The sequence below is a fragment of the Nicotiana sylvestris genome, chromosome 2 (assembly GCF_000393655.2).
Source record: "Nicotiana sylvestris chromosome 2, ASM39365v2, whole genome shotgun sequence".
NCBI lineage: Eukaryota > Viridiplantae > Streptophyta > Magnoliopsida > Solanales > Solanaceae > Nicotiana > Nicotiana sylvestris.
The window spans coordinates 121424825-121496913 of NC_091058.1; the positions used below are offsets into that span (position 1 = coordinate 121424825).

General features: G+C 39.0%; 2 protein-coding genes and 1 pseudogene across 2 annotated transcripts; 1 reads left to right on the forward strand and 2 right to left on the reverse strand.

The window, feature by feature from the left end:
- Window positions 1-12614: 12614 nt before the first annotated feature.
- Window positions 12615-13667, reverse strand: LOC104223143 (uncharacterized; annotated as a pseudogene).
- A 4391-nt stretch (window positions 13668-18058) lies between these two features.
- Window positions 18059-18589, reverse strand: LOC104223144 (uncharacterized). The gene has a single exon (XM_009774515.1). It carries the CDS (start codon window positions 18587-18589, stop codon window positions 18059-18061), a length of 531 nt encoding a protein of 176 aa, XP_009772817.1.
- Window positions 18590-33872: 15283 nt separating this feature from the next.
- Window positions 33873-40157, forward strand: LOC104223142 (uncharacterized). The gene is made up of 13 exons (XM_009774512.2): window positions 33873-34486; window positions 34611-34686; window positions 35383-35588; window positions 35667-35753; window positions 35868-35960; window positions 36061-36215; window positions 37741-37825; window positions 37898-37984; window positions 38064-38183; window positions 38776-38877; window positions 38958-39128; window positions 39225-39321; window positions 39825-40157. The coding sequence occupies exons 1-11, from the start codon at window positions 34127-34129 to the stop codon at window positions 39123-39125; spliced, it is 1539 nt and encodes a 512-aa protein (XP_009772814.1). The 5' UTR covers window positions 33873-34126; the 3' UTR covers window positions 39126-39128; window positions 39225-39321; window positions 39825-40157.
- The last annotated feature ends 31932 nt before the right edge of the window (window positions 40158-72089 follow it).

The window sequence follows — 72089 nt, forward strand, 5'->3', positions numbered from 1 at the left end:
TCTCGAGCCGTCAACATTAGAAATACACATTAAACCCTGAACCACTGCACCCCGCGATATTTAACAGTCGCTTTTCCAATATTAGTTCACAATATCTTACCCCAAATGTGAATTACAGAAGACTATAACACCGGCGAAATTAACACATACAATCAAGGACGATGACACTACATCGCAGATGAAAATTTCCACCACGCTCGAAAATACCAAGTCTCATTTCTCCATCACCCCAAATCTGGACATTCATAGGCTAATTGCTTTTCCTTCACCGGAAATGAAATATCAGATCTCTGAAGCGTGCACTGAGTAGACTTCCTTTCAAATCATTCACCGCCTCAACACATAGGCAAGTATCCTACCATCAAGTCAATACTGTGCGATAACCAATCGTGAGCATCATAGCAACCTGTGCATAGCCTCCAAGCTCTTAGAAGCACAACTACCAAGCTAAAACAATAGAAAAACCCTTCCTCCAGGTGACGACAATAGCCCCACCAACTATACCGAGAGAAACATCCCGCACCACATCTGTAGTACCATTAAAGTTCTTCAATTCTCGATTTATAACAAGCGGTTCGCATCGCGTAAGATTGAGTAGGAAGGAAACAAGGGCATAGGCCTCAAGGAATCAAATCGCACGATGAGGAAACAAGAAGGGGAGTACTCCTAACAGCCCTGTAGCCTCCCGAAGATAAGTACAGATGTCTCTGTACCGATCCGCAAGACTCTACTAGACTTGCTCATGACTCGTGAGACCTAAGGGAACCTAGTGCTCTAATACCATGTTGACACGACCCAAAATACACTAAGGGTCGTGATGGCGCTGGACACTGCTATCAGGCAAGCCAACCAAAATACTTAATTAAGTTCTCGTTTTATCAATTGTGAAAACTATGATTTTCCTTCAATTTTACCAGTAAAAGATAATCGTTTTAAATCAAATATGAATGTCAAGAAGTTAATACAAGATACCTCATAATCATCCCAAAACCCGGTGTCACGAGTGCATGAGCATATACTGGGAATGAAATAAAATACAGTAATTATCCGGAGTACAAGTGGACAGAAATGAAAATACAGTACAATACTCTGAAGGAGACTCTGCTGGCTACGGACGACTCGATGAATGCAACTCACCTAAGTCTCTCTATCAACCATGTCGCTATGCCACTCATAAACCTGTGCAACAAAAATGCACAGCAAGTGTAGTATGAGTACGAAAACAACGTGTACCCAATGAGTATCCCGCCTAATATCAAAGAAGTAGAGATGAGAGGTCGACTTCGACACTTACTAGTGGTCCAATAATGTTATCTCAAATATATAGTAAATCAGTGATTTTTATAACAGGATTGTAATTCAATAGAATGAAGCAAGTAAACAATTCTTTCTTTTATAGGAAATTCTCAAATTTCCTTTACATCATTTATACATTCATTCTCAAGTTAGGAGGGCAAATATCAACATCTATAAATTCCAAGGCAAGCAATACAAGCATGCGCAAATCATGTCGAGGACGTATGGCCTGATCCAACAATATTTAAATGTGCACTGCCAGAGGGTCGAATGGCGCGAACCATAGATACATCTATTTAATCTACCGAGGCGTTCGGCCCGCTCCGAAATTAAACACACACAGACAGTCAAGCAAGGAATCAACATGGAACAATTATCCCAAAGAAAGCCAATTCTCTTTTAACAATTTAAGAAAATGAAGTTTAGTCTTATTAGAAATTCATTTACTAATTCGATGTGATTTAAGCAATTCAAACTGTCAACAAGGTTACAAATATTCCAAGTATAGCATGCTTTTGGGTCTAGACTACCCGGACTTACACATAATAGTAGCTACGCACGGACTCTCGTCACCTCGTGCATACGTAGCCCCCACAAATAGGAGCACATAACCAATTATTTCACCTATGGGGACAATTACCTCTTACAAAGTTAGAAAGGAAACTCACCTCGCTTGGAAGATCCATAACCGACATTTCACGCCCTTCCGAAGACTCGAATCGATGCTAAATGCTCCAAAACGAGTCAATAATTATGCAAATCCATTAATATATGGTCAATTACTCATTACAATCTAATTTATAACAATTCCTAACCTTGATCGAAAAGTTGACAAAGTTTCCCTCGGGCCCACATGCCCGGGTTCCGAAATTTCTCGAAGATAAAGTTTACCCATGAACTCACGAACTCAAATATATGATTTTCTCCTAATTTCATACCCAAAATCGTGGTCAAAATCCAAGAATATCAATTTTATAGGGTTTCCCTCAAACCCCAAGTTTCTACCAATTTTCATGTCCAAATCCGTATATAATCATGTATTTAACTAAAAACTAGCATACATTTCTTACCTCATGCTTGGTGGTAAAAATGGCACCTCAAAGTTGCTCCAAAATCGGCTCCAATGGAAGGAATGAGGTTGAAATAGACCCAACCCCCGATTTAAAAGAACCTTTCTGCCTCCAGCATTTCCGCACTTGCGGTCCCTTAACCGCTTCTGTGGTTCCGCAGGTGCGTCCTTTCTACCGCTCCTGCGGTTTCTCACCAGGCCCCCGTTTCCGCTTCTACGCCTCAACCACCACAGGTCCGGTCCCGCTTCTGCGGCTATATGACTGCATCTGCGGTCTCTTCACTTCTGGTCAAAACCGCATCTACGCCCCTCCTAGCCGCTTCTGCAGCTCCGCACCTGCGGCCCTAGTCTCGCAGGTGTGGTTACACCAGCAACCAGCAACTTCAGCCCTTCCCAAAATTCCTTTTTCAATCCGTTAACCATCCGGAATCCACCCAAGGCCCCCGGGACACCAACCAATCATGCCAACCAGTCCCAAAATATTTTATGGACTTGCTCGAGGCCTCAAATCATATCAAACAATGCTAAAACCACAAATGACACTCCAATTCAAGCTTAATGAACTCTAAAATTTCAAAGTTCTACTTTCGGTGTTTAAACCTATCAAATCACGTCCGATTGACCTCAAATTTTGCACACAAGTCATATTTGTCATTACGGCCCTACTCCAACTTCCGGAATTGGAATCCGACCCCGAAATAAAAAAGTCCACTTCCGGTCAAACTTCTCAAAAACCTTCAAATTTCTATCTTTAGCCAAATGACTCCAAAATGACCTACGGACCTCCGAATTCAATTCCGATCGCGCTCCCAACACCAGAATCAGCATACGGAGTTATTCCCAAACTCGGAATCCCAAACGGATATCGATAACATTGAAATGCACTTCAACCCAAAATTATGAAATTCTTCCAAAATGCTAACTCCCACAATAGGTGCCGAAACGTTCCCGGGTCTTCCAAAACCCGATCCGGGCATACGCCCAAGTCTGAAATCATCATACGAACCTACTAGAACCTTCAGATCCCTCCGAGGTCGTTTACTCTGAAATCCAATCTTAGTCAATTCTTTCAACTTAAAGTTTCCGAAATGAGAATTCTCTTTCCAAATCCACTCCGAACTTCCCGGAATTCAATTCCGACCGTGCGCACAAGTCATAATACCTGAAGTGAAGCTGCTCATGGCATTAAATTGCTGAACTATGCACTAGAGCTCAAAACAACCAGTCGGGTCATTACAAAACTTCAGTAAAATTGATCTCCGAAACTTGGATAATCCCTTAATGCCTTTTGAGGTCACAAATGCTATTTTTTCATTTAAACCCTTCAAGGTACCAGGGCAAGATGGTATTCATCCTTTCTTCTATTAAAAATATTGGAAAATTGTTGGGCCATTAGTTATAAATTTTTGTTTCCAAATATTCCGCAACAATACACTCCCAATGAGTATTAATATTACATATATCTGCCTTATTCCAAAAATTCATAACGCAAACAATTTATAAAAATTTCGGCTAGTAGGCCTCTGCAATATGATGTACAAAGTTATTACTAAGATTATTGCTAACAGAATAAAACCCTTTTTAAATGACTTGATTAGCCCATTTCAAGCAAGCTTTATTAAGGGTAGAAGAACTAGTGACAATGTTATCATAGTCCAGGAAATCATCAATCAATTTAAAAAATTAAAAGAAAAAAAGCCAGTATGATCCTAAAATTAGATTTAGAAAAGGCTTTTGATCGACTAGAATGGTCCTTTATTTATCGTACGCTCAATTTTTTTAATTTTTCATCATCTATCTCTAAATTAATCATGCACTGCATCTGTACAAGCAATATAGCAATTCTGGTCAATGGTTCAACTACTGAATTCTTTAGTCCAAGCAGAGGTATTAGACAAGATTGCCCCTTATCTCCTTATATATCCATACTATGTATGGAAATGTTCTTCCGTCTAATCTCTCATGAAGTAGACATTTGCCAAGGGGACCCCATATACCTAAGTCCCCGAGATCCCGACATATCTCACATATTCTTTGCTGATGATCTTACCCTGATGGCTAGGGTTAATGAGAAATCATGCAACTCCATCAAAAATAGTCTATCGCTGTTCTATAAATTATCAAGGCAAAATATTAATCTCCAAAAATCCAATATCATCCTTTCAAAAAACTGTGCTCCTAATTTAGAAAAAGAAGTAGCAAACACATTCAACATCAACATAAGCAACACCTTTGGGAAATACTTGGGATATCCAGTTCTTCAGAATCAACCAACACTTAGGGACTGCCAATTTATTATTGATAACATGCAAACAAAAATTGATTGCCTGGAGAGCAAACTTTCTTAATATAGCTGGCAGAACAACCCTAGCAATCTCCACCCTTAACTTGATTCCGAGTCATGCCATGCATTACACTTACCTCCCTACCAAAACCCTTAAACAGATAGATCGTATTCAACACAATTTTATCGGGAGATCCACTAATGAATCCAAGAAGCTTCACTATATAAGCTGGACCAATATTACCAAAACAAAAGAAGAAGGGGGCTTATGCCTAAAAATAGCCAAAACCAAGAACTTAATTACATTAAGCAATCTTGCGTGGAGGATTCTGATGAATGCTACAGCTATATGGTCGAGGCTCCTAATTCACAATATGCAAACAACAATACAAAAATCAACACCTCATTCATTTAGAAAAGTATCCTCAAGGGTTGGTTGATTTGCTCAAAAGGCATTACGTGGCAGCCAAGTAAAAACTCAAACCTTAGTCTTTGGACCTCCAATTGGATACCAAACCTACAACCACTAATATAATGCATTGAATGACCTCTTAGCAGAGGAGAATCAACCATCAAGGTCAAATACATCTTTTACAATGGCCAGTGGGATCTAACAAGAATTTCCTTTATCATTCCAAAGGAAATTAAGACAAAAATTAATCAAGTACCAATACCATTAAAGGTTGGAAACAATGATACTCCGATTTGGAATCTTAACACCAATGGATGCTTTACCAGCAAATTGTGCCTAAAAATTATATAAAATACTACTCCCCATCATTATGACTTCATGTGGATTTGGAAACTAAAATACCCCAATAAAATAAAATTCTTCCTTTGGCAATGCCTTCATAACAGAATTTCATGTTGCCAATACTTGCATCATATTGGCATTAATATAGATAGCAACTGTCCTATGTGCCACCAAGAAGAAGAGTCCATCACTCATATTTTCATTTGATACCCCATTGTTCAAATCCTATGGGACAATCTAGGAATCAAAGACCTAACCATAGCTGCCATACAACACTGGCTGCTTCACACAAAAAACCGTAGGCCAAGTTTTAAATCCACCCACATTGACTGGCAACAGTTCTTTCCCTTCATAATATGGGGGATATGGATAAATAGGAATAAGAACAACACCAACAACACAACTCTCCGTCCGTCACTCCAAAAAAATTCTAAATCACTCCCTAAAATTCCACTTCATGACATCAAACAATCAATCTATTCAAAGCATCATAATAATTCTTATTAATTGGCACACTCCACACAAAGGTTGGATAAAGCTTAACATAGACGGAGCCTTTGAAAATTTGAAGTGTGGCTTAGGTGGAGTATTCAAGGACAATACAGGAAAATGGATATTAGGATTCCAGAAATACTGTCACGACCTATTTTCTCTACATATTGAATTGCAGGCACTGCAAAAAAGGCTACAATTGGCACGCAAGTTTGACCTATTTCCATTGAAAATAGAAACGGACTCAATAGAGGTGATAAACGCTATTAAGTACGGACATATGATACTAGATAATCTGATTCACTCTTGCAGGTCATTAATGCGCCAGGAGAAGGGTCATCTACTTCGGCATAACTTCAGACAAGGAAATGCAGTTGCGGATGCTCTAGCAAAGTAAGCAAAAAACAAAGAAAAAAAACAATATTTTCCGGAAGAACAAAATTGTTTGTTGAATCACCTCTTTTTGTGAAATAACAGCTAATCAAGGATATGAGCGGGGAATGCAAATTTTCAAAATAACTGCCTTTGTAATATGCTTAGAACCCTAGGAAATCAAAATATTGCTAGTGACAATAGCTATTTGTACGCAGAGATATCTTACACCAATGTCACCTCTATTGACACTATGATATATAATATGTTAAATACTACTTAGTAAGTAATATAAAATCCTATTAGCACTCAAAAAAGATATGACAGACATTTTCTTTATGAGCAAACGTGAAATGTCTCTTTCGTTGCATTTTTACTTTTTCGTATATATACAAGCTTTAAAATTATTTACCCAATTTTATCTAAATTTTCATATTTACATAAGGTAACTAAAGTTTCTTACAAAATGTATACAAATTCGGTCAAAATCTACAATTTATCTACAACTTAAATATAAATTTTTTGTACAGAATCCGATCAAAAACTACAAGTTACATATAATTTATAAACAACTTATATACAATTATGTAAGTTGTAGATATTTTGTATATTGTTTCTACACTCGACATATAAATATATATACAATTTGTTTATGTCTTTTTTTTCAAGTTTCAATATGAAATTTCAACCAAAATCACCTCGAATATTCACCAAATTCTCTCAAAATTGAGATATAAACTCTAAAGAATATTTTCAATCATTTGCAACAATACCTTATCCAAACAAATAACAACTTTGCAAATTTCGATTTTCGAATTCAAAGCCTCTAAACTTTCTAATGGCTATAAATGGATTTTAAGCTCATATACATCCAACCAGCTTCTGTTTAGTTTCAATTACACAGTCAATTAGTTTTAGTTTAGTTCCAAACGCCACTCTTATTTATTCATCTTAAAAAGTTCCGGTAACCCATTTGTATTGCTGCTTCATGTATATATTCTATGGCTTTTAACCAGTTGAGTCATTTTTCTTCACCATTCTTTAAAGTTTCGAGCATGTTCATCTACAAAAGCCGAATCGAAGAGCAACTAAAGGGAAATATCTATACAGAGAAGAAAAATATAGAAGAATGAAGCCTAAAATGGATAAGATTGGAATTTAATATACTATTTTGTATATGATAAATTGCATATGCTAATGTAATTAAGTAATAACCCCTTTATGAAGGATAAACATTAAGTAATAATCCCTTTATGAAGGATAAATAAGTTTATAATGTAGTATAGATAGGTAAAAATTCCTTTTAGTAAAATATGCGAGTTCGAACAAGTAATTATGTGGTTCTAAAAGGTATTATTTAGTAAAGTTTCCAGAGCAAAAATTAATCATTCAAAGGCCCAAACCAGAAGAATTTTAGAATATTAAAACAGATCGAACCTTACTTTGAGAGTGGAACTAGAATGAAAATGTTAGTGATCTTTCTCTTTCTTTGTACGTAGAATTTTGCATCTTTGTTGATTTTTCCTCTCCGTCGTTTTATTCAGGTAACATTATTACAAATGCCACCTTATACTTGTACTCTACTTGTATCATATATACTATTAATAATACATGGTACGAAATATCAATAGTTTAAAGCTTGTTGCTTGACTCAATTATTGGAATATCTACATAATGGAGACTCATGTGGATGTTTGCGTGATAGTTTTGCAATATAATGGATTGCAATTTTAGTTTTGCAATGGACATCTAATCCAAAGTCCAAATACAGTTAGTTAAGTTTCCAAACTTTCCAAAAACTACAATCGGAAAGACAGAAATTATTTTGAAATTACTTTGGCTGATATCTACTTTGACAATTCTTTTTCTAACACTTTTTAGTACTTTCTTCTTATTTTGATTCTCCGAACAAAATGCAAATGGGATTAGGTACTAAAATTAATAGGTACAATGTCACCCCTTCGTAATTCGTACATTTAAATTTGCAAATGAGGCTGCTATTTAGGAATTAGTCGGTGCGTCCTGAATTTCACTTTTTAAGTTCAATTTTTTGGGACAAAAATATCCTGAAGTTAAGATTCTTAGTTCAAATTTCAAGATAAAATAAGCATTGACTAATCTCTAAATAGTATTCCTAAAAATGGTTGTTTGTGCATATACCCCGATGACAACGGACGGACGGGGCAAATGCAGAGATAGTCGATTTGGCACATCTATTTAAGTGATTGCCTAAGTTTATAAATTTTTGTAAGTCTAGCCACATTACAAATTCGCATATAAAGTAAAAAAAAATTGTTTGAAATTTGACATATTGATTATGCAAGCAAACTTTTAACATCTGAAATTTAACTTATCAAGATCAAATTTCTTACATTTTCTATCTGAAGTTATAGGATTATTGACAAGTGAAAATTGGAGGACGAAGACAAACTGGGAGATCACATACTTGACTAAACTTCGGGTATTTTTGCATGAAGTTAAGACATCTCTTGTTTCTCAAGTATTTTTCTTCATCTAGTGCGAATATCAAAGATATTGATAAAATGTCAAATTAAGAGTAGTTTTTATAATCAGTTTTCATCCGTTTCAATGTTTTCAAGTTTTTCTAATGATAGTCACTTGATTTAAACTCACTTTTTATATTGACAATTCAAGAAACGCAAAATCCTATATATAATAGCAGTTGGGAGAAGAAAACAAGCTTTTCCAGCAATAAATATATAGGTCAAAATCTGACCACAGTAGCCGATCTAGCTGGAATTCCGCCTAAGTGGCTACTGCGAATAGCCTGCATCAACTCTTGATCCTTCTTCTCCAGTTCCTCACCAAGGGATCGATCACCGACATTTGCCCTTATCCGCTCGTGCATCTCACGACACTTGTTGCGGTAGCACCGATACTTCTCCAACATCGTCAGGAAAATCTTGGCCTGAGTGTCGGCCCTACGAGCACTCTCAATCTCCACCATGTACATTTGAAAAATGAAAAGATGGGTTAAGGCCAGGATCGCCAAATATGAAAAGAACATTAAAGAAATGAGAAACTTACCTTCAAGACCATAGCGGCCACTTCATGCATCAAACTAACATCGCGGACGTCCCTGAGAGCCTCGCTCTCGGTAGTAGAACACAAAAGGTCAAACTGCGGTACCAGGTCCTCTGTATCCTCTAGGAGGTTAATATCCGACGAGATTTCAAGTATACGGGATGGGCCTCCCGCATGTACCACCGTACGAGTAAGGCCCTCTTCAAACATCCTGACATCATGAGGATCAAGATCAGACTCAGATTCGTAGTCATCGACCACGACTCCTTTTCCCCTCTCTGCGGCCGAAGAAGAAGCATGACCCGGTCCAGATGATGAAGGCCCGCCCAAAGTAACAACAGCGACCTCGGGACTCTGACTCCCCGTCGTAGTAGTCTGTTGGTCACCTATAACGATCAGAGTCTCTGTCGACAGGTTGGTCACGGTGACCGGCTCTACCTATGCAGATAGGTTAACATCGTTTCCCGTCTCAGACTCCATCAAGGAGATGTCGTCTTCTAAACATACCACGGATGACAGGAGCCATTTCGGACTCCACTCGTCGTCTCTTTGACAACCCCTCACCATCCTCAGCACGTGAAGACTCCCCCATTGGGCAGATAATAGAACTCGGAACCCCAGATTGAGGAATAGTTTCCGTCCATACGGCTACGGTTGTAGATTCAACTTGAGCAGCCCTCGCCATAGGTCGGGTAGCAGGCCTCGGTATGGGCCGAGCAGAGGGTGTCGGCTGACGAAATGTAAGTGGAGGATCCCTCGCCCTTCGCACTCTCCCTGCTAATGATAAATGTCATATAAGCAACAAAATCAAATTGCAAAGTGGAAAACAGACTCTGCAGTAAAACTACTTACCAGTAAGGGGCTTACGTCCTTATTTCTCATAGAAGGACGACCATTCGTGAACTCCTGCCGTATGAGGAAGAATTGCGTTCACCCATTCGCGGATATGATCAACAGGCACATGAGGTAATCTCGCGGCTGCAAAAGTAAAAATAGTTCAATACCGCCCAAAGAAAAGCGGTCAACTATCATTCCAACCAAAGATACAAAAACTTACGTGCGAAGTTCCATCTCTCAGAGAATCCTACAGGATCCGCCACAAGGTGCTCGGTCTGTACATAAAAATTGTTTTCATAAAAGTGACGGTTGGCCATGTCGTCCATCTTCACTACCAGACTCTTCGTCCCTCGATGACGCATATGGATCATCGTGCCTCGGATGAGTTGAGGGGCAAAGATATTGAGCATGTGTCTCAGAATGACCTCCTGACCAGCAAACTCTGCGAACTTGAGCAGCATAAGGAACAATTTATACAAGTACGGTGAAAGTTGAGCTGGACACACCTCATAAAAATAACAGAAATCTACCACCAAGAGGGGGAGAGGAAGCGTATACCTGACGATAAAGGGATAGGCGTAGAACACACAATATCCCGGACGATCGAAATGTACAATATCATCTCCCACCGCCGGTAGCATTTCAACATGGTAAGGGATCCTCCATTTGGCCTTTAGCTCTGCAATCCCCGCCTCAGTCATAACAGAGGGAGCAGGCTCCGACTCTTCTCCGACAGGACTGTGGAAATCGTTCCACGACTTTCCAAGGTGAGGCAATATTTCGGCCGCCGTCGGAACCCCCTCATCCTCTATCACTTCCACTCCTCCGGGAGCAGGAACATCACTTTTCGACGCCGAAATTGCGGCAGGATTGTCAGCACGGGAAGAACTACCAGCCATTTATATCGATTTAATAGAACAAATGGCTTAAGAAAAAAGAAGTGACTGGGACGAAAATTTCCGGCTAACCGAAGAGAATTGAAAATCTGAAAGTATCGGAAAAGAGGAAGATCTAGAAAACTCTTTCAACAAAGGCAAGAAAGTGTGCCAATCGAATGGTGTTTTTTCTCTATTTATAGGGACATAAATTCCCCAAGCGGGAAACCCAAGAGTCACCAATCGAAACTGATAAGGGCATGAAACGGTTCAATCCCCAGGAAACGTGTGCCATAATGGCAGTAGCCACGAACGACGATTCAAATCGAACAATGCTTCGGTTCTGAACGGTCCCAGCGGTCCAAAGACATCATTACAGCGCCGTCCCATTGTCTCGATCTAAAAACTATGCCCAAGGCACGAATAGTCAGATTTCTCCTAAGTGTTCAAAATCATAATCCGTTTGTCGGGCCCACCAACAGATGACCCCGACGGACGGATAGACTAACTGTATAGGTCAAAATCTGACCACAGTAGCCGACCCAGCTGAGATTCCGCCTAAGTGGCGGGATAGCGAGAGACATCACGACCTACTTCGGTCTAAGCACCTACAGTGTACATTAAGTTAAAAATAATATTCAAATAACGAAAAAAAAAATCACAACGCGAAGGCACATCGGCCAAAGAAGATTGCAAGGGTCCCAGAACTATATATAGGGGGACTCTCAAAGAGAGAGGGGTTTTTTTCTCTTTTTGCTCTCTCCTTCAATTTCTTGCCAAAAAGGATGCAAAATTGATCATCCTTTCTGTCTCGTAAAAGAAGAAATGACAAATAGCAATAAAGATTGATCACTCTTATTTTATTTTTACTCATTATTTTCCGATTCATTTTCAGATCTAGGGTTTATTATGCTTGACTAAGATTGACTTCATCATTATCATTAGTTATTTTAATCAAAAATATTTTGACATCTTTTGATCAAACAATATCCACTTGATTTGAACTCACCTTTTCATATCAAAATTCAAGAGCTTTCAATCTTGCAATAATAATGATAGAAGTTCTTAATTCGCTACAGATGCGGAAAAAAATTAAAAATTATTTGTGCTTTAAATGGTGTTGTGCAGCTACCCCTTGAAATTACTTCTAGCGGACGAGTCCACCGATCCACCTGGCACCTACCAAAGAATTCCACATCTAATCTCAGGTCGTTGGTGGATTATTTGTAGCCTATATTTTTGTTTAGGTCATCTCCAACCCTAACACCAAATTTCACACCAAAATAGTGTAACACCAAATTTATTCCAATCATTACACCATTTTTTATACCAAAAAATAATATTTCTTCTCTCTCTTCTATATTATATTATTATCATCTATTTAAATTTCATTTTTTATTTCCTTCAAACAAATACTATCTTTTTCCTTTTTTACATATTCATTATATATAATTCACATTCACCACTTATATAATCATTTGTTACAAATTATTTTAAAGGATAAATCAACCAAAAATGAAATTATTGATAAAAGATAATTAAATAAATATTACATCATAGTCAAATTTAATTTAAGTACCACATAAATATTCAACTTTCGCCTCTATTCTCCCATAAAGGCTCGATTAATGCATTACAAAGTGCGAAATGTGCATCTTTATCCTTAATTTTTTTGTGTCGAGCTAAAAATTATTCAAATCGGTGATTTTCATCTACTGTCATTTCTACCGTAGGAGCTGGACATTCACGTGCATTTTCAATTGGTGCATTAAAATCACGCCCGTCCTCAATTATCATGTTGTGCAGTATAATACATGTGGTTATTATATCACGTAGCACCTCTTTTCTCCAAAAACGTGACGGACCTGCAACAATTGCAAAACAAGATTGCAAAACTCCGAATGCACGTTCAATATCTTTTCGACATGATTCTTGTTTCATTGCAAAATATCTCTTATTTGATGAACGTGGCTCCCGAATAGTTTGCACAATAATAGACCATTTTGGATATATACCGTCAGCTAAATAATAATCGATGTCATATTCTTTTCCTTGAATAACATAACGCGCTGGAGGAGCAATACCATTAGCGAGATTGGAGAATAAATGTGATGATTCTAAAACATTAATGTCATTGTTGGTGCCGGGCATACCAAAATATGCATGCCATATCCAAAGGTCGTAATCAGCTACAGCTTCAAGAATAATTGTTGGGGATCCACTACGACCTGCATATTGTCCAGCTCATGCTGTTGGACAATTTTTTTCATTTCCAATGCATGCAATCTAAACTGCTGGCATTCCTGGAAAACCACGTTGTTCATCGATGTACAGAAGACTTGCAACACCGTTAGTTGTTGGTGATCTCAAATACTGATCGCCAAAAACCTCTACGACAGCTCGACAAAATCTCTTCATGCTCTCAATTGCAATTGACTCTCCAATTTTGACATATTCATCAGTGGCATCTGCTGGCAAACCATATGCCAACATTCTAAACACGACTATAATTTTTTGTACAATGGATAACCCAAATCTTCCCACTGCATCAGCGCGTTGTTCGAAGTACATATCATGACCTTTAATTTCATCAACAATTCGAAGGAATACATTTCGTGACATTCGAAATCGACGACGAAACATACCCTCATTAAAGCGTGGATCCCGAAAAATAATCGAGAAATGAAGCTTCGAGACAAAAAGAATACAAAGAAGAAAATAAAATTTTATTGACGAACTTGAATTCCATTGACGATCCAAATCTTCGTGAATTTTTGCGACAAGAACAAAGACGAATAATCGATAAAAAAAATCAATAATTTCAACAACCACAAGCACAATAATCTTCTACCCCGTTCTCTTAGTATTTTGATAATTTTAGTGCACCTGGAAATGACATAGGGGTTTACTAAACTTGTGTTTTATGTTTTTAAATGTAATTTCAATTTTAATGTATCCTCCTTTGATGTACTTTAATTATAATGTCTATTTATTTTATGTATTGTTAATTTTCTTTTTTAAATTTTAGTTTTCACTTTTCAATTTTAGCAACATTAGCTCTTACATTTGCATTTTTTGTTTTTAAATAATGGTTATATTTCTTTTTATAAAATTATAATAATAATAAAATTAACTTATAATTTTATATAAATATAATATATACAAAAATTAATATATCAAAAAAATAGGATATAAAATTAAAATTATAAAGATCTTAATATAAAAATTAATTATATATACAATATATGATAAATTAAAAGTTCAAAAAAATAAAAAGATGAATAAAATAATAATAAATTAAATTTGGTGTGATGAATAGTGCTGCACCAAATTTGGTGCAACACTATTCATGCACTATAATGGTGCAAGATTTGGTATTCCATTGGAGCAAAAAAATACCAAATTTTACACTAAATTTGGCATTGGAGATGCCCTTAGGCCACTCTTTAATTTTTTTTCTGTTAGAACAATTGACTAATTTTCAGTAGTAAATGAATTCTTTTTTTTTTTTGCAGATACATTAAGCCTATTAAACTGACAGGGCATTTATATTATTCTATAAGGCATTTATATTATTCTAGAATCTTCCCTTAGGTCAAAGAAATTTAATGGCTTATGTATGATCAAAACAATTCGTTTTTGCTGTATTTGCTCAATACAATTTTTTAGCCAAATAATTTCAAGTGAATCTCCCTACTGTATTTAGCTCTGACCCAGTATACCATTTAAAATATTTTTTATTTACCACTTTTAAAAGCAAGTAGCACAAGAATATGATATATAGCGGACAAATAGCAAGTAATCAAACTATGCCTTATCACCTCAACATTTATAAATAAAAAAAAAGTTTTTTGTTCTATTCTATTTCATATTAATAAGGTAAGTGTTTGACTCAAAAGATATCGGAACCTTTTTGAATAAATCAATCAAAGAAGATGAAAGGGTAAATCTTAGTCAAACATAATAAATTTCAGATCAATAAGCTAACAGAATAGATAGTATATAAGACAAAGTAGATATAATCGATCTTATTGAAATTTTTCATTGTGGCTCCCATCAATCGATGGGAGAGGTAGTTTTACATATTTTTCCGTAGATTACTTCTTTCCTATGAAGATTACAAGAAGAGAGCTTAGGAGAGAATGGGAAGGAGAGCCCCCCCCCCCCCTTATCGAGGGTTTTTCCCTACTATATATAGCCAAGACACCCTTGCCATTTACTTGGTCCGATGCTCTCTCGCACCAAGTGTGCCTTGGTCGTCCTTTAGACATTGCTCCTTCTGACTCGATGGGTGTCGAGAATGGGATGCAGAGTGAGCCATGTCGTCTTTTACTACCCTGTCACTTGGGCGGGACGTTGGTCAGCTCGACCATGACGGTCAGATTTTAACCAATACAGTTAGTCCCTCCGTCTGTCGGTGTCGTTCCCTGTCGGGCTTGGCAGACGGATCATGATTACTACGAATTCAAGTGAAATCTGACTCCTCGTTCCTTAGTTATGTTACTTTGGTTTTAAGTGAGATGACGGCGTTCTTTCGATATCTTTGGACCGTTGAGGCTGTTTCGGAACCGAAACGTCGTTTGGTATCAAAGCGTTATTTCGTGGTTACCGCCATTATGACACACGTTCTTGGGGAACTGAAACATTTCGTGCCCTATCAAATTCGATTAGTGACTCTTGGGGTTCGTGCTTGGGGGATTTATGTCTCTTATAAATAGAAGGAACTCATCACTCGATTGACACACTTCTTTGCCTTTTACTCGAAAGAATTCTGCAGATATACTTTCTTCCTGACACTCCAAGTTCCGTTTGCTCTCAGTTAACTGAAATTTTTCATCTTTTCTTTCCGTTGTCTTTTTGCCGCATCATCTAGATAAAATGTCTAGTGATTTCTCTCGCACCGATCTCCCTGTCACAATTCCGGCACCGAAAAGTGTTGCTTAGGCCATTGGAGGGCAGATGCGGTGGAAGATGAGGAGGTCCCATCGGTAGTTGAGATTTTGCCTCACCCTGGGAGAGAACTGCCCGACTTCAGCAGTCGTGTCGGGGTAGAGCCGGAGCCTATCCCTTCTGTTATGAGAGAAGAAGACATTGCAGAGTTGAAAGCCAGGTGGGGGATCCCCGGTTACGTCGACATGCGACCGGAGGTAGGAAATGACATAGTTCATTTTGACCGTCCTGGGTACTGTGTATTTTACGTGTACCCCTTTCTTATTGGATACACACTTCCTCTCCCTCTCCTGGTGGTAGACTTCTGCCGTTTTTATGAGGTATGCCCCCAACTTTTGTTGTACTTGTACAAGTTGTTCCTTATGTTGCTCAAGTTTGCGAAGCTCGCCGGTCGTGAGATTACCTTGGATTACATGCTCAATATCTTCGCCCCTCAGCTTATCCGTGGCACGATGTTTCACATGCGTACTCGGGGGTCGAAGAGTCTGGTGGTGAAAATGGACGACAGGGCTAACCATCGTTTCTATGAGAATTATTTCTATATACGGACTGAGCACATTGTGGCGGATCCGACGGGGTTCCCTGAGAAATGGAACTTTGCATGTAAGTTTCTTATGCTTTTAGTCGGAGATATATTCGACCATTTTTCGTTACAGTACTAAACCCTGTTATGTCTCTGCAGCCGAAAATTTGCCTCTTCCATCTGTCGAAGGTATCTGCAAGTGGATGAGTACCATCCTTCCTCATACGGCGGGGGTTCGCACCTGGTCGGCCTTTTATGAAAAATTTGGACGCAGGCCCCTTCGTGGGAGATGTGTTTCTGTTTGTTACTTTTCCTCTCTTTTTACTTAGTTTCTTATATGTTGTTTGTCGATGCCAGGGAGAATGCGGAGAGCGAGGGCTCCTCCATTGGCTTTTCGTCAGTCGGCATTTTCCACTCGCCCTGTTGCAGCACCTGCCGTTCGGCCTTTGTCGAGGGCTACTTAGGTCGAGTCGGCAATTGTGGTTATTCCTGCGGAGGCCACTTCTCAGACTGAAGTTCCGACTCATGTTGCTCGTCAGATGGGCGAGTATCCCCGCGCTAAGAAAGAAGAAAGGTCGTCTAAGAGGCGACGAGTGGAATTCGAGGCAGCCCCTCTAACTGTAATTCACTTGGACGACTCTCCCTTGACAGAATCTGGGGCGGTGGTTGATACCGCTCTGCCCGTAGAGATGAAGATAGTTGTCGCATCTGCCCTGTCGACGAAAATTCCTACTGCTGTTGATGATCAGCAACCTGTCATGATGGAGGGCCAGATGTCTGAGGCTGCTGTTGTAGTTTCAGACGTACCCTCATCCTCCGTACCTGGTCGTGCTTCGTCCTCAGCTGTCGAAATAGGAAAGGGCGTTGTGGTCGACGATTATGAATCTGAGTCGGACCTCGATCCTGATAATGTTAGGATGTTTGAGGAGGGTATTACCCACTCAGCGGTTCGTGGAGGAGGGTAGGCCCGTATTCATGAAATTTCTTGGGATGTTAATCTCCTGGGGGACACAGAGGATCTGGTGCCACAGTTTGACATTCTGTGCTCTGCTGTCGAGAATGAGGCTCTCAGGAACGTTCCTGAATCGATTTGATGAATGAGTGGCTGTTATGGGTTTGAGGGTACATTGCCCTTTTCTTTTATACATCTCCCATTTTTCTTATTTTTTTGGTAACTAACTTCTTTTTTATTAATCATCAAAGATCAGTCTTTACAAATAGTCTAGCATAAAACTCTGCTGACTATCTCATCATCAACTAATCTACTGGATTACAAAATAGCTATACTAAGCTATTCTACTATCAAAAATTGCTGTATTTGTTTTCTAGCTCTAGGAACTACTCTAACATTACATATATAAGCTATTTCTCGTAATAAAACTTCACTGCTACGATATCTCTGTTCAAAAATACGTATATTCCTTTCCATCCATAATGCATATGAAGCTTCAGTAACCACCAATCTGAAAATGTTGGCCCTACTTGACTTCCCTTTGGCTTTGTTGATGATCCATTGAAGATGTTGATCCCAGTTGTGATTATTCAATTGATCTTCTTGAATTCACCTCATTACTTGTTTCCACAACATTACTGTATATGAGCATAACAAAAAGAGATGATCTCTTGTCTCCACTTGTCCTTGGCATAGAACACATTGTTGGTTAATGTTCAATCCCCATTTAACTAACTTGTCCTTGGTAGGTAATCTTCCTTGTAGCAGTAACCATAAGTTGAAGATAGCCTTTGGACGAGCAGAGTTCTGGAATAGCAGATTCTTCCAACTTACTCTTGGTAGATCTCCTAATAGTTGTAAGTATAGCTGTCTGATGGTGCCAATATGATCATTTGAACTTTGAGCTTGTTGCAGAATATCTCTTGAAGCAATTATCCTCTTGACCATCCAACTAGCCTGCTTTGGAATTGGCATGTCCTTCAGTTGTTGTTCTTGTTTAACATAGTAGGCATTAATCCATCTTATCCATAGTTTGTCTTCTTTATGAGCTAAATCCCAACACACTTTTGCAATTGCTGTCTTGTTCCATAGAAGAAGGTTGATGAGGTTCAGACCACCAGTAAATTTAGGAGTACACATTCTCTCAAGACACATATGCTTTCTTAGTGATAGTGTTGCTACCAGACCATATATAGATTCTACATAAAGCCTCAATCATCTTCATCACTTTCACTGGAAGGATAAACAACTGAGCCCAGTAGGCTTGGATGCCAAAAATAATAGATTGAACTAGTTGCACTCGACCAGCATATGATAGCTTCTTAGCAGTCCATGAGGAGATCTTGGCTGTGATTCTATCAATTAAAGGTTGACATTGGATCAAAGCAATTTTCTTAGTGGATAAAGGAATGCCTAAGTATTTAAATGGTAGCTCTCTTTGTACAAATCCAAGATGATCTAGAATCTGTTTCTTCACTTCCTGTTTCACTTCACCAAAGTAAACTGAGCTTTTACCTAGGTTAGCTTGTAGTCTTGAGGCGTCAGTGAACTGATAGAAATACTGTTACATAGCAACAATGGAAGGTAGGTCTCCTCTTGCAAATAGAAGGAGGTCATCAGCAAAGCTCATGCGAGTTATGCCCAATTTTTTGCACCTGGGATGGTATTGGAATTTGGCCTCTTTTCCCAGCTCAACAAGTGATCTACTCAAATATTCCATTACAATTGCAAATAAGAAAGGAGAGATAGGATCTCCTTGTCTGAGTCCCTTAGCAACCTCAAAAGGTTCAGTAGATTCTCCATTTACAAGAACAGTATAGCTAACTGTTTTAATACACTCCATAATCCATTTAATGAATCTGGCAGGGAAGCCAATCTCCTCCATCACTTGTTGTAGAAAAATCCATTCCACTAAGTCATATGCTTTCTGGAGATCAATTTTAATCATGTATCTAGGAGATATATGGGCTCTAGTATAGGATTTGACTAACTCATGAGCCAGGATTACATTATCAGCTATCTTTCTGCCAAGAACAAAACCAGCTTGGGCTTCACATATTATACTTGGCATGACCTTTTGTAGTCTAGCAGCTAAGATTTTGGATATCATTTTATACAGCACTGAACAACAAGCAATTGGTCTGTATTCCTTGACTGTGGTGGGCTTAGAAACTTTAGGTACTAGAGTAATGGTGGAACAATTCACTGGTTTATACATCTTGGCAGTTAAAAAGAACTCTTTAATAGCTTCTTTGACTTGGCTGTTGATGATACTCCAGGCCTTCTTAAAAAACAGCATTATAACCATCAATCCCTGGAGCTTTATCATCTCCAATGGCTTTAAGACTCTCCAGAATTTCTTGATCAGTTACTTTTGCACATAGTTCCATTTTTTATGTTAAGATAGAATAGGACCATTAGACATATATAATTTATTTATGGCAGGAAGTGATTTAGCTGCTGATCCCATGAGTGCCTTGTAGAATCCCAGGATCTCCCTTTTAATAGCTGCAGGATCAGTTACCCTATCTCCTAGACCATTTGTAATTTCTGTAATTTGTTTTCTTTGTGATATTTCTTTCATAACTGCAGTGAAATACTTGGTGTTGGAATCACCTAGTTGAATCCATTTTGCTCTTGCTTTTTGCTGCAACACACTTTTTTCAATTAGAGACCACTTTTCAAGGTTGAGTAATGTCTCTTTCTTCTTATGTAGTAAGCCATCAGAATAGATACTTGCAAGCTGCTCTTGTATTTCTTTCAGTTCCAATATAGCCTTTTCAATCCTCTGAGTAATGTCCTTGAAATCCTTAGCATTTCAAAGCCTTTAGAGGAGCTTTCAATGCTTTAAGCTTAGTCCATATTGTTTTCAGAGAACCAAAATTATTTTAAGAGTTCCAGATAGATGCCACAATCTGATGGAAATCTTCACGAGTAGCCCATACATTAAAGAACCTAAAAGGGACCCTTCCTTTCCAAGAAGAAGCTACTAGAGTCAATACCATAGGATTATGATCAGAAATTTGAGGTAGATCATATATTGTCTCCACATGACTCCAAGTTATCATCCACTCATAGTTGCCAAAAACTCTGTCTAACTTGCTACATACCCTATCAGCTCCAGGTTGTTTATTTGTCCAAGTATAGTACTCTCCTTTCCAAGGCAATTTTGTTAGTCCTGCTTGCTGAAGACAATAGCCAAATTCTTGAATCTCTGAGTAACTAACTGGATTACAAGATATTCTGTCATTAGGATATAAAATTGCATTAAAATCCCCTGCAACTAATCATGGACTTGTGATACTTGTTGAAATTTGTTGCAAATTCTCCCATAGTGATCTTATTTGCTCTATTCCATTGAAACCATAAACAACAGTGAGATAGCAATCTATATCCCCCCTTATACTTCTTACTAGACAATGAATCATTTGAGGATCATCATTAAGTCCAGTAACAGTAAGATGATTAGCATCACATAGTATCCATATCCTACCATTTCTTGCTTCATTATAATTAGCTAGCATACCCTATCCAGGAACAAGAAATTTTGAAATTCTTTGAGCATTATATTTTTTTACCTTAGTTTCCACTAATCCTACTAACTTTATTTTATTGCATCTAATATACTCCCTAACTTCCTTCTATTTATACCTTTTATTTATACCTCTAATATTCCAAAATAACCACTTCATTGTTGATTGCTTGTTCCACCTCTATTCCCAGGTGACACTTCATATTTACTATTGGACACTGCTTCAAATCTATTTCTCACAGGAATGGGGGACATGGGAGGAAAATTAATGAGGTTCAGTTCTGGGCTTTGGACTATTTTTCCTTTATCTTCCTGCCTTTCAACATTTGGAACCATACTTGGTAGGTCACAGCTTTCCTTAGAACTCTGAACATCAGTTACCTTATTAACAGTAACTTGTTGTGATTCAGTTGGGGCTTTTTCTCTTTGAACAGGTGCTGCGGGTACTGGGGCCTTGATTCTCCATTCCTGTGTAATTTTAGTTTTCTTCACTTGGTTAGGTTGTTGTGTAACAGGTCTCACTTGGCTTGAGCACTTGTGTCCTACTACTTGACACTTCTCACAATAAGTAGGTTCCAATCATAAGTAACACTTTGCAAGAATTTCTTCCCACTTGGATCCATCACCCACACTTCACTTGGCAGCTCTTTGGTAACATTAATCTCAATAAGCATTCGAGCATAGGAGACTCTAGTTTGCTTGGTTGTGCACTCATTAGCAAAAATAGGTTTCCCGAACATACTGGCTATCCTGCTCAATGATCTCGTTCCCCAACAAGACATAGGAAGCTTGGGAAATTTAACCCATAGTGGGATAACAGTAGGAAATTCCTCAGTAAAATCAAAATCAGGGGTCCACGGCTTCAGAATTATAGGTCTATTAGCTATGGAATAAGGTCCAGCACATAGAATTTCATGAGCATCTTCCATAGTTTTGAAGCTGATTATGTAGTAGCCTTCATCGTGATAGAATAGATCTGGTTCTGGGACATGTGAACAATGTAAGTTGATGTATCTCTTCATCGCATTATACCTTAGCCCTTCTCTTAAGATGTAAGCAATCAACGCACATTTCCACTTGCTCTCTTCCTCTTCCACCTCTAATTTGTCTAATTGAACTATAGTGTCCATCTACAATTAGCGGTGGAATATAAGATAGTGACATACCATTTGTAGCAAATCTGTTCTTCTGAAAAAGCGTTGCCCATGAATGTTTAGATTCTTCTGCTTTTTTGTTTGTTACCACTGGTTCCACTAGTTCTTCTACTGAGTTGACTTGAATCTACTCTGGATGTTGCATGATTACTATTTCATTGGTTGAAACTTTCATCGGATCTGGTATTGCTCCAATTGGTGCTGGAGATGCCAGATCCAGCTTCTTAGAGACATTAGACTGGTGCGAAGTTGAGCCAATTGAACATGCAGTACCTCTAGTAGATGGATCTATGCTTTGAACTGAAGTTGGTGGAGTGGTTAATGGATCTACTTTCTCCATTAATGGTTGCTTAACTATTATCAGTAGGTTCTCTAATGTTGTTAGTGGGTATGTCATTTTAAAAATCCCATTTTTCTTATTGGCATAATTTTAACCCACCTTCTCGTTTTTCAGACGTACATGGTGGAAGTGGAGAGTATGTGTAGGGCCGACATTCGGGCCAAGCTTTTCTTAAAGATGTTGGGAAAGTATCGGCGCAATCGCAACAAGTGCCGTGAGATGCACGGGTGATTGAGGGAGAATCCTGGTGCTCGATCCCTCGGTGAGGAATTGGAGAAGAGAGATCAACAATTGATGGAGGCCATTCGTAAGAACCGTGTGCTCGAAGAGTAGCTTCGCGCGAAGGATGAAGAGCTCAAGGTGGGAAAGGGGGTGGCTGCAGAGTGTGACTATCTGCAGGGGAGGCTGAGGTTAATGCAGGATGAAATGGACCAGAACCTTATCAAGGTCGAGGCGATGAGTGCAGAGTTGATGGGAAAGATGGCCGAGTTGGAGAGAAAGGTCGTAGGGCTGGAGAGTATCGAGAGTGCCTGGTCTGCAGCTTCAGCAAGGGTGGCGGCACTGGAGAACACTATCCACATCATTCAATCTGAGTAAGAGTCGGAGAAAGCGATGGCAACGCTGATGGAGGCGAGGCTTGAGGAGCGCATTGGTGAGATCGATCGGGAAGCTTCGACCTTAGGAGATCGGGTCGCCGCTCTTGAGGCTGAAAAGGAGCGACGGTTGGCTCAGATTGAGTCTTCCTCCGCCACTGCTCCCCGTCGCCTACACGAGCTTTGGGTTCATGCTGAAGCTCAGTGAGATATATACAAGAGTCTGTGGGGGGCGGGCAACATTACGGAGGCCGCATATGAAGAAGCACGAGCAAAGGCGTGGGAGGACCGTGTCAACTGTGGTTATGACTCTATGACTTCGGAGGCCGAAGAGGGCGCGGATAATGAGAGAGATCTTCCTGGAGATAATGGTGGAGGTGATGACGTCGAGTGATAGAATGCTGTCTTAGTCTGTTTTCTATTTTCTTTTTTATTCATTGTCGATTGTCATTATTCCTTTCTTTCTTCTTCTTCTTCTTCTTTTTTATTGTTGGCTTGGGCCGTATGTAATCTGCGACCGTTACCGCAATGACCTTGTATAAAGAAATTTTTTTTGGTTGTTATATGCCTCGTGCTTTATCTTTGTTTTCGCTTCTTTTTTTGTAACTTTGGCACGGGATGGATTCCCGTATGGCGAGTCCCTGTCTTTTCTTCCCTTTTTGTTTACTGACGGCCCTTGGCCTTAGATATATTTCGAACCTTTCCCTTTGGCGATGGCTTGTGGACTTGAGGGTGTGATTTTGACTCTTGTCGAAAAATCGACCCGTCGCTATTTGATTAAGGTCGAACTTTTTTTTGGCGAAGGCCCTTGGACTTAAAGGGTGTTATTTCGAACTTATCGAAATAGTAACCCGTTATCATTTGATCAAGGTCGAACTTTTCTTTTTGGCGAAGGCCCTTGGCCTTAAAAGGTGTTAATTTGAACTTATCGAAATAGTAACCCATCGTCAATCGATCGAGGTCGAACTCTTCTTTTTGGCGAAGGCCCTTGGCCTTAAAGGGTGTTATTTCGAACTTATCGAAATAGTAACCCGTCGTCGTTCGATCGAGGTCGAACTCTTCTTTTTGGCGAGGCCCTTGTCCTTAAAGGGTATTATTTCGAACTTATCAAAATAGTAATCCGTCATCGTTCGATCGAGGTCGAACTCTTCTTTTTGGCGAAGGCCCTTGGCCTTAAAGGGTGTTATTTTGAACTTATCAAAATAATAACATGTCGTCGTTCGATCGAGGTCGAACTCATCTTTTTGGCAAAGGCCCTTGGCCTTAAAGGGTGTTATTTCGAACTTATTGAAATAGTAACCCGTCGTAGTTCGATCGAGGTAGAACTCTTCTTTTTGGTGAAGTCCCTTGGCCTTAAAAGGGTATTATTTCGAACTTATCGAAATAGTAACCCACCATCGTTCGATCGAGGTCGAACTCTTCTTTTTGGCGAAGGCTTTTGGCCTTAAAGGGTGTTATTTCGAACTTATCAAAATAATAACCTGTCGTCGTTCGATCGAGGTCGAACTCTTCGTTTTGGCAAAGGCCCTTGGCCTTAAAGGGTGTTATTTCAAACTTATCGAAATAGTAACCCGTTGTCGGTCGATCGAGGTCGAAATCTTCTTTTTGACGAAGGCCCTTGACCTTAAATGGGGTTATTTCGAACTTATCCAAATAGTAGCTCGTCAACGTTCGATCGAGGTAGAACTCTTCTTCTTGGTGAAGGCCCTTGGCCTTAAAGGGCGTTATTTCGAACTTATCGAAATAGTAGTCCGTCGTCGTTCGATCGAGGTCGAACTCTTCTTTTTGGCGAAGGCCCTTAGCCTTAAAGGGTGTTATTTCGAACTTATTGAAAAAATAGTAGCTCGTCGTCGTTCGATCGAGGTTGAACTCTTATTCTTGGCAAAGGCCCTTGGCCTTAAATGGCGTTATTTTGAACTTATCAAAATAGTAGCCCGTCGTCGATCGATCGAGGTCGAACTCTTCTTTTTGGCGAAGGCCCTTAGCCTTAAAGGGTGTTATTTCGAACTTATCGAAATTGTAACTCGTCATCGTTCGAACGAGCTCGAATTCTTCTTCTTGGCGAATGACCTTGGCCTTAAAGGTCGTTATTTCGAACTTATCGAAACAGTAGCCCGTCGTCGTTCGATCAAGGTCGAATTCTTCTTCTTGGCGAAGACCCTTGGCCTTAAAGGGCGTTATTTCGAACTTATCAAAATGGTAACCCGTCATCAGTCCCAGTTTTTGGAGAATCGGAAATCCTCTAGGGGAGTCCCGGTTCGTTGACATTGTTTGCATCATAGAGTGCAATGTCGGAGAGTACGAAACGTTGTTGTTTCGCTCAGGTTCGTTCTGCGCACACATTGTAGTTTTCTTGTTTGACTCATGCCTTCCAGCTTGGAGGTGTCACCGGTGGGCGATATTTCAATTATTTTGTAGTAGTTTCTCATTCTTTAATTGAGATGTTTCTTTGCTCGCTCGCCCGCGCGTCATTTGTGTTCCTGCTTGAGCAAAGAGCAGAAGGTGAGTTAAAATGATACTTTCCTTACCCCCATCTGATGATCCGGTGAAGGAGAGAAAGTTTGTAACGTTGTTCGTTTTGTTTGCATTTCGATGGTTGATGGGGTGAGGATTTCTAAATTCGGTGACTCTACTCGGCTCTCCTTCCTCTTCTGTGCTGCGCCTTTGTCCCGTGTGGGTTGGGTTTTGCCTTAGCGCTCTTTTCAGTGTGTAATCGTCTTTCTTGTATTTGCTCTGGGAGAGATTAGGAAATTTCACTAAGAAATTCCCACAGACGGCGGCAAATTGTTTGACTCAAAAGATATCGGAACCTTTTTGAATAAATCAATCAAAGAAGATGAAGGGGTAAATCTTAGTCAAACATAATAAATTCCACATCAATGAGCTAACAGAATAGATAATATATAAGATGAAGTAGATATAATCGATCTTATTAAAATTCTTCATTGTGGCTCCCATCAATCGATGGGAGAGGAAGTTTTACATATTTTTTTTGTAGATTACTTCTTTCCTATGAAGATTACAAGAAGAGAGCTTAGAAAAGAGAATGGGAAGGAGAGCCCCCCCCCCCTCTATTGAGGGTTTTTCCCTACTATATATAGTCAAGACACCCTTGCCATTTACTTGGTCCGACGTTCTCTCTCACCAAGTGTGCCTTGGTCGTCCTTTAGACATTGCTCCTTCTGACTCGACGGGTGTCGAGAATGGGATGCAGAGTGGGCCATGTTGTCTTTTACTGCCCTGTTATTTGGACGGGACGTTGGTCAGCTCGGCCGTAACGGTCAGATTTTGACCAATACAGTAAGCATCCAGCTTTCGGACCTAAGCTACTGCTTTATGTATTAATTAAGCTCAGAAAATTAGGTTAAGACATCAATTTTCGTTGGGGGATAAATGAATAAATGCCAATCCTAAGGATTCGTAAATTGATTGTGGATCTAACCCAACAGTAGAAAAATTTGAGTCTTAGATTTTAGTTTTTTATTTTATTTTATTTTTTATTTTGTAATTTTAATCTAGACGAATATACTATGTCAAAATAATTTTCATGTGTTTTTAGCCTATACAAATTTAAAATCTTAAACTAGTAGACTTGTACAACTACATTCATTACTTTATATTTTATCTGCGGCAATAAACAAGGGTTTTGTTCGTCGGTCGGTTGGTGCGGTATGATATTTAGACATTAGTTCGGTATTTTAGGTATTTAATTTTTTAAAATGCTAAACTTATATTATACCTAATAAATTTTGTATGGTTCGTTTTTTCTCTTTTTGGTTTTGGTTTCAGTCTGGTAATATCGGTTTGTTCGACGAGCTCGAAGATTAAATAGTGCATAGAGTTATAAACTATAATAGGCAAAATTACGCTCATTATCACTTGGTCCAACAACCAATCAGTAAATGGCCCACGTTTGAAGCTCTTACTTGATATGACTCAGGTTGTATGTAATATAAAAATTACTTTTCACCAGTTAGCTATTTTTTTCTTTTTTTCTTCGTTTTCTTCCTGTATCATGATTTGCACCCCATTCTACCATTATATTTATTCTTAAATTCTCATTCTAGATCCAAAGTTGATAATCATTATATAGATGAGAAGAAAAAATATTACATTTTTTTTTGAGTCATATGAAGATCACTTCCTCCATTAAAATGGAGAGAACTATGAGGTTCACTTAGTAGTTGTTGTTAGATCATCAAACTAGAAAGAAGATGTTGGCATTGTCTCAGTCTTATTCCTCATTCCACATGTAATTTTAATCTCAATGGCTGATTAAAAACTTGAATAATAGAAGTCACCATTAAAAGTTGTACGAAGCTTTGATTTCAGAAATTGGATTTTTCGATTTGTTAGTTGTTTAGATTGGGTGTTGTCCCAATTGATTGGGGTCATCAAAGGGAGTTCAAAACTCAAATTTGAAGTGATTTGAAGTAAATTTAATCTAGATGTGAGTTAAATTCCAGAAGATGCCCAAGGAAGAAGAACTCGTGAAGCTCCATTGATAGGATTCATTTGTATAATAATGTATAATATTGTATAAGTAATGTATAATAGTGTATACATAATGTATAATAGTGTATAAATACATCTTATAAATTATTGTATACAAGGTTGATACATTATTTACAGGTATTTGGTGGATTTCTCACCTTTCTTCTTCTTTTTCTTCACGATTGATGTGCTTATATATCTTTATACAATTTACAAATATATATATAATGTACTTTTTTGTATAAAAGTATAACATTGTATAAAAGTGTATAAGAATCTCTGACGAATTTTTTGTACGATTTTCACTTACAATTCTTGTATAAAACTAGTCCAAATCTCCATCAAATGACTTCAAACTTTGTATACAGCCTATTTAGACTATTTTTAATAAGTTCAAACGATACCCACTCCAAATTTCTCACAAAATCATATTAAAAATTTAACAAGATTAGCATTAAAGGAGATGAGGTTTTTGGTTTCTCTAGTATGTTTTTGCAATTTTTTTAAGCTATGATAGATATGTATAAACTTGAGGAAAAAGGAGAATGGAAACTCACGGATATTTCACGTCTGAAGATATAGAGAATATAAAATAAAATAAATCGGATCTAAGCTTATTGTTATTTGACTACACATTTGCAAACTTGTAAGTGTGTTAAAATACTACAAAGTTAGCAGTGCATTATTCTGTAATTTTATTCTTAATTAAGGTACTCATAAATACAAAAATAAAATGTTACTATAAGCTTACCTGACTATTCATAATTTTTTATCCAAAACAAGTATCAACCTATAGAGAGAAAAGAGGTACTTAACGGAATAACTTTGATCAGTGAAAATATCTTGTTACTTGCTTAGAGTTATTACTGAATTTAGATAATACAACAAGAACTAATATAATAGAACAATAATACACAAGTAAAAACACCCTGAAACTATAGAAACATTACGTTAAATTGCTTTGTAACCTGTAAAGTAAGCTTCAACATGAATTCCAAACGAAAATGGCAGTTCAAAGGCCAAGTAACTATACATAGAGCCTGTTTGGATTGGCTTAAAAGCTGGTTTGACCAGCTTTTAAGCCATTTTTAGATATTTGAAGTGTTTGGCAAAAAAAAAAAAAACAGCTTAATAAAAGTTAAAAAAGACTTAAAAAAAGCTAAAAGCCACAAGTTAGGATATCCTAACTTCTCTATTTTTGGCTTAAAAGCCATCTTATTTTGACCAACGAAATTACTTACTTGTCCTTTTATAGCTTTTACTAATCCCAAAACTATCCTCATCAAATAAATCCTAAAACATCCAACTACTCCCACTTTCTGTTCATCTTTTTCCCTCTTCTTCTCCTTCATCTTCGACGATAAATTTGTTCTTCTCCTTCATCTTCGACACTTTCTGTTCTTCTTTCCCAAACTTTGCTTGTTCTTCATCCTAAAACATCCAACTACTCCCAAACATGGTTTTAAGGCTTTACATTTTAAAAAAATATGGTAACAATCTTTTTGCAAATTTTATGTTTGGTCATGATCAGCTTATAGAAATCGAGGTTTGGCAGATTGTTATATAACAAGCAAGAGGAAGATGTAAGCTCTTGATTTGTTTTATGCGCTATTTTTGTCTTTTTAACAGAAAAAGTGCTTACCAGCACTTATTTACCAAACACTTCAATAACTTTTTTTAAGTTTCAGCATTTTTAACCAAACAGGTAACTGCTTATTTATAAAACAAGTTTCAGCACTTAAAAGTTGTGCTTAAAAGCCATTTATTAAGCCAATCCAAACGGGCTCATAGAGATCTCATAAATAGGCGTGGATCGAGTCATGCAATTAGTCAAGCACTGAAACACAAGGCCAAGAGCAGCAAATGACTTGCTCAAACTATACATTCTCTTGAGCATTTTCTCAAACACATTAGTCACTTATCTCATTTATGATCTCGCCTAATATATTTTACATGTGCAATAGAGAGCATATATATTTCGATACGGATGGTATTCAATATTTTTTAAGTACCGAATAACATACATAATATTAGGGATGTACAAAGGAAACCGACAAATTGCACTAAAATCGATAATCCGAATCAACCAGAAAAAAAATCCGACTATGGTTTGGTTTGATTTGGTTAGATGTTGGAAAAAAAATCCGACCATAATTGGTTTGGTTTGGTTTTAACTAAAAAAAGTCAAACCGAAACCAAACCAACCTGACATTGCATATATAGAAGTTTTAAATATATTTAATACATAAAAATATTTATTGTAGTGTAGTTTATAAATATTTCTTAAATATTTTCATAATTTTATCTTTTAACGTATTATTTTAAACTTGGACTTATAATTCTTGAATGCTACAATAAGTGTTATGGTCAATATTAACGCTAATAAAAGACATTCAATTAAATTGTACTAGGAATAACAATAGTGTTGGATATCTATTTTTTTTTAGTTTTTTCATGGATTAGATAATTTGCACAACTTATTTATTTTATACTGTTTAGTCATGTAAAAATAGTACTTGTTAGTCGTACTTATTTTAGCAACTTAGTAATTTTGGATTATATTTATTTTTATTATGGCTTATTAATAATATTTATTTTATGTGATTTTATTATCTTCATTGTTGAATATTTTAGTACAATGCCATTGCTCATTTCATATTTTATGTTATTTTTTTGAAAAATACCTTATATAGTGTGATGACGTCATCACTTGTTTTAAAAGTAAATTCTGCATTTTAAGGCCTTAAAAACCTCCTTCAGCATCACCTCATTTTGCGTGTGCAGTCCGGGCACGAAGCTGGAAAGCCATTATGTGAAAATCTGTGAAAAATGATAAATTTTGGCTATATAATGAATTAAGTTGACTTCGGTCAACATTTTGGGTAAACGGACCCCGACCCGTGATTTGACAGTCCTGAAGGGTCCGTAGGAAAATATGGGACTTAAGCGTATGCCCGGAATCGAATTCCGATGTCCCAAGCCCGAGAAATGATTTTTTTAAAATATTTTCTGAAATAATTTTTGAGATTTGGAAATGAATTGTGATTAGAACTCGATGGTATCAGGCCCGTATTTTGGTTTCGGTGCCCGGTACAGGACTTATATGTGATTTAAGATAAGTTTGTGAAATTTGGTAAGAAACAGACTTGAAACGACGTGAATCAGATCGTTTTTGAGAAAATTGGAAATTTAAAGTTCTTAAGAAAATTCCATGAATTTGATGCTAAATTCATAGTTGGTGATGTTATTTTAGTGATTTGAATGCACGAGCGAGTCCGTATGATATTTTTAGGCTGATGTGCATGCTTGGTTTGGAGCCTCGAGGGCTCGAGTGAGTTTTGGATAGGCTACGGGGTGGATTTTGGACTTGGTGAATTGCAGGTTTTTAGCTAGTGTGTTTAGGCCTGCAGGCTTCGCATTTGCGATATCGCAAATGCGAGGGCTTTGTCACAATTGCGAAAGCGGCCCAGGCCATCCCATCTCGCAGTTGCGAGGTTTTTTATCGCAAATGCGGTTTCCCCCAGCTTCAGTCAGCAGTCGCAAATGCGACACAGTAGTCACAATTCCCATCTCGCAAATGCGATAACCCCTTCGCAAATGCAAACATAGCAGAGGTCGGGGTTCGCAATTGCAAATCCTGTTCGCAATTCCCATATCTGCAACGTGCAATTTTTATACTTAGCCGAAAATCAACCATTTTTCACATCTTTTCAAAACATAAACTTCCTAGGGCGATTTTTCGAGAACAACTCTTCTTCCAAATTGATTTTAAGTCAATTTTAACTCGTTTTCTTCAATCATTAGCATCTTTTAACATGATTTCAATTCAAAATCAATGATTTTCACAGGGAAAATTAGGTGTTTTGGGTAGAACCTAGATTTTTCAAAAATTGGGGATTTGGACCTCGATTTGAGGTCCGATTTCAAGATAAATTATATATTTGGGTTCGTGGGGGAATGGGTAATGGGGGTTTGGTTCGAACCTCGGATTTTGACTATGTGGGCTCGGGGGCAATTTTTGACTTTTTGGGTAAAACTTTGGAAAACTCATTTTCATGCATTGGAGTTGATTCATTTAGCATTTACTAATGTAATTAAGTACCTTGTCACTAGATACGAGTGAACTGGTGGTGGAATCAAGGGGTAAAGCGATAATTAAGACGTGAAGTGTGTTCGTGGCATCGAGGTAAGTGTTTGGTCTAACCTTAGCTTGAGGGATTAGGAGTCGAGTCCTATTTTCTATGTGGTGTTTATCGAGTACGACGTATAGGCATGGTGACGAGTACCTATACGTTGGTGTCAAACATGCCCGTGAGTCTTATATTGTGATTTTTGTGACTTCATTGTATTGTTCATGCTTTGGTGATGATTCCTATTGTTGGCAAGGTTTGTGGAAGTAATTGTGGCGTTTGAATATTGAGGAGCGTTGGCTCAAGTCATATAATGAAACGTAAAAGCGTAAGAGGTAAATTAAACCCTATTAGAGCATTGGCTCAAGTTGTAAAGTGAGTTGTAAAGTGAAAGTGAAAAAGAGAAAAGAATATCTCTCTTGCCGGGATGTTGTTGTTTTGATGTTGTCCCTTGCCGGGACTTGTTGTTGAATTATTGTTCCCTTGCCGGGATTCTTATTGTAGTTTCATTTATTTCCTTGCCCTATTGTTTGTGGTTGTTGTTTGGGTGAGGAAGAGAGTTAAAGCACGGAGGTTGATGCCGTGCATTGTTTGGTGAGAGAGTGATAAAGCATGAAGGGTGATGCCGTGTATGATTTGTGAGGAAAGAGTGTAAAACACGAAGGGAGATGTCGTGCCACATGATGTACCATTCCGTGCCGATTATATTGATTATATGGTGAGGACGAGAGTAAAAGTACGAAGGGTGATGCCGTGCACATTTTCATTACTTGATTGCTTTGGTGAGGACGAGAGTAAAAGCACGAAGGGTGATGGCGTGCACTTATTGATTTCTGATTCTTTGTTGATATCCGGGATATATTGTTTCTTTCAATTACTTGTTGTCCTTAAATTCTGAATTGATATCTCCCCCGCAGCATGCTACCCCTCCCATACTTGACTGTTTATTATTGTTCTTCTTTTCCGCTATATATAGTTGAATTGCACAGGTTTATTGGTAGTCTGGTCCTAGCCTCGTCATTACTTCGCCGAGGTTAGGCTAGGCACTTACCAGCACATGAGGTCGTTTGTGCTGATACTACACTCTGCACTATGTGCAGATCCCGGAGCAGCTTTTGGATCGTAGATTGGGCGGCTACCTTCAGTCCACGCGGAGATCCAAGGTAGACCTGCAGGCGTCCGCAGGGCCCTGGCGTCTCCCTCTATCCCTTTATCCCTGTTTCATTTCCTTAATTCAGAAACAGTGTATCGTTTATTTTTCGGACTTTGTATACAGTAAATCTTAGATCGTTTGTGACACTGTGACACCAGTTCTGGGTGGTTAAGGCTTAAACATTTGTATTAGCACATGTTCAGATATTTTTTTTATTGCTTTTCTTCCGCTTATTTTAAATTTCCGCTGTTTACACGTTATTGTTTTATAAATGTTAAAGAGTATAAAAGGGGTAAAAAGGTAATTTGTTCAATAATTGGCTTGCCTAGCTCACATCAATAGGCGCCATCATGGCTCCTGAGGGTGAAAAATCCGGGTCATGACATATAGTTATGTCTTACTAGGATCAAAGAAACTTTTGGAGCACAAATTCTATGTTTTGTGCTATGAAGATTTTATTTAAAAAATCCGAAATAACCCGAAAACCCGAAAAAAACCAAAATTTAAAAACTCGACTTTTATTGGTTTGGTTTGGTCTTTAGATTTAATAACCTGACACAATTGAATTGGTTTGATAATTAGAAAATCCGAACCAATCCGACCTATGTACACCCCTACCTAATATTAAACAACAACAACAATACCGACCAAGTGAAATTTTACTAGTGGGGTCTGGGGAGGGTAGTGTGTACGCAAACCTCACCCCTACCCCGAGAGATATAGAGGTTGTTTCCGATAAACCCTCAGCTCAAGAAGACGAAAAGAGGCAATATATCAGTACCATCAATAGAAACCATAAAACAAATAACAGCATCACCAGAATATACCTAATACTAAAAAAAATCAAATACCATTTCAAATACCAAAGTACCAAATATCAAATACCACATTTTTTGATTTAGGTATGGTAATTTAGTTGTTATCAAAATATACTCAGCTCTATCAGTAAAAATGAATAAAATGGGTTGAAATACAAGGATTTTAAAAAGAACCCGAACCCTGCAAGTGGCAAATAGAATTATCCACGTTTCCCCCCAATAGAATATGTAGCTACTTCCTCAGCAAAATCCTCAATCCATCCGCCAGAAAAAAATATCTGCAACTCTACATAATAGAGGCTGAGAACCTTGACAGTGATAGCTCCCATCTTCACCATTCCACAAAATACCTAATAAACCCTAAAAAAATTCTTGCAGAAAAATTCTTCATACTGTCAATTCAATCATCCCAATTTCAAATTTTCCTTTCCTCTAACCTTAATTCATAGTTTTTTTCTTCCTAATGATGGACTTGGCTTATTCACCAATGGCCAAATGCATTTCGACGCCATTTCAATCTTTCACTCATCGACCACTAGCACTTTTTTCTAGGGTTTCCATTTCGGTACACATTAAGCCCAAATTTGCAAATACTTATCGTCGGTGGAACATGTGTTCTGCTTCCAGCTCGGATACACATACACTTGTCGCTGGGCATAAATCTGCTGAAGTTGAAAGTAACAAAGAGGATGAATACGGGGACTTAAAATCATGGATGCACGAAAATGGGCTACCTCCTTGCAAAGTGGTTATTAAGGAAAGGCCTTCCCATAATGCTAAACATCGGCCCATTCACTATGTTGCTGCCAGTGAGGATCTTCAGGTCCATTTCGTATCATGTTCATGATTTTTCTTTGTTTATTTTCGTTTTTCTTTGAGGTCAACTTGTGTTTATTTATTTAATTATTTATTTATGATAAGGCGAGGTCAACTTGTGCTTATTGTAGGCTGGTGATATTGCTTTTTCTGTTCCGGATTCGTTGGTGGTAACGCTTGAGAGAGTTTTGGGAAATGAGAGCATTGGTAATGTGCTACACTGGTTTTTGCAAGTACAGTTTCCATTTGTTAGCTAATGAGGAGTCAAACAGATTCTTTTGATAGGATTTTCTCAAGCATACTTTTAACTGCTAATACCCGTAATTTAGCTTATAAATATGTAAATTCTCAACAACAACAACACAACAACTAGACTTCAGTCCTAAACAAGTTTGGGTCGAATCCTCACTTACCATGTTAATGCATATAAACTCATGTCATCCCATTATTATGCAAGTACAAATAAAAAGTATTAGATATTCTGTATATTTATAAATATGTAATGACTATTTAAGAAGCAAAATCATGAAATCAATGTATAAATCGGCATAAAAGTTAGTTGCACTGACCCTTGTACTCCTCAACATCATTCTTCTTGGGACAGAGTTAGTAAGTGAAAATTTTGTGGATTACTGACTCCCTTAAGTTAGAAAAAGAATTCACTGTCATCCCCTCCCACCCTGCATCCAACCCTGGCATTCAATTTACTTTTCTAAAGTCAGGGAAGTAGATTTTGTGTTGATGAGGCAATTCAAGAGAGTCTAGTTTTAATAGCTTTATGCAAGTGATGGTTGGTCAAGAATGCTTCATTGGGATTAATGGGCGTTGTAATATTTAATAAGATGTATAGTTTGTCTTTGTTCTTTAAAAATAGAAAGTTGATGAGAAAAGTTTGTTTTACAGCTGAACTCTTGACAACAAACAAATTGTCTGAACTAGCCTGCTTAGCGCTTTATCTAATGTATGAGAAGAAACAAGGAAAGAAGTCGTTCTGGTACCCTTATATAAAAGAACTCGATCGCCAGCGGGCAAGGGGCCAGCTAGCTGTGGAATCGCCTCTTCTATGGTCAGACGCTGAACTAGATTACCTGACAGGGAGTCCTACTAAGGTATTTGAAGTTTCCAGCTGCTGACAGATATCATAAGTTTTATTTTCATCGTTAAACAAGATTTTGGTGAAAATTTAGGCTGAAGTTTTGGAAAGGGCTGAAGGGATCAAGAGAGAGTACAATGAGCTTGATACAGTCTGGTTCATGGCTGGATCTCTGTTTCAGGTTTTCTAATTTCTTTCTAGTCTGATATTTTATCTTTTGTGCACCGTTGCACTCATCTTAGCAATTAGCCAGTTGCTTGATTGATTCTGATGTTAAACATTCTTTCTTGTGCAGCAATACCCCTATGATATACCCACTGAAGCATTTCCGTTTGAGATCTTCAAGCAAGCTTTTGTTGCAGTGCAATCATGTGTTGTACATTTACAGGTTCGTCACGCACTGATAATGGCATTTTATTAAGTTTATATTTCTTATAGCCCTCTGTGTAAGAATGATTAAGACTAATTGAAGTCTTTACTGAAACCAGAAAGTTAGTCTTGCCCGGAGGTTTGCACTAGTCCCATTGGGACCACCATTATTATCCTATTGTAGCAACTGCAGAGCAATGTTAGCAGCAGTTAATGGTGCAGTGCAACTGGTTGTCGACCGCTCTTATAGGGCAGGAGATCCAATTGTTGTGTGGTATGTAATCTACCTTCTACCTTTTTTTGTTAGTTTTCAGTTTTTTCTTTCAACTCAGAACATGGTAATTATGACAAGGTTGTGTTTCAAAGCTTAGGATTGCACTCCAATTGGGTGGAAATACAAAGAACTAGTAATGGTCTATACTCTCTTTTTATTGGAAATTTCACCTCTATTGGAGACTTTGAACTAGTTAAAATGGATGATAGATTCATTTTTATTTAATTTTATTTTATAAAGGAAACTTTGGATGTTGTTTTTGGCCTTCTTGTTGTAGTACCTTTGGACATAGTCCCCGACTTTGAGTGGTCGTATTTTGGCCTTCTTGTGCGTGGATGTGAGGCTTGAATCATAGGTTATCCCAAGTAGAGGCAACTTCAAGTACCTTGGGTCGGTTATCCACGGGGGAGGGGAGATCGATGAAGATGTCGCACACCGTATTGGGGTAGGATGGATGAAGTGGAGGTTAACATCCGGAGTTTTGTGTGACAAGAGAGTGCCAACGATACTCAAAGGTAAGTTCTATAAACCGGTGATTAGACCGATCATGATGTATGGGGCTGAGTGTTGGCCTGTTAAGAACTCACATATCCAAAAGATGAAAGTAGCAGAAATGAGGATGTTGAGGTGGATGCGCGGGCACACTAGGATGAACAAGATTAGAAATGATGATATTCGGGAGAAGGTGCACGTGGCTCCCATTGATGACAAGATGTGGGAAGCGAGACTCAGATGGTTCGGGCATGTACAGAGGAGAAGCCCAGATGCTACAGTAAGGAGGTGTGAGCGGCTGGTTGTGGAGGGTACGAGAGGAGGTAGAGGACGACCTAAGAAGTATTGGGGAGAAGTGATCAGACAGGATTTGACGAGGCTTCAGATTTTCGAGGACATGACACTTGATAGGAAGTTGTGGAGGTCGAGTATTACGGTTGTAGACTAGTTGGTAGTTGAGTCTTGCGTTACTTTATACTGTTGTGAGCCTAGTCTGGTAAGGTTTTTGTCTAAACTAGCTAGGGGCATTGTCGTGTCTTAATATTTTCTCTTTTCAGTGCAGGACCTATTTACTAGCCATCATTTCTGCCTTGTATTTTTCTTCTGCATTTTATGTTCTTATTTTTCCTATGATTTCTATGGTGAAACTAATATTCTCTCATTTTGTTTTTCTTATTATCTTGAGCCGAGGGTCTTTTGGAAACAACCTCTCTACTCCTTCGGGGTAGGGGTAAGGTCTGCGTACATACTACCCTCACCAGACCCCACTTGTGGGATTTTACTGGGTTGTTGTTGTTGTTGTTGTACCTTTCCGCTTGTTGTTTTTGGGATACCATCCTTACATGAGCCATATCTCTCCGTTCTTCTACTTCGTCGAGGTCTTGTATTCTATTCTCGTCGTTGTTTGGTCTTTATTTTATAAAGGAAACTTTGGATGGATAGATGGACTTTGCTTTAGACATAACCAAATTTGTTATCCTGTACTCTTGTTTGGCAAGAGATCTCTTAGCAATATGTTACTGCATTTCTGTAGGTGTGGACCACAACCTAATTCAAAATTACTCATTAACTATGGTTTTGTTGATGAAGAAAATTCGTACGACCGTCTTATGGTGGAGGTACTATTTAAACCAATCTTCACACAATTGCATTAGTTCAGTTTGAAATAATGTGCCTTTTGTACAATTCAGGCAGCATTAAATACAGAGGATCCTCAATATCAAGACAAGCGTCTAGCTGCTCAAAGGAATGGTAAACTATCAGTGCAAGCTTTCCAGGTAGAATTCTTTCAGTTTTGAGGAATTTTGTTAGTGATTTGTTTTTGAGTAGAAGACGTTTTAATATGCCCTGCTATAGGTGTGTGTGGGAAAAGAAAGAGAGGCTGTGTTGGAGATGCTTCCTTATTTGAGATTGGGATATGTTTCAGATCCTTCAGAAATGCAGACGGTCTTATCATCTCAAGGCCCTATTTGTCCGGTAAAAACTTCTGGCCAATCTTATGTACGAAACAGAAATTTTGCATGGACAAAAGAAAGGGAAAGATTCTTGTAGACCTTAGCTTCTTCTCTTGTTGGAATCAAATAGGCACCTATGTCTTAATAATGATGTCTGCTATGTTTAGCAGTAATCCATGCAATAGAAATTCAATATGAACAGGTTAAAGAAGGGTGCTACCATCTATCTGTTTCCATGTGGCAACTGATATTCATGTACTCTTTCCTGCCAAGTGCAGGTACCCTTTTACATGTTGATTAGTTGTTGATGTAATTCAGTAGTGAATCATGTCATGAGCATTTGGTACTCTGCTAAATGAGGAGTTTGATGCTACTGTGAGAAGCTTGGTGTCCTATTTTATGCATATCTTACTCCCCAGTTTTACCAAAACTTGTTTCATGGTGTCTAGCACGTATTGCGGAAACCCTGTTTTAGGTAAAACAAGAATAAAAGGAGAAGGAAAAAGATTCATGGCTTCCCAACTAATCACTTAAACCACAATTTAAATTGGTTGATATCCAGTTACATAATAACAAAAGGTGCAAAATCTTATTTCACCTTTTGATCAATGCAGGTGAGCCCTTGTATGGAAAGAGCAGTTCTGGGTCAGCTAAGTGATTATTTCGAGGCAAGGCTGGCTAGTTATCCGACCACTCTAAGTGAAGATGAGGCTTTGGTAAACTCCTGAAGCTTTTAGAGGTTGAATATTGATCTAAGGTCATCACAATGCATCTAATATTGGTTTACTTCTCATAGTTGGCTGATGCTGATCTGGATCCAAAAAAGCGAGTTGCTACACAGCTTGTCAGGTTGGAAAAGAAAATTCTAAATGCATGCCTGGAAACTACAGTGAACTTCATTAATCAATTACCTGATCTCTCCGTATCTCCATGTCCGGCTCCTTTTGCTCCAACATTGAAATGATAGGTCAATCACTCTTCTATTCCCCCCCCCCTCCTTTTTCCTTTCCCCTGGACCGTTTCTTCCTCAATTTTTTTTCCTGAAAAGGACGCTCAATTGCAGAGATTGTGGATCAAATCTTCTTATAAAAGCTGTGGATAGATTGAGCATCTTTCTCAAGTGTATTGATACTGGGCCAACCAGACTGCTCATCAATGAGGTCAGTGAAGTTGTATGAATGTCCAGAATGAGTAGAAACATGAACGCTGTCAGTGTACACTGATGATTTTGCTTCAAATCTAAATGAAGTATTCTCATCGTATCTTGTGATAAAACACTGGGAGCTGAGAGGGATAAAATGAGTTGTTATGTAATTTGGTCTTATCTTTTTATTAGAAGCTATATTAAAGATATGGACGAGGGAGGATTGTTGATTGCAGAATAAGTAATGTTAGACTCCAGAACAAGAAAAATTGGACTATTAGATATCATATCATGAAAGTAGCGTTAGCTTGAATCAAGTGTGAATTTTTGACGTCTGTGAGAGATAAAAAACAATCAAGATTAGTTTTGTACTGCCATAATCAGTTGTCATGGTACCGGTGTTAGATTTTCCCCAAGAAGTTGAATTTCTGCAATATACTATCCTTTTATTTTTTATTTTTAAGCAAGTGGTGAAATTATTGGCACTATGCTTAATGTGGATTTGCTTGTGCTTTTCAGGTGAACTTAGCGACTGAACCAATGAAGTAGTCCAAAAGTATACAAACGTTGCTCTGTGCAATATGCTGGCAGTTCTACAATATCCATTAAAGACCAATGTTCTTCATTGTCATTCTCCTTGAGCCTAACTGTGTATTAGCCTTCTTTATCATTCTCTTTTCTTTTTCTCCCTTTTTCACTGTCACATTGAGTTTAATGATGATGCGTTTAGGTGTATAAAGAGAAGGTTCTTAATCGATGCAGTGCATCCTTGTGCTGGCCATCTATGTGATGTTAATCATTCTTTGTAAATATTGGTTTTGATGTATCATATTCAATCTGATTCTCCAGTCAGAGTATATGATGTAATGCATTATGAACATGTTTATGTTGATGCTGAATGTTGGACACTACACTAATCAAATATGGCATTAAATAAATGAAATGACTCAAAGCTATTATCGTAGTGCATAAAGGGAGTTCAGAAAGCCACAGAAATAGGGTGAGCCTCGCTGGTTTCACAAGGGAATTCCTTAGTCACCATAGAAAAACAGCTTTTAAGGTATTTTTTGGTAGATTTCCTTCTGATAGCTGCATTATCCAGCAAGGTGAGTACTAGTGTACTTCGGGACCTCAATTACTCTTAAAGGGGTAGTTTGGATTAAAATCAGGTTATCCCAGGATCATAATTCTGTGATTATAACTAGGATGGATAATCCTACCTTCCACTTGGAATAGATAATCTCACGATTTTAATATGAATCTTATGCTGGTTTTAGCTAATATCCACAACTAATCACTGGACAAATTTAATCCAAAATTATATTACTGGGATAACCCCTATTCCCTGTAACAAAACGCTCCCTTATAGTCTCGTTCTATTCAAGAAAAGAATCCTGGAAGGAGGCTGTTCAGAACACAATAATTACTATAAAGCTGATCCCAAAAACAACTGCTGATCCAAATCTATGATGATACTCCAAATTGGGTGGAAATATAAAGCACTACTAATGGTCTATAATCTCTACTCTTGGAATTTTCATCTCTATTAGAGTCATAGCAACAAGTTTGAACCTTCTATGCTGTTGTTTGTCAACAGATCTTTTAGCAGTAAGCGTTCTTCAATATTAAGAGTGTTTACCCAAAAGGTACAGTTAAATTTGCAAAAGTGATTTATAGATACGTGGATTAAATTGATCTGATTAATAAGATAACTAAGGATACATGAATTGATTTGTTATAGATAAATATAAAGTAACAACAATTAGTAATGAAATCAAGTAAATATAAAGCAAGAATATAATAAAGTTAGCCTGGGCCATAAGAACTCGGAATCTCTCTATGGGTATGACTCCGGTTGAATACTCGGCCTTTAAGAACACTTCGAATCTGGAACAAAAGAATATAGAGAACAAAGTAGGCGAAACACATAAAACAACCCCTTTAACTTGTCCTCAACAATCAGATAGACATCTCAACTAACCCCTTTATCATTTAGTTACTTCAAGTGGCTATTAAGTGTATCAAGTAGACACCTCACATTGACATGGCAAATTACGTATATTTTAGTTATATTTGGGCGCGTGAGGCTTTTAACAGACTTTTCTCCTATTTTCAAAATAACAAATAATTTTACAACCGCTAATGGAGTTCGAATTGGATACTCCGACGAGTTTGATCGGATACCCGGCCCGCTTATACACCTAATCTTCAACCAAATCTCCGACATCAAAAACCTAATCTAGTGCCGCTCCATTTCCAAACGGTTCAATTCTTTAGTCCTTCAAGCCGATTCGCTCCTCCCCCGGGTCATCTCCATCACTGACTTCGACGACAATGACTCATTCTCCATTGCCTTCCTCAGATTTATCATCAAGTTCCTTCACCACTTCGTTTCCCTAAGCAAGCCTCTCCTAAACTCGACTCGATATTAGAACTCGTCCAACGAAGCCACCATTAATGTCTACAACCAGCAATACTAAACTAACATGTACATAGGGCTAGCATGGCGACAATACTGATATACAAAATATACAGGACTCGTCTATAAGCTTCTAGAGATAACTGAACTGTATCATGGTAGGGACACGACCTCGACCTACCCATCTAACCTGTATATATATATAATGGACTCCAAGGTTTAGACCTGGTAACCCTGAGGAAGTGGAGCTTACCAACCAAGCTGATGTTTCACTTTGTCTACTAGGAAGGTCTATCCAGTTATCTATCAGGATTTGCAGGCATGAAATGCAGTGTCCCTAGCAAAAGGGACGTTAGTACGAAATAATGTACCGAGTATGTAAGGCAAAAAAATAGCTAAAAGCTGAAACTGAACTAATAATATAATAACTGAAAGTAACTGGGAGTCAAAGATAATCTGAGGATATGCTTACCTGCTGATACTGACTCAACTTTCTCAATATAGTAAGTAAAATAGCTGCTCGGCCCTATAAGGCTCAATATGTGTAACTGCTCTAGCGTAGTAGGCTCGCTCATAGGCGCTCAGCCATACTAGGCTCTGATCTCGACCATTCTGGGCTCGCTTATAGGTGCTCGGCCGTAGTAGGCTCAGTATATAACTTGTCATCTGATCAGAGGTTGCCCAATAGGGGCCTGCCCTCCAATTATAGCTCGATGGTGGTGAAAATACTGTAATACTGTATATATATAGACTCTCTGCTCTCTTGGCTGGAAGAAGACAATATTAAACTGAATATAAAGTCCCAATAAGAAAAAATACTGTAACTTATGAGACTAGGACACTGTACATAAGTTTAGTAATACGAACTCCTCTTTATAGCTCGTTATCAAACGCATGTAGTTACGAGATCATGCCAAAATGAAGGAAAGTATAACGACCCCATCGATCATTTTTAGCTTTAGCGCTATTGGGCAGTTTGAGGCCATGAGCAGCTTCACTTCAGGTATTATGACTTGTTCGCGTGGTCAAAATTGAAATTCGGAGTTGATTTGGAAAGAAAATTCTTATTTCGGAAGCTTTAAGTTGGAAGAATCTGACTAAGGGTTGATTTTGAGTAAACGACCTCACAATCGGGATTTGAAAGTTCCAACAGGTTCGTATGATAATTTTGGACTTGGGTGTATGTCCGGATCGGGTTTTGGATGGCCCAGAAGCGTTTCGGCGCCTATTATAGAAGGTTGGCATTTTGAAAAAATTTCATAAACTTGGGTTGAAGTGCATTTCAATGTTATCGATCTCCGTTTGGGATTTTGAGTTTGGGAGTAGCTCTGTATGATGATTCTGGTGTTGGTAGCACGTCCGAAAGTTGATTCAGAAGTCCGTAGATCATTTTGGGGTCATTTGGCGAAAGTTAAAATTTAAAAGTTTTTGAGAAGTTTGACTGGAATGGACTTTTTGAAATCGGGGTCGGATTTCGATTTCAGAAGTTGGAGTAGGTCCGTAATGTCGAATGTAACTTGTGTGCAAAATTTGAGGTCAGTCGGACGTGATTTGATAGGTTTCGACATCGAATGTAGAAGTTCAAAGTTCATTAAGCTTGAATTGGGGTGCGATTCATGATTTTGATGTTTTTTTATATGATATGGGCCTTGAGTAGGTCCGTGTTATGTTATGGGATTGGTTTGGGTGATTGGACGTGGTCCCGAGGGCCGGGTGCATTTCGGGGTGGTTTTGGACCAAATATGAGATGTTTTGGACTGTTGTTTTGGTGCCTGGTTTCCTTCTTCGCGAACACGAAGGAAGTCCCGCTTTCGCGAAGAGGAATTTGTGGGTCTGTTGGGTTTGGCCTTCGCGAACGCGAGCCAGTGGATGCGAACGCGAGGCAAGAGCTGGACAAGCCTTCGCGAATGCAACCAAGGCAACACGAACGCGAAGAAGAAAGGAAGGAGCTGGGCCTAAGGCCATCTCCAACCTTGCCTCCATCCCCCATAATGGAGGAAATATTTGGGGGAATGTAGCTCCAACCCTCCCCATTTTAGTTCCCAAAATGGGGGATGAATAGTGTTCCCTCAAATATGGGGGTACACTATTCATCTCCCTCATTACTATTCATCACTTTATTATTATTATTATTATTATTATTATTATTATTATTATTATTATTATTATTTTATTATTTAATCTTTTAATTTATCTCTTTATATATACCTAATTATGTTTATGTAATGTCTTTATAATATTAAAATTATATCTTAACTTTGGTGTATAATTTTGATAAATTAATTTTCGTGCATTTATTATTTATATGTAGAAATGGCACTAGATAAAAATCAACGATTTCAAGAATTTTTATTTCGACATAGCAGAATTAAGGACAAAGATGCTCATTTTGCACTTTGTAATGCATTAATAGATCATTTATGAGAGAATACTAGAAGTTGAAGTTGAATATTTATCAAGTATTTCGAATGAATTTTATTGTTATATCATATGTATTTAATTAATCTTGTATCGCAATGATTTCACTTTTATTTGAATTATTAGTTAATCTATAATAATTGCTTACAAATTATATTATTTAAAATTTTATGGAATTGTTTTAATTATGGAAATTACAAATTAATAAAAATAAAAGATGGAATTTGTTTAATGGAAATTAAAAAATGAAAGATAATAATATAATATAGAAGAATTAGAAGAATATAAAAAAGTTTGAGGAAAAAATGGGAGATGGTTGGAGTAAGTTGTCCCCAAAATGAGAAAATCCCTATTTTGGGGACCAAAAATAGGGTAAAGGTTGGAGATGCCCTAAGGCCATTTGGCCTACACGAACACATAGAAGGGAGCGTGAACGCGAAGGGGCGGGTCAGCTAGCCTTTGCGAACATGATCAGAGGGTTGCGAACGCGAAGAAGAAGGGTGTTGTGCTGGGCAGAATGTTTAAAAAGCGGGGTTTGGGTTCATTTCACCCATTTTTCACACGGCTTGGGCGATTTTTGGAGCTTTTCAAGAGGAGATTTTATCATCAAGCATAAGGTAAGTGATTTCTACTAGTTGTGAGTTATATACAAGGTTTATACATGGATTTAGGCATGAAAATTTGTAAAAATTTGGGATTTTGTTTATATTTTTTGATTTTGACCACGAAATTGGACATGGAACTTGGAATAAATTATATATTTGAGTTCGTGGTGTTATGGGCAAAGTTTATCTTCAAAAAATTTTGAAATCCGGCCATGTGGGGCTGAGGGTGATTTTTATCGACTTTTCGAGCGGAGTTGAAAATTGTTGTAAATTGGATTATAATGAGTATTATAGCTTGTTTGGCCAAGCTAGAGAAATCAACTTATTTTTAGAAGTGCTTTTGAAAAAAGTACTTTTGGAGAGAATCAATTTGTGTTTGGCTAATCAGTCTGAAAAGCACTTTTGAGAAATAATTTGTGTTTGGCCAAGCTTTTTAGAAAGTGCTTTTAAGTGTCAAATTACGAATAAGGACATGAATAGATTTACTTAATAATTAATATTATAAGTAAATAAATAATATCAAAATTTTGTTATTACATGCAATAATTAAAAAAAATCATTTTATTTAAGTAAAATATGAAAATAAAATTAAAAAGTACTTAATTCTTTTAATATAAGTTAAATATATTAAAATTTCTTCAACAAATATAAAAGCATTCATCCTTAAAGTCACTATATATTAGAAAATTTCCTAAAAATAAGAAGAAATATTTATAAATTAATATCCTAAGTACTGTATTAGGTTTAAGGGTTATTTTGGTATATACTATATTTTGTTAAGGGTATTTTAGGTGAGAAGAAAAGCCAAAACTGCTTCTGCTTTTGGAAAGAAGCTACTTTTTTCTGCTTCTGCTTCTTCCCAAAAGCACTTTTTTCCCCAAATAAGCTTGGCCAAACACCTCAAATTAGGAAAAAAGTGCTTTTTGACCCTCGGCAGTGCACATTTTATATTTATATGTTGGATCGGGCCGTATGACCTCGGCATGACTTGTGCATGATAACTCTTTGGAACTAATAATAATTGACATTGTTTTATTGGTTTGAGATATAAATTGTTAAATGATGAAAAATGAATTTGGGAATTTCCATTAGTAATAGAATTGTTAATTATTTCCAGTTATTAATTTTTTAGCTATGTTATGTATTCCATACTTAAATATAATATCAACATTTTATTGTTAGCCCATAGTAAGTGTCGGAATCGACCGCTCATCACTACTTTTTCGAGGTTAGACTTGATACGTACTGGGTATGCGTTGATTTACGTTCTCATACTACACTTGCTGCACATTTTTGTGTAGGTGCATATATGTTTAGTGGCCTTGAGGTGCATAGGCGTGGATGATTCAGGGACTTAGGTGAGCTGCATTTCATATTATGACCCGCAACTAGCAGAGACCCCTTTAGAGTATTTATATTTTTTCTGTCCTATTTGTATTCCGGACAGATGCTAAATTTTATTTTACTTCCTAGTTGATGCTCATGCACTTGTGACACCGGGCTTTGGGGGTGATTATGGGTTTTTAAGTATTGAAATTGTTAAAATATTATTATTTACTCTGTAAATTCTTTCTTTTACTATTTAATTGAAGGAAACTATGATTTTCAAAATTACTAAAATAACAACCAAATTAATTATTTATTGTTGTCTTTCCTGACAGCGATGTCCGGCGCCATCATGACCTTTAATGAATTTTGGGTCGTGACAACATGGTATTAGAGCACTAGGTTCACTTAGGTCTCATGAGTCATGAGCAAGTCTAGTAGAGTCTTGCGGATCGGTACAGAGACGTCTATACTTATCTTCGAGAGGCTACAGGGCTATTAGGAGCACTTCCCTTCTTGATTCCTCATCGTGCGATTTGGTTCCTTTGAGGCTTATGCCTTTGTTTCTTTCTTTCTTATTCAACCTTATGCGATGTGAAACGCTTGTTATAAATCGGGAATTGAGGAATTGTAACCGTACTACAGATGTGGTGCAGGATTTTTCTCCTTGCGTATTTGATTGGGCTATTGTCGTCGCCTTGCAGAAGGTCGTTCTGTCGTTTCAGCTTAGTATCAGTTCTACCTAAGGTTTTAAGATTTGACATTGATTGTTATGGCAATTTGTGCGTTGATATTGCACATTATTTGTGTAATGCTAGGATGCTTGCCTATGCGTCGAAGCAGTGAATTACTTGGAAGGAGGTTTACTCAGTGCATGATTCAGAGATTCAGTATTTTATTTTCGGCGGAGGAAAGGCAATCGGACTACGAATGCTCTGATTTAGGTTGATGGAGTAACGAGACTTGATATTTTCGAGCGTGGTAGAATTTTCACCAGTAATGTGGTGTTGTCTCCCTTGATTGAATGTGTTAAGTTCACCGGTGTTATGGTCTTCGTCAAATCTCCCTCGGGGCAAGGTAATGTGAAATAGTGCCGGAGAAGCGGCTATCAGAGATCGCGGTGTGCGGTGGTTCAAGATTGAATTGGTGTTCCTGGTGTTGATGGCTCGAGAAAGAAGATCTTTGATTGTGTTTAAAGTTGGTAGCGGTCTATTGGTTCAGGTTCTACAGAGATGGATTTTGACTTAAGGAAACAACTGAGTAGCGAAGGATGAGGAAAGACATGCGGGAGGTGTCTTGCGGTGGATAAACTTCTAGAAGGCCAAGTGTGAGAAGCAGGAGTTGAGTAGTTTCTTAAAGGAGTGAGTTTGACCAAAGTGGGAGAGTGACAGAGTAGCATATGGGTTATATGGTAGGATGACTACACGCCTTGAGAAAAGTTTATAGTGATTTGGGATTCATGGTGGAAAGTGACTATATCTACGGACTTAATTTAGAATATTGGCTATTATACGGCGGGAGATTGGATACAACAAAAAGGAGTGATTGATATTAAGAAGGATACAACATGACTTTGGATTGGAATATATTGTCGCACCTTCAGTTGATGTCCATAAGGAGTGAACGGACTTGCACAACTGGTAAATGAGCACGGGCTCAGGATGGGTTACTGATTTTGTAGTAATTGTGCCTAGTGCAATGACGTTGGAAGATGTCAGCATGTAATTTCCACATGTGGGTTATCTCTTGTGAGCAAATTAGCAGTCGCGTGGTTAATGAAGCTTCTATGAGGAATTCTACTGGCTATTCGGTAAGAGGTTGACTATGTAAATGTGGCCAGTGATTCAGAGTGTTCATGAAATGCTAACAGAAGGATTTCGAGGAATTTGGCGTGTTGATTATGCAAGATCATGTCCATGGGGGATAACGAATATTGGTGTGTTACAGAGTTATGCAATGGCAGCTTCAAGCTAAGTGGGAGAGCCCCACCGCCTACTATTGGATTGAATGGTTATCTACTTGCGAGGTTTCTGGTTATCAGCATATTGATGGGTTATTATGACTAAGGAAAGAAAGCATCAGTGGTAATTTGAGCAAAGGATTTGAGGAATGTGTGCTATAATTGGCCTTATCGATTCATGTTGAGGATTTGGGAAGACTCATAGTTTATGCTCGTATAGATATGATGTACAAGGAAAGTGATTCAGCCGGGTGCTTCTTTGATAGAGTGTTCATATGCTAGCAGAGTTTTGGAGTTTGATTATATTCAGGACCAAGCCAGAATGGGTGACTCTCAACAATGGTCCTAGTGGATTTAAAAGTTAAAGTGCGGTGCCTAAGGATTCTAAGTCCGTATTATGGTTAAGTATCGAGCTTTTTCAGCAGATTGTGAAAGGGGCTTGGAGTGTTCTATATTATCTTCAATATGCAGTGTAGCATTGGAGGAATGGGAGAAAATAACTTCGGATTCATAGAGGAATTATCAGGAGGGGTATACTAGTTGAAGACGCGAATATGCGCACAATGAGAGTATGAGATGGTTCGTGGATTTGAGACAACGTGGTCTTATGAAATAAGGTCACTCAGGATGAGTGCGGATTTGGGTTCTTACGTTTTGAATGGAGCTATTATTATTCCTAAGGAAAGTCCAAGTTAAATTAGAAAAAGTCAGATCAGTTAGCAATGGTTGATTTGGCATGATAGTGGCAATGATCAATTCCTCTAGTGTGTTAAGTTATACATGTGATTTGTGGCAGTACGTGCGAGGCTTGGCGGCCGCCGTAATTGATTTTATTCGAGGGCAATCGAGTATTATGGTGGTTTAGACCACTACTTGAGGTTTGTATTTTCTACGGTTATGGGAATTCCGTTATGTGTTGCAATGGTTCTCCTAAAATGAGTTAAGTGTGCAATTCCATATGACGAAATGTGTATTCTATTAGTGGTTTAGGATATATGATGAAATTCTTGTACTCTTGCGCATTGGCATGATTAGATGGAGTGAGTAGCATGAGAATTGGAAGTTGAGGATCAAGGTTGCGATTCAGTGTAGACAAGAATGTCATAAGTTTGGATGAGTAGAAAAGGGTTCAGATGGTTAGAGTAAGCTGGTTTTGTCTTTAGCATCACCTGAGATCGGTGTCCTGAATAAGAGGCTTTGCGTGTTGACTGCAGATTCTTGATTTGCTTTACAACGTTAGTATGGCCAGTGGTATGGAGGTGCAGACTTGTTACCTGGTGCGGAAGGTCGTAGGAGAATATCCCCCAGGAAGATCGTATAAGTGTGACATGTAGTCACTTGATTGATTGAATATTGAAACCAAGTTTGGAGATTTTTGGTACTATCGCTAATGTGAGAGTTTATGCCTGAAAAGCACTCTATTCAGTTGGTTGTGAATTATGGAAGTTTGTTCCAGATTCGACGGTTGTTCTTGTGTATCATGGGAAAGATAATTGTGGATCCTTGGAAGGGTATTGGCCCAATATGGTACGGTCAGAATCGGCTGAGGTCTGTGGAGGGATCTATAGGTGAGTGTGTGCTCTATATCAGGCCGGATGTGTTCATTTCAGCATAGCATTGTTCATGGAGGAGTATTCGGGCCTAGTATGTTACTCATGTCGTCAGCTATTCCGTGTAATCTATATAATGCCAGGTGGGTTGTGAGGTGGTTTGATTATTCACACTCGTCCTAAGATCCCGTGTAGTTTGTGGTGTTATATGAGCAGGATGGCTCTCGAGATGCAGGTAATTTATTACACCTTAGTTGCACTTGAGTTTTGTGGCGTATGGAGCTGTCTGTCTCCCTAGGGATGGTATTACGCACTTGGCGTGCTTGTGGTTGATATTTGGGTATTTCGTAGTTATGAGAATTTTAGTTCAGTAAGTATTTCCTTATAGATTATTATGTATGGATTGGGTGGCACGCCGCCACGAGGATGTTGTTTGGATTGGTTGGCACGCTGCCACAAGTAAGATGGTTGGATCGGGTTGCACACCGTAACAGTGTCATGTGTGGATCGCGTTGCATGCCGCAACAGTGTGATGTTGAGTACAGTTTCACATATCTATTCTTGTGTGTTTTGTTTCCCATTTTCTGAGGAAAGTTCATAACATCCTTTCCGTTGTTTAATTAGTTACGTGGGTTGAGTAGTTCTTTCCAGAGTTCGTTTTCCTTATGTATCACATTCGAGTTTGTAGCTTGTTGGCACATTGTGGCTTCATATGAGAGTTTTGGCAGCGTTTGAGGTGGCTTATTTCCTGAGCAACTTATACTGGGTGAGACGAGATTTTTGGACCTGAGATTAGTGCGATCAGATTTATATAAGGTAAATTAAAGAGTAAATATCGATATTCAGTCCAACATAAGGTAATGGTTCTTGTCGGGAGGAGAGACTCTATGAATTGTGATTCGGTGGGTGGTTATGAGTTTCTACATGTCTTTTTTGTCGTAGCAGCATTACAAGAGTTGGAACAGGACTTATATGCGTCATGAGGTGTGTTATGGGCATCAGATTCACGAGATTTTGGCTATTGTTATTAGAGGATGTTATTATGGTAAAGTGAATTATGTGGTGCATGGTATGGATTTAGTAAGGGTATGCAGTCATGTATTGGTGCATCGTGTAGTAATTTATACGGTGTTCGTATAATGGAAATATGCCTGGTAAAGAATTTTGGATGTTGGAATTTGGCTGTAAGGCTTATTTGCCTAAATAAAGGGGAGGATCTTCATATTGGCTCGAGCTAATGTGCTCAACTGATTTGTCGTAGCACAGATAGGTGCACGAGGTGTTAAACAGTGATTTCAGGCAACTCTAGAGCAGTTCTTAGCACGTACGAGGATGAACGTATGTTTAAGTGGGAGAGAATGTAACGACACGGTCGTTCATTTTGAGCTCTATTGCGTCATTCGGTAGTTTGAGGCCATGAGAAGTTTCACTTCACGTATTATGACTTGTACGCTTGGTCGAAATTGAAATGGGGAAGTTCAGAGTTGATTTGGAAAGAAACTTCTCATTTCGAAAGCTTTAAGTTGGAAGAATCTGACTAAGGGTTGATTTTGAGTAAACGACCTCGGAATCGGGATTTGAAGGTTCCAACAGGTTCATATGATGATTTTGGACTTGGGCGTATGTCCGGATCAGGTTTTGGATGGCCCAGGAGTGTTTCGACGCCTATTGTGGAAGGTTGGCATTTTGAAAGAATTTCATAAATTTGGGTTGAAGTGAATTTCAATGTTGTCGATCTCCGTTTGGGATTCCGAGTTTGGGAATAGCTTTGTATGGTGATTCTAGTATTGGGAGTGCGTCCGAAAGTGGATTCGGTGGTCCGTAGATCATTTTGGGGTCATTTGGCGAAAGTTAGAAATTTGAAGGCTTTTGAGAAGTTTGACCGGAAGTGGACTTTTGGATATCGGGGTCGGATTTTGATTCCATAAGTTGGAGTAGGTGCGTAATATCGAATGTGACTTGTGTGCAAAATTTGATGTCAATCGGGCGTGATTTGATAGGTTTCGGCATCGAATGTTTGAAGTTCTAAAGTTTATTAAGCTTGAATTCGGGGCGCGATTCATGATTTTGATGTTGTTTGATATGATTTGAGGCCTCGAGCAGGTCCGTGTTTTGGTTTGGGACTTGCTTATGTAATTGGACAGGGTCCAGGGGGCCTTGGGTGTGTTTCAGGATGGTTTTGGGCCAAGTTGGAGATGTTTTGGACTGCTGTTGCTGGTGTCTGGTTTCCTTCTTCGCGAATACGAAGGAAGTTCCATGTTCACGAAGAGGAGTTTGTGGGGCTGCTGGGTTTGGCCTTCCCAAATGCGAGCCAGTGGATGCGAACACGAGGCAAAAGCTGGACAAGCCTTCGCAAATGCGGCCACGGTGACACAGGGAGCAAGGCCTAAAGCCATTTGTCCCACGCGAATGCGTAGAAGGGAACGCGAACACGAACACGAAGGGGCGGGTCAGTTGGCCTTCGCAAACGCAAAGAAGAAGGGCGTTGTGCTGGGCAGAATGTTTTAAAAGCAGGATTTGAGTTCATTTCACCCATTTTTCACACGATTTGGGCAATTTTTGGAGCTTTTGAAGAGGGAATTTCATCATCAAGCATAAGGTAAGCGATTTCTATTAGTTTTGAGTTACATACAAGGTGTATACATGGATTTAGGCATGAAAATTTGTAGAAATTTGGGATTTTGAAGAAAAACCTAGAAATTTATATTTTTGGATTTTGACCACGAAATTGAACATGGAATTTGGAACAAATTATATATTTGAGTTTGTGGTATTATGGGTAAAGTTTATCTTCAAAAAAATTCGGAATCTGGGTTCATGGGCCCGAGGGTGATTTTTATAGACTTTTCGAGCGGAGTTGGAAATTGTGTTAAATTGGATTATAATGAGTATTAGAGTATATATTTATGGGTTTTCTCATTTATTGAGTAGTTTTGGAAGCGTTGGGCATCGGTTTGAGTTGTTAAAAAGGCTTGGGAGCCGGTTATGAAACTCCACAGTGAGGTAAGTCTATTTTCTAACCTAGTAAGAGGAAATTAACTCCATAGGTGAACTAAATTAATATGTGCTTCTATTTGTGGCGGATACGCACCCACGAGGTAACCTCGATTATGCTTATTATTTGCCTTGAAAAGAGTTGAAATTGAGTATGCTTATTAAATTTCCTTGAAAACAGTAAGAATTGAGGAATTTGAGATTTTAAAAAGCTTTTATTTCAATTTCGTATTTTTGAAAAAGTGTTGAGAAATATTATAATAACTTGAGAAAATCTACGTTCAACAGCGTCACAACTGTATTCCGTGAGCGGGGTAAATTTCCATTACTCTCATGAGAGCGGATCGTATGCGGACACGGACGCGGGCAGAAATACCTTGAAGCCTCCGGAGTAGCAGCAAGTACGCAAATAATAACGAGGTTGGTAGGAGGTACCTGGATCTGCACACGAAACATGTACAGAAGAGTAGCATGTGTACTCTACAATGGTACCCAGTAAGTGCCAAGCCCAACCTCGGTCGAGTAGTGACGAGATCAGGTCAGAGCCCTACTGGTATACATATATAATAAATAAGGCAGCGTATAAATATCGCGACAGAAATTTAACAAGGAGGAAATCACAAAAGAATAACAGTACAGTACCTAAGGGTAACATCAGGGGATCTCCCGAGATGCCATCTCGTAGTCCCAAAAGTAAATGTGCAGGGAGATCTCCTAGGATACCATCCCGTAGTCCCAAAGTAAATATGCAGGGGGATCTCCCGTGATACCGTCCTGTAGTCCCAAAGTAAATATGCATGGGGCTCTCCCGAGACACCGTCCCGTAGTCCTAAAGTAAATATGCATGGGGATCTCCCGAGAAACCGTCCCGTAGTCCCAAAATAAATATGCAGGGGTCTCTCTCAAGATACCATCTAGTCCCAAAGTAAATACACAGCTCAAAACAATGGAAATAACAGTTACAACAAGAAATCCTATAGTGCATACTAAGTACAAGTCAAGGAAGAAGCAGGAATCCACTAAACATGCTGCACATGTGAGCACGTGATTTTTGCCCTATATGAATTATTCCAACAAATTCAAAACAAAATAATTTCTTTCAGTGTTTGTAATTTTGTGGATTTTTGTGGCATTTGCTGTTAATTGTTCGCATTTTGTTTGTGCGTTTTAACTAGTGAAAAATATAAAAATATGTTGCATTTGCATTTAGGGTTAATTTTACATTTTAGGATTAATTAGAAATTAATTGTTGCATAAAATGGAAAAATCATAAAAATTTGTTTAATTTGCACTTTTAATTTCAGCTTTGATTTTGAGTAGCTTTCTTTTGTTAATTTGTTTTAATTAATTGTGTTAATTATCATTTTAGGTTTAATTAGTTTTTTTAGTTCTAGGAATTAATTTTGATTTTTATTAAATTTCGAAAAAAAAGAAAAAAAGGAAAAAGAGTTTTGAATTAATTTTGTTTTGAATAAAAAATGAAAAGAGTTGGGCCAGTTTTCAAACTAAAACTCCGAGGCCCAAATCTCCCAATGTGAAACCCGTCCAAATTACCCGAATTCTGGACCAAACCCAGACAGTATTCGGTCCAAGCTAGTAGTCTCCAAGACCTGTAAAACGATGTAGTATGAAAGCGATACTACGTCATTTTGAGTTCAGCTCCATTAAATTGATCTCAGCCGATCATTTCTCAGCATCCAACGGTTGTGAAACCCCTTCTCTTTTAATTAAGGTTGTCCGAAAGAATAATCTCGAACCCTTTCTTCATCTCTCATACCTCTCGTCTCTCACCACCGCCCACCACCCACTGGAATTCGCCACCGGTGGCGGTTTATCGCCAACCCCACCAAATCTTGGCCATATCACCCCTGTTGTCCCCTCGTTCGGAATCCGCCATTGGTTTTATCCAAAAGTTACTCAATCCGTCCAAATCTTAAATCCAAGCTTGCCAAGAACCCGACCTTGTACCATTTCTTCTGTCGTTGAGCTTGTGCCTCGCCGGCTGCTTGAAGAGTCGAAGTCTTTCATCCTCTTTTCTTTTCCTTTTGGCAAATATAGTTCTCGTGTTGTTGGTCAAGAGTCCTGTTCTTCAAGGTTTGGCCAGCCCGATTTAGGTATTTCTCTTATTTCTGTCCTTCTTTATCTTTTTCTGTTTCTTCTTCTCTTTTTCATTATATATTCGTTTCAATTTTGTCCATGCATGAGTGCTTAACAGTCCGCCTGTTTCATTTGGCTATTGTTTGAAATTAATTAAGTCACTACTTTTCTTTTGGGTTTTGGGTTTTGTCTTATGAGTTCCAGATTTTGCCTTTGGCTCATTAAATTGGGATGTTGAATTAGGGCTCAATCTGAGTCTGAAATCTACAAAGCCGGAAGTGGATTTGGCCCAATGACCCATGCTGGACTGGTTTAATACTGGGTCGAGTTGACTCATGATTCATGGGAATTTTGCTAGGGTAAATAACCATGGCTCGAGGGGTACTTTAGGAAATTGGGGAAGGGAATCTATGAGTAATAGAATTGGGAAGCTTCTAGGAAGCTGGGGAGGGGGATTGCCTAATAAATTGAAATTTAAACCAGGGGTAGTTAAACAAAAAGGAAAATTGGATAAGGGCTCCCAAGCTAAAATGAGAATTGGAGAAGGGCTGAAATGAAAATCCGAAATCTATTAGTTTCCCTACTTTCCTTGCCTATAAAGGCATCTCTATCTTGCCTTTCAAGGCAGAGATTCAAGAGCTAAAATCCAAAATAGCAAAACGGTTGTTTTTTTTTTTTACTATTTTTATTGAGCTTTCTTCAAAACTTTGGGTTTTTCTTCAACTTCCGAAAACAAAAGTTCTTACTCTGATATTCAAAATGGATTAATCGTGCTTTTTTTGGAAAGTTTTGGTTCAAGGTTTGGGTTGTCTAGTCACTGTTCCATTGATTCTTTAGAGCTGGGTATGAGTTTGTATTAAAATACTGTTTCATTGCTGAGGTTGAAGTGTTCTACTACTGAATCCTTACTGATTTTCGATTACTTTGCTTTTTCAATACTCAGGTACGCTTCTCCTCAATTTTGTCTAATGTGAAGTCCCTTTGAAGCTGGAAATAACAAACAGATTTGGAAGCCTGACATTATATCTATTTATGAATCAATCACATTTTCTTTCATGGTGTTTATGTTTTTACCACTTGATTCATAATGTATTTTAGCTAATTCTATTTGGTAGTCAAATTCTAATGTTGTATTTGGGGTTTGGGGACTTCCAGAATATTATGTAAAGAGTTTAGTCATGTTAATATATCTCAATTGTGTTGTAGCCTTATATGAAATGAGTGGGGATGCCTGGTAGTACACTTCATGTTTGAGTTGGTGTTAATGGGGCTAAACGGAAGAGTGATTAACGTCTGACCTGCTATTAGAGGATTCTGTGGAGCGTTGAATCATAATAGAGTTGTTTGGAATTAGGATTGCTTTGTTGATGTAGCAACAATGAGATTGAAATTTGATTAAGAAGCATGTTTATTTTCTGGTACATTTCCGCATCTGTTTTGTCTAAGTGCAAATGCATGAGTTAGGTCGAAACTTTAAAGTGATTTCGAGGTTCAATTTGCTTGGAATGGTTGGCTTGTATGCTGTCAATATTGAGAGATTTTAACTGAGCATAATTGGGTTGTTTCAAGATCCCGGCTATTTAGCCCTTTGAATTTAATGTAAGGTTTAAATAAGAGTTAAATTCTCATGTTAGAATTTTAGGTCAATTCAAGGCTCTAAAATTTTGAAGTCATATGCTGTATACTTCTCAAGAATTGGATTTTCAATTATTTCAAATCAGGACATTGCCTGAACCGCTTGTAATTGTCCATTGTCCCCTTAAATAATGATTTAAAATGGTTCCATATATGTTAGTTCATGATTAAGTTTCTGCTTTTTCAATCCTTACCTGCACGTTGCAAAGGCTCGAAATGGAGTCTGATTTGTGATATTTCTGCGATTTTGAGATTGGGCTCGGCTCATTTGGAGCCCAGTATATAGCGTACCAGGCCCACAACAGTGTTAGCTAATGTGACATTTATTTAATTGGTCCATTCGGCAGTCCTACGTGGGAAGTCATCTACTAGTTCTCTGATTTATCAAATCATTAAGGTTGACGCAAAAATAATAGGAATCTCTTTTGTTTTTGGTTAACTAGTAGTGCCCTTTAAAATAAAGTGAGGTGCGCCGCGTCAAAATAAAATCCTAAATGCGTGGCCCTCACTTAATTATTTCTTTTAAAATCCTTAGAATTCGAGGCATGCCGTTTAGCGAATTCCCATGGCCCTCGCAAAGTTAAAGACGCGTAGTTGCTTTAGGCGCGTATATTTAATAATATTACCTTCCTAATTCCGGTGTGCATTTCATGTGACCCAACTCCAAAATCTCAACAACGTTAAATAAAATGTGTCTCGGATTGCGGGTGCATTTCATGTGGCGGTGTCCAAAGACGTGTTTTAGATGACGTTGAAATCTTCCTTGAAAATAATCAAAAGAGGCTAATAAGTTAAAAATGTACCATAGGTTAAAACTTGTATTAAAATCAGATAATAGGCCAATTATAATAGTTTAAGTGACCGTGCTAGAACCACGGAACTTGGGAATGCCTAATACCTTCTCCCGGGTTAACAGAATTCCTTACTCGAATTTTTGATTCGCGGACTGTTAAACAGAGTCAAGCTTTTCCTTGATTCGGGATTCAACCGGTGACTTAGGACACCTAAATTATCCCAAGTGGCGACTCTGAATTTTTTTAATCAAAATAATCCCGTTTCGATTGTCACTTTAAGTTGGAAAAAACTCCCTTATACCCTTCCGGGGGTGTAGGTAAAAAGGAGGTGTGATAGCTCTGGCGACTCTGCTTGGGATCGAACCCAGAATCTCTGGTTCAGGGTTCAAGAATTCGAGCTTAGAATAATTGTTATAGTTGGCTTTATCCATTATCTGATTTTGTTACATGATTTGGGCCTTATGTGTTAATTGATTGCTTTTACCGCTTTGATATTCCGTGAACTGTATATAAACTATTGCGAAATCCCTCTTCTCTATGAGTTTTCTAAATCATGAAAAAGTGTGCACTTCGTGTGACTTATTTTCTGTTAGAGTCATATTCCAAATTTAGAACGAGGTTCGGACAAGTTGCAAAGCCGGTGAAACTTCTGTATTCCCGGTACGCTGCCCCCCCTCGGCTCGAGCTATCCGCTCGAGTAAGCCAGGTCTAGAACAAATAAACCTAGGTTTAAACCTAGTATAACAATACCTCATGCCGGATCCCTAGTAGGAACGTTTGTTTGCATCATGTGCATTTTGACTTTGGAGACTCAACACGGGGGCTGGGTCTATCTAGGACAGGTGCACCCGAAACAAAAAGACCATTCTGATGCATCCTACTTGCTATTTGTGTATTTATTTGCTTCGGACTTGCATGCTGACCGGCTTATGAATATTGGAAAAAATTGAGGAAAGTTAATTGCCTGTTCTGAAAAAAAACCCGATGTCCAAATAGTGTCGAAATTCCGCCGAATTTTTGAAAAAAAAATAGAAAAAAAGTTTTTGTTTTCAAAAATAGTTTTATGTGCCAATGAAATAATATAAAAAAAGAGTCTTGTTTTCAAAAAATAGTTTGTTTTATTCGCCCGAACTACGCCAGTTTGATTCTCACAAGGTGTGAGATACGTAGGCAATCCCCATTGGGTCCAACTTCCTTTTTGCAAAAATAGCCCAAAAGCCCAAAAATTTTACTTTAATTTAGAAATAATTAGGGTGATGCCATTCTTATCAGAAATAGCCGAATGTCCCTAAAAAGGGTGTCGGAAGGCTGTTTTTGCAAGAACAGCCACTTTTAGTCACTTTTAAAGGTTTTGGCTAGTTAGCCGACACAACCTTAAAATCTTCGTTTTCGAAGTGCTGAAAGGCTGTATTGGCAAAGACGGATATTTGTGTGGAGATTTTGGAAAAAACATTGTCATTTTTCTTGAGTCAAAACGAGTCATAGTTTCCTTTTAATTAAAATCACCTTAATAAATGTGCAGGATGAGCACAATTCAAAATGAACCTTTCTCAGTCCGTGAAGAGATCCCTTTGGAGCTACATATGTGGTGGCATGATTTGGGGGAAGATAGCAGAAAGGTTGTGACAAAAGCATTGGGTGGTCTTATCGGGCTCTTGAAGGTTAAGGCAAGAAAAGACGTGATTGAGGCCTTGATACCATTCTGGGACCCAACACATAATGTATTTCACTTTGCTGATTTCGAGTTAACTCCTACACTGGAGGAGATAGCAGGCTATGCCGGTTTCGAAGAGAATCTTAGAAGTCAATACCCAGTGGCACCGAGAACAGTAACCCCTCATAAATTTTTGGACTTGTTAAGCATCATTCATGACATGCGAGACGGAAATTTGGCCAAATGGTTCTATACCTTCTACTTTCTGTATCGACGTTACGGGAATCCTCGTGGCTTCGAAATGCCAGATACCGGTCTTACTCACGTGGGAAACCAAGACAAGTGGGAAGCTCGGAGAGGATTAACTTTCATAGCAGCGTTCCTGGGTATTTTGGTTTGCCCTAAAAAAGATGGGAACATATAGTTGGGGCTTGTAGGGATAGCCAATTTTATGATGAAAAAGGCAAATGGGACTATAGTGCCACTAATCTTGGCAGAAATTTACTGAGCACTGACCCATTGTCGAGAAAGAGGGAAGTTCTTTGAAGGGTGAAATATGCTGTTACAACTATGGATGGAGGAACACCTTTGCCACCATCCCAAATACTTGAATTGTGGTATGACTGGGCTCTAATGCTTTGAAAAACATGAAAAGCGAGTAGAGGGTTATGAGTTTCCAGATGGTACGGAAGCATGACATGCTCATTTGAGATCTTTGACCGCAAATAAGATTGAATGGACATTCGGTTGGCTCTCGGTCGACAAAGTAATCTATATGTCGGCTGAGGTGTGTTTTTTGTTATTGATGAGTCTTCAGAGTATCCAGCCTTATGCTCCGCACAGAGTCCTACATCAGTTAGGCCGATACCATACCATCCCACACAATGAAGAATTGAGTCGGCAAGTCATTGAGTTAGAGCCAAAAGCTGCCTTCCCAGAAGAAAAAGTGCGTCAGGTTTGGCATCAGTGTAGATTCTTAGGGCCTATACTCAAGTGCGAGATCTATCTAGAGGCGCGGTAGAGCCTAGTTATACTGCCTGGTATGGCAAAATGTCTCAAGTTCAACATGAGCTCGAAAGGCCCGCAAAAAACCCCCATGTCCAACAATTCACCGACAGAGCACAAGTGCAATGGGACTGGCTGACCAAAGAAAACGAGTACTTGGCTACCATAAGCAAACTGGAAAAGCAAGTAAAAAAACTTCAATTCGAGAATAGCTTGCAAGTCGCGGCGGATGAAGGAGAAAAGAAAAAGCTAGCCAAAGAAAATGTGGCCCTTCGAGCCCAAATTCAGAAAATGAAAACAGCTGCAGAAAATCCAGCCCGAAGTGACATAGATGAAAAACTCATAGCTAACCTAAGGCAGAAAGTAAATGACTATAGTTTTGATTTGAACAAAGCAGAAAGCGAACTAGCCAAGGCCCGAAAGCAATTGGCTAAAAACACAGATGAACGAGCACGCCTGGTTATGCAGTTGAACGAAAAGTACAACGATGAGGTCGCAGGGTTAAAGAAAAGGGTCATCGCCACGAAAAATAAAATGATCAAACAGGCAAAAGACTTCAAGGTTGAAAGGGAGCATTGTTATATAGCATTGGCACAATTAGAAATAGATTTTCAATGACTTCAGGAGCAAAATCATGCAGCTGAGCAAACTTTGGAAGCCAGGGCCCAGCAGATTGGGCGTTTGTTACAAGAAAAAGGCGCCATAAGAGAGAGAATTAGAAGCATCGCCGACTACATCGTTATGAAGTGCCAGATCTGTGAGGATATGACTCGCATTACCTTTTTTGCAGCAGCAATGACATTTGTTAAACAAATAATGAACGACTTAGATCAACTTCAAAGGGAGCTTGCATATAGGCCCGCGGCGAGACCGAATGATATCTTGCAGGCACCAAGAGCACTGATGTATTCATGATTTCTCCGTTTGAGTTTGTATTTCCTTTTTTGTTAAGCGTCTGTCAGTCACGTGGAGTTTGTATTTTCTTTCTGCTAGAGTCCGTCAAATTGTTGTCGAGTCTGTATTTTCTTTGTTGGAGTATGATAGTCTATTTTCGGAGTCTGTATGTCATCTTGGCATCGAAATCTGTTAGTCTTTTGGAATTTTTTAGTTTTGAGTTTTGTAATGGAAGCCTTTGTTTTTTTATGAAACTAAAAATCCAAAACAAAATGTTTTATTTCGCACTTATCTCCAAGAACTACACTTGGTCTGATTCATGCGGGGTCATGATACGTAGGAAATCTCCATAGGATTCGACCGTAACCAAATAAAAGAGAGAGAGAGAGAAAATAAGAGGAAAAACAAGAGAGTAAATAAAAGAAAAGAGCGGAAAACAAGAAAGAAAAGAGAGAAAATAAGAAATCAAGAGAGAATAAAAACAAAGAGAGAATAGAGGCAAGAGTGAAAGGAAGGAAACTAAAAGAAAGAAAAAGGGGGAAGTTTGCAATTAAATGTAAGAAAAGGCTAGGATGATGCATGCAACCGATCAAATACATAATAGAGACGGTTAACTATTTAGGTGCATTCATGCCCAATGTGCGGTTACCAATCTGTTAAAGCCTAATCGCTAACAAGGTTGTTGTTTGATGTATTGAGTCCAGGCAGGTGGTTAGTTGATTGGCATTCTGGCAACCCACTCATACAAAACCCGATCAAAAGACAGGCTGAATATGGCCAACCAAGAATCGGAGACAAGTATTGTTGACTCGTCAAAAGAGGTGGAAGAGCTAGATGTTAATGCAATGAGGGAAGAGATGTATAAGTTGAAGCAGCAGATGGCTAAAATGTACCAAGCCTGGGCCAAGGGGCATCCACCACCGGTTTATCCTGCCAACCCTGCTTATATCCCACCATCAGCCCAACCTCCGGAGCCTCCCACTGTGAACTCATCTCCAGCCTTTCCCCTCTACCAACAATGCCATGGCGCCACTTCCCATACTTCTCAAGCTCCACTACCCAAACAAGTCCCATACCCTTCCCCACAAATTACACTTGTTTTTGTGGCACATCCACCTACTATATTACACCGATCTTCCATCGAACCCCTGTTCCAAACTCACGACAACCAGTACTATCCCCCTGAACCCACCTTCAAAGTTCCAGAATCATATTCTTACACCCCTCATCTTGATCTTCCGGCAGAGACCGAGAAGCCACCCAAAAATCCCGAGCATGAAGAGATGATCAGAAAGGTCAAAAGTTTAGAACAGTCATTCCGAGATATGAGGGGGTTGGGAGGTCAAGTAAGTGTGGCCTATAATGATTTATGTCTGTTCCCAGATGTTCAGTTGCCAGCAGGGTTCAAAATGCCCAAGTTTGATCTGTACGATGGGCATGGTAACCCAGTAGCACACTTAAGAGGATTCTGTAGCAAGATGAGAGGAGCAGGTGGAAGAGATGAATTTTTGATGGCATATTTCAGCCAAACTCTGAGTGGATCGGCCTTAGAATGGTATACCAGACAAGATCACAACAGGTGGTACACATGAGACGATTTGGCCCAAGCCTTTGCCTGCCATTTTCAGTACAACATCGAAATTATCCCAGACCGTCTGTCATTGACAAAGATTGAGAAGAAGCCCGGTGAGAGCTTTAGGGAATATGGATTCGGTTGGAGAGAGCAAGCAGCAAGGGTTGACCCTCCGATGAAAGAAAGCGTGATGGTTGATTATTTCTTGTAGGCTTTGGAACCCACTTATTTTGGTCACTTGGTGTCAGCAGTAGGTAAGTCCTTTAATGAAGTTGTAAAAATGGGAGGCATGGTTGAGGAGGGACTCAAGTCCAACAAGATCATGAGTTATTCAGCAATCAAAACGACCACCCAGGCCATTCAAAACGGTACTGGAGGTGTACTCGGGAAGAAGAAGAAAAAGGATGTTGCTACAATTAAGTCAGGAGCTTGGGTTGGATCCAGGAACATTCCACGTTACTACAACCTGCCTCGACCATAACACCAAACTTACCCCCACACTCCATATAGTCCACCACAACACTACTACACACCTCCCGATCCCCATTTTTCCGTCCATAATGCACAAACATATACCCAACCTCCCGCTCACGCACAATGGCATGCTCCGGATCCACAAAGTCCATACCTAGCTCCACAAAATGCCCATCCACCCCCGAAAGCCTACAGAACTTCCCTTGGGACAGGTTTCCGGCCAAATCAAGCCTTTAAGAATGAGAGGTTGCAGAAACAGAAGACCTTCACTCTTTTGGGAGAATCATATGCTAGTCTATTCCATCGACTGAGACAGTTGGGTATGTTGAACCCGATCTAGGCTAAACTGCCGAATCCCTCTCCTAGACATCTTGACCACTCGGTGAGTTGTGTATTGTTCAGGCACCTCGGGTCACGATACAGAGAAATGCTAAAAATTGAAAACAGCTATTCAAGAGCTCATTGATACTAATCGGATCGAGGTCCGAGACCTGGAGGCACCCAACATCAACCAGAACCCGTTGCCGGCCCATCATGAGACTAATATGATTGAGATAGTGCATAAAGAAGGGGACCCTAAGAAGCCTTCGCAAACCGTCATGATGATTCAGGCTAGTGAAGCCAAGCCATTTGAAAAGTCAACAAGTAAGAAGTCTGTGATCAAGTTGAACAAGGCAAATAATGAACCACCTATGGAGGTCAAGAAGGGGTCCTCAAGTGACGTTGCAGGAAAACATGAAAGAGCAAAAGTGGTTGTGCCAGGAGTGATGAACAAGCCTGTGGTAATTGTGAAGGGCGCCCCCATAGATCCTGTCGTTATCAAACCAGTAACCCAATTACCGATAGTCAACAGCAAGACAGTCCCATGGAATTATGAACGAGTGACAGTGACTTACAAAGGGAAAGAGGTTAAAGAAGAAGTGTGTGAGACTCATGGTTTGACTCGATCGGGGAGATGCTTTGCCCCCGAAGAGTTGAGAAAAGCTAAGACATCAAAAGATAATCCAGTGTTCGTAAAGAAAGCGGTGACCGAGGAAGAGGCAGAAGAATTTCTGAGAAAGATGAAAGTACAGGACTATTCCATTGTGGAGCAGTTAAGGAAGACACCGGCTCCGTTCTCACTCCTGTCATTATTGATCCATTTCGACGATCACCGTCGGGCTTTGATGAAGATCTTGAACGAGGCCCACGTTCCTGACAAAATCTCAGTAAACCACTTGGAAAAGATAGCCAACAAGATATTTGAGGTAAACCGAGTCACTTTTTCTGATGATTAGTTGCCCGTGGAGGGTACTGAGCACAATAGAGCTCTCTATCTGACGGTGAAATGTGAAGATTCCATGGTTACTCGGGTACTAGTTGACAATGGTTCCAGCGCAAATATTTGCCCTATTTCCACTCTGAACAAGTTAAAGGTGGATGATGAAAGAATTCACAAGAACAGTATCCACGTTCGGGGATTCGATGGTGGAGGGAAAGATTCAGTCGGGGACATAGTGCTCGAGCTTACAATAGGGCCAGTTGAATTTACTATGGAATTCTAGGTGCTCGATGTGGCGGTTTCTTACAATCTGTTGTTAGGTCGACCCTGGATTCATGCTGCCAAAGCGGTCCCGTCCACTCTGCATCAAATGGTTAAGTTTGAATGGGATAGACAGGAAATTGTTGTGCATGACGAAGACAATTTGTGTGTTCCTAGTGATGCCATTGTTCCATTCATAGAGTTTGAAGACGACAAGGGGCCGTGGGTCTATCAGGTTTTTGACACGGTAGCGGTAGAGAAAATTCCTGAAGGGAAGTGCGTGCCAACTCCAAGGATAGCTGCTGCATCAGTCATGGTAGCCGTTGAAATGTTGAAAATGGTTTTGTACCGGGCAAAGGTTTGGGCGCATCTCTGCAAGGTGTCGTACATCCGGTTTCTCTTCCTAAAAACTTGGATACATTTGGTCTGGGGTTCAAGCCCATAGTCGCAGATGTGAGAAGTTCTAGAAAAATGAAACAGAAAGCATGGGCCCTTCCAAAGCCGGTCCCGCGTCTTTCCCGATCATTTGTCAAGCCTGGTACCAGAAAGCGCCCAGTGACAGCGGTTCCCATTTTGGTGGTTGATGTGGATGAAGATTTGATGGAAAGGTTCGAGAGGATATTCACCGATGTGAACGTGTTGGAAGCTGGAGAGGGTTCTAGCAAGGCGGATGTGCAGTTTGTTGGGCCCGGTGCAAAGATTAACAATTGGGAAGCTACTCCTCTCCCCACCAGGAGGGAGTTTTGGTAGTTTGCTTTGATTTTCTTTCAATTTATCTGGGTTATTCCAGGGTTGTAATTCAGATTCTATGTTCCGTCTGTTTGGATGTATAACCTCGTTGTCTTTAATTTCAGTGAAATGCAATTTCTCTTTTCCTTTCTTCCTGATAGTTTTAATTTTGCTTTCCTTTTTCCTTGTACAGTTCTTTTTATGCTGGTTTCAATGATATGACATGCATGCGAAATCTCTGGCCCAGTCTTAAAAGTCAATCTAATCCTGAAATAGTAATTCAAGAAATAGAGTGTGATGTTGAATCGGAATATGACGAGGACGAAGCCTTTGAAGAGATTAGTAAAGAATTAAGCCATTTTGAAGAAAAACCTAAGCCTAACCTGAGTGATACAGAAGCAATCAATTTAGGGGACCAAGATAATGTCCGGGAAACTAAAATAAGTGTCCATCTTGAACCACAACTCAGAGAGGAGATAATTAAAACATTGTTCGAGTATAAAGATGTTTTTCCATGGTCCTATGATAACATGCCCGGTCTAAGCACTGGTTTGGTGGTTCACAAATTGCCCACTGATCCGGCATTCCCTTCTGTCAAGCAGAAGCTGAGGAAATTTAAAACTGATATGAGTGTGAAAATCAAGGAAGAGGTCACCAAATAGTTCGATGCAAAGTCATTCCGGTCACTCGGTATCCCAATTGGTTAGCCAATGTAGTGCCTGTGCCGAAGAAGGATGGTAAGACCAGGGTGTGTGCTGATTATCGAGACCTCAACAAGGCAAGTCCCAAGGATAATTTCCCACTGCCGAACATCCATATATTAATCGATAATTGTGTCAAACATGAAATTGGTTCTTTTGTGGATTGTTATGCGGGTTACCACCAGATCTTAGTGGATGAGGAGGATGTAGAAAAGATAGCATTCATCACGCCATGGGGAACGTACTGCTATCGGGTCATGCCATTTGGTTTGAAAAATGCCGGGGCAACCTACATGAGGGCAATGATGACCATATTCCACGACATGATACATAGGGAGATCAAGGTTTATGTGGATGATGTGATTGTAAAGTCTAGAAAGCAGTCTGACCATGTCAGAGATCTGAGAAAGTTCTTCCAAAGGCTTCCCAGGTACAATCTCAAGCTCAACCCTGCAAAATGCGCGTTCGGTGTTCCGCCTGGAAAGTTGTTGGGATTCATAGTCAGCCGACGAGGTATTGAATTAGACCCGTCAAAAATCAAATCCATCCAGGAATTACCACCTCCAACGAACAAGACTGAGGTGATGAGTCTGTTGGGAAGATTGAATTACATCAGCCAGTTTATTGCTCAGCTCACAACAACTTGTGAGCCTATCTTCAAACTATTAAAGAAAGATGTTGCAGTCAAGTGGACAGATGAATGCCAGGAAGCATTTGATAAGATAAAGGGGTACTTGTCAAACCCACCTGTGTTGGTCCCGCCAGAACTAGGGAGACCTTTGATTCTGTATTTGACAGTATTGGACAATTCATTTGGATGTGTGTTGGGACAACATGACATTACCGGCAGGAAGGAGCAGGCCATTTATTATCTAAGCAAGAAGTTCACAACTTACGAGGTTAAGTACACTCATCTTGAGAGAACATGTTGCGCCCCCACTTGGGTGGCACAGAAGTTGTAGCACTATTTATCATCTTACACTACTTACCACATCTCTCGTTTGGATCCGTTAAAGTATATCTTTCAGAAGCCTATGCCCACATGGAGGCTCGCAAAGTGGCAAATCTTGCTCATAGAATTTGACATCATCTTTGTGACTCGAACTACAATGAAAGCACAGGCCTTGGCGGACCATTTGGCCGAGAATCCGGTTGATGAAGATTATGAACCTTTGAAAACTTATTTCCCCGATGAAGAGGTGATGCACATTGATGAGTCGGAACAAGTTGAGAAGCCGAGATGGAAACTTTTCTTTGATGGGGCTGCAAACATGAAGGGCATGGGGATAGGAGCGGTACTTATTTCTAAAACATGCAACACTACTCTAATACGGCTCAACTTCATTTTTACTGTACCAACAACATGGCTGAGTACGAGGCATGCATTCTTGGTTTGAGGTTAGCGGTGGATATGGGTGTCCAGGAAGTCTTGATCTTGGGTGACTCAGACCTTCTGGTGCACCAGATTCAGGGAGAATGGGAAACACGGGATCCGAAACTCATACCATACAGACAATGTTTGCATGATCTTTGTCAACGGTTTCAGTCAATAGAATTCAGGCATATCCCAAGGATCCATAATGAAGTTGCCGATGATTTGGCTACTCTGGCATCAATGTTACATCATCCAGATAAGGCTTATATGGACCCTTTGCAGATTCAGGTCCGTGATCAGCATGCTTACTGTAATATGGTGGAAGAAGAACTTGATGGGGAGCCATGGTTCCATGATATTAAAGAATACATTAGGATGGGGGTATTTCCGGTACAGGACACAGGCGATCAGAAAAGAACAATTCAACGATTGGCATAATGGATTTTTCTTCAGTGGAGGGGTATTGTACAAAAGAACTCCAGATCTGGGATTGCTAAGATACATAGATGCTAGACATGCCACAGCTATCATGACTGAGGTACACTCTGGGGTTTGTGGATCGCACATGAGTGGGTATGTGCTAGCAAAGAAGATTCTCCGGGCAGGTTATTATTGGCTCACTATGGAGCGAGATTGTATCAGTTTCGTGCGTAAATGTCACCAGTGCCAAGTGCATGGAGATTTGATCCATTCTCCACCATCTGAATTACATTCTATGTCTGTACCATGACCTTTTGTTGCTTGGGGAATGGATGTCATTGGACCAATCGAGCCAGCAGCGTCCAACGGGCACAAGTTTATTCTGGTGGCCATTGATTACTTCACCAAGTGGGTAGAGGCTAAAACATATAAGTCTGTAACCAAGAAGGCGGTGGTTGATTTTGTGCACTCAAATATCATTTGCCGGTTTGGGGTACCAAAGGTGATCATTACAGACAATGGGGCTAATCTCAATAGTCATATGATGAAAGAGGTATGTCAGCAGTTCAAGATTACACATCGCAATTCTACCCCGTACCGCCCTAAGGCGAATGGAGCAGTCGAGGCGGCCAATAAGAATATAAAGAAGATACTTCGGAAAATGGTGGAAGGGTCCAGATAATGGCATGAGAAGTTACCTTTCGCCTTATTGGGTTACCGCACTACTGTTCGCACTTCAGTAGGCACCACTCCTTATTTGTTGGTGTATGGCACGGAGGCAGTAATACCTACAGAAATTGAAATCCCATCCCTTCGGATTGTCGCTGAGGCAGAAATTGATGACATCAAATGGGTCAAAACCCGCTTGGAGCAATTAAGTCTGATTGATGAAAAGAGACTAGCAGCAGTGTGTCATGGCCAGTTGTATCAACAGAGAATGGCAAGAGCATACAGCAAGAAGGTGCGTCCACAGAAGCTTGAAGTGGGGCGGTTAGTATTGAAATGCATTCTTCCTCATCAAGTTGAAGCAAAAGGAAAATTCGCCCCAAATTGGCAGGGGCCGTTCATTGTGACTAGAGTGTTGTCCAATGGTGCATTGTATTTGACAAATGTAGAAGGCAAATGTGTAGAAATGGCTATCAATTCTGATGCAGTCAAGAGATATTATGTATGATTTCTTTCTTTGATTGTACTTGTTTGTATCTAGCATGTCTCGAATATTGAAATGACGAAGGCATTTTGTTCTGCTATCTAAACACTTTATCCCTTGTCACCCCTCTTGAGCCTTATTTGTTTCCTTTCATACCCCTTTTTTGGAATCAGTAGCAAAGATCAAGAACACAAACGTGAAAGATAAGTAAAGGAAAAGAAGAAAAGAAAAGAACAAAAAGGGAGAGAAGAAAAATGAAAATCAAAAAAAAGAAGGAAAGAAAAGAAAAGAAAAAGAAAAAAAGAAAGAGAAAGAAAAGAATGAAAAGAAAAAAAGAAGAAGGAAGAAGAAAAACAACAAAAAGAGAAAAAGAAAGCAAAAAAGAGAAAGAAAAGAAAGAGAAAAAGAAAATCACAACAACAAAGTAATCTCTATGACATGAACTACGTTCGACCTAATTCCTTTTAAGGATATGTAGGCAGCCTCACGGTTCGATCTCGTCAAAACAAAAATCCAAAAGTCCCCATGCAAGAAACTGGGGCAGAAGTTATGGTGGTTGTGAGAAACCTGATTCCGAAAGTTGTAATTTTAACCCATTTGAATTGTTTTGGGCCTTATATACCCTTTTCTTTCTAACCCTGTCCAAAAGCCCACATTACGGTCCAAAGAAAGACTTTATGATCAGTCTTTGAGAAATGCCAAGTCGAGCAGGTAAAGGTAATTCATGTCAGGGGCAACACTCTGGTTCAAGCAGGAAAAATAAAAATGAGAGAGTCTTATTGGTGAAAACCTTCACAAGCACCGTAAGGCAACGAGAGTTGAGAGAAATAAAAATGAGAGAGTCTTATTGGTGAAAACCCTCGCGGGCACCATGAGGCGATGGGAGCTGAGAGAAAGCAAAGAATGAGTGAGTCTTATTGGTGAAAATCCTCAAGTGCACCGTAAGGCGAAAATGAGTTAAGAAGTGAAACGAGAAAGGTCTGTTGGTGGAAAATTGTGTCAAGGCACTGCAGGATGAACAGGGTCAAGGTTTGGGTAAAGTAATCAAGTTATGAAAATTCTGAGGCAACAAAGTACGACAACTGAAAGTTGATTGGTTGGACAGATTAGGCCGATTAATCTAGAATGCATGTCATGATCATTGGTACCAGCTGTTTCACTCAGATAAGTTTCTTTTTCTTTTTCCCTCTGTAGCAGTCATCTGGTTTTGGATTCTTCTTATCCTTAACCCGCAAAGTCATTGCATTTCATTTTCTTTTGGGTATTTGTCTAAGATGTTTCAATGTCAGTCTTGTTCGAAGCAAGTGAAAAAGGATTTCAAAGTTTGCCACCAACTTCCAAAATTGCAAAGCACGACGTGGTCAGAGCATACTAAGGATAACATGATGCAAAGGGGGGTTTAAAGAATCACCGAAAATTTCATCGGTGGAATGGTTGGTAATGTCATGAGAGATGCAAAGGTCCAGATAAAGGGGTTAGAGGTAAAACAACCACATGGGTATAGAACACTCGGGACGTCAAAGGTTATGGGGTTTGAAAGTCAGTCAGAAAGTCCAAACGATTCAGGGCCAGTTTGGGGAAGCCAGTCAAAACAAAACAATGCAGTGGAAAGATCTTCAGCAAGAATGCCATCAGCTAACCACCATTTTAAACTGACAAAATTTTCTTTGATTGAAACAGGGGCAGAAAAATTCGTTTGATTCAGAGATACTCTCCGTAGGGGAAAAGAGCAAGCACCAAAACAGGTTTGACCGTAAACTTTTAGGACCCTCCTGGAAAATGTGGCTTAGTCAAATTCAAAACAATCATGTGTAGCATAATTTAGCATAAATGTATCCCAAAGGAATATAAGTTGGTTTCAATGTTTGCATGTTTAAGATAGGATTCAATTAGGAGTTTTTCAGGACCTTCTTGGATAATAGGATGTAGTTTAAAACCCTCTTAGATAATAGGACTTAGCGGAAGTAATACCTTTAGAAGATACAGCTTAGGTCTATAATTGTCAATTGTCAGGACCTCCCTGGATAATAGGACTTAGCTTTCAAATTTTTAGTAACAGTTGGTAGAATGATTCAGTTTAACACTCACCCATGTGCCCAGCTACCCAAACTGGGGCAGGAAACTTTCTTTGTTTTATCTATTTTGTCGAAGTTAGGAGCCCGCCTGGAGAGCAGGAAATACTTTTAAATGCAGCAGTCAGGAGCCCGCCTGGAGAGCAGGGAATACATTTCAAGTTCAGTAATCAGGAGCCCACCTGGAGAGCAGGGAATACATTTCAAAGTTAGCAGTCAGGAGCCCGTCTGGAGAGCAGGGAATACGTTCAAGCGTAGCAGTCAGGAGCCCGCCTGGAGAACAAGGGAGTACAATCTAAATTTTAGCTTTCAAATTCTTTGTTTTGTCTATGTTGAAGTTAGGAGCCCGCCTGGAGAGCAAGGAATACATTTCAAGTTAAAGTCAGGAGCCCGCCTGGAAAGCAGGGAATACTTTCAAGCTTAGCAGTCAGGAGCCCGCCTGGAGAAAAAAGGAGTACAATTCAAGTCGGGAGCCCGCCTGGATAGCATGGGAATACGTATCAAGTTCAGTGGTTAGGCACCCACCTGAAGAAGGGAAAGACATCTCACCTTACAATTCAAGGGGATAACAAATGGATATCACCGAGAGAATAGAGGACCACAAGGCAACAAGAAGCACAAGAGCACGTTTGAAGATCTAGATAGGATTTTGTAAAACATAGATCATAGTCTAGTCTAGCTTGTTTTATTTTTGACATGGTGTAATAAGGGGTTCCGTAAACAGTAGCGGCAGCAGCAACAACAGTGAAAGCCCAGCTTCATGGTAGTCCCAGCTACCAAACATTCCTGAACTACACTGACCTGATTCTTTTTTAGCCAAAGATATGTAGGCAACCTCGGAAGCAGGGTGCGGTCAAATCTTTCAAAAATACTTCCCACGGAGTATTCAAACAGGCAAAAATCGCTCGTATCCGCTCACTTATCTTTGCATGAAAACTCTTCGTGTTTCCGGGTAAAGAGGGGCAGCTGTGAGCACGAGATTTTTGCCCTATATGAATTATTCCAACAAATTCAAAACAAAATAATTTCTTTCAGTGTTTGCAATTTTGTGGATTTTTGTGGCATTTGCTGTTCGCATTTTGTTTATGAGTTTTAACTAGTGAAAAATAAAAAATATGTTGCATTTGCATTTAGGGTTAATTTTACATTTTAGGATTAATTAGAAAATTAATTGTTGCATAAAATGGAAAAATCATAAAAATTAGTTTAATTTGCACTTTTAATTTCAGCTTTGATTTTGAGTAGCTTTCTTTTGTTAATTTATTTTTAATTAATTGTGTTAATTATCATTTTAGGTTTAATTTGTTTTTTAGTTCTAGGAATTAATTTTGATTTTAATTAAATTTCGAAAAAAAGAAAAAAAGGAAAAAGAATTTTGAATTAATTTTGTTTTGAATAAAAAACGAAAAGGGTTGGG

What these genes read in the sequence shown, in the direction of transcription:
- LOC104223144 (XM_009774515.1), bottom strand. Translation starts at nt 18,589, where the DNA reads ATGTGTACTCCTAAATTTACTGGTGGTCTGAACCTCATCAACCTTCTT.
- LOC104223142 (XM_009774512.2), top strand. Translation starts at nt 34,127, where the DNA reads ATGATGGACTTGGCTTATTCACCAATGGCCAAATGCATTTCGACGCCA. An exon ending in CTGCCAGTGAGGATCTTCAG is followed by an intron (nt 34,487 to 34,610) that starts GTCCATTTCGTA and finishes TGCTTATTGTAG; the next exon opens with GCTGGTGATATTGCTTTTTC. An exon ending in TATCAGTGCAAGCTTTCCAG is followed by an intron (nt 37,985 to 38,063) that starts GTAGAATTCTTT and finishes GCCCTGCTATAG; the next exon opens with GTGTGTGTGGGAAAAGAAAG.